Source organism: Ixodes scapularis, unplaced genomic scaffold, assembly GCF_016920785.2.
Source record: "Ixodes scapularis isolate PalLabHiFi unplaced genomic scaffold, ASM1692078v2 PGA_scaffold2__306_contigs__length_199485367, whole genome shotgun sequence".
Lineage (NCBI taxonomy): Eukaryota > Metazoa > Arthropoda > Arachnida > Ixodida > Ixodidae > Ixodes > Ixodes scapularis.
Window position 1 is genome coordinate 190,491,933 of NW_024609857.1, and position 72,089 is coordinate 190,564,021.

At 45.8% G+C, this 72,089-nt stretch overlaps 1 protein-coding gene across 1 annotated transcript; it reads right to left on the bottom strand.

The window, feature by feature from the left end:
* Positions 1-17,467: 17,467 nt before the first annotated feature.
* On the bottom strand, positions 17,468-45,143 carry LOC8050615. The gene is made up of 4 exons (XM_029976662.4): positions 44,728-45,143; positions 36,937-37,225; positions 34,004-34,512; positions 17,468-25,923 (listed from the first exon to the last, which is right to left on the bottom strand). Exons 1-4 carry the CDS (start codon positions 44,893-44,895, stop codon positions 25,006-25,008), a joined length of 1,884 nt encoding a protein of 627 aa, XP_029832522.2. The 5' UTR covers positions 44,896-45,143; the 3' UTR covers positions 17,468-25,005.
* Between the last annotated feature and the right edge of the window lie 26,946 nt (positions 45,144-72,089).

The following is a 72,089-nucleotide window of genomic DNA, read 5'->3' on the forward strand; positions in this document are numbered from 1 at the left end:
GAGAGAGAGAGAGAGAGCAACCCTTTCGCATTTCCACAGCAATTTGAAAAATATTACAATATTTTATGTTAAAACGTTTGGCAAAAAATTTTTCTTTCGATATTTTGCCACCAAAGGGAGAGCCACAACGGTGCATGCGCGTCGTTCTCCTACAAGAACGAAGGTCGCTTCCCGCAATGATGGGATAGAAAATGGCTTATCATTGCGATTCACACGATTACCATGCGACCTCCGCGCTTCCACCTGCCCCGTTGTTGGGCAGCACCATGAGTCGCGGAGTGAAATTTATGACAGTGTGAAACGCTTTGATGATTTTGGAATTTCTCGCGGGACGCGGGACACGAGCCCTCAATGCGGGACAGTCCCGCGAGTTGCGGGACGGGTGGTCACCCTAATTGGAAGTGATGTGCTAACAGCTAACAGATCTTGGCATCGGCTGCAAGAGCGTCAGTGGCTGCTCCAAGCCAATAACTTTTGATGACGGGTGTGACGGACACGGGGCACATTTGCCCGCGCACTGTAGGGTCTGCAAATGCGAGCCACGCTTCGGTGATACCAAGATTCTCGGTAGAAGCAGAATTCAAAGGGCACGCGAACTGCAAGAGGCATATTTTATCAAGAAGACGGGACCCCAGTGCGTCAGCGACACGTCAATAGCATTGTATAACGCTGAGATTCGTTTTTTCGATAAATACATGTAAACGGTTTTATGCTCTTGTATCTCGCGCATGAGTAGCCTGGGTGACGATAAGTGTATCAGATATATATATATATATATATATATATATATATATATATATATATATATATATATATATATATATATATATATATATATATATATATATATATATATATATATACTCAATACAATAATAGCCCTTAAAGGAGTTAGCCGAGGAGGTTGCCAAAAAAGGGATCAGTGAAACGTTTCGGGCCTGGTAGGCTCTTCGTCAGTCAGAAAGAAAAGGAGACTTCGTTCTCCTTTTCTTTCAATCAAAGAAAAAACGGCCGGAAAAAAGAAGAAGTTAATTGGAAAAATGCTTACCGTTTAGCGGGTGCCTACTCAACTAAATTCTCGCTTAAAAGTTTAATATATCTCGATACCGATGCAATAAATACTATGGAAATAATTAAATATAATATTATTACTGCCATTCTTATCATAAAACCAGTTTTTGGGACATGTGGTTGGGTATAACCCAACTATACCTGGTGTCATGTGAAGCCAATGAGAGGCCCAATGTTACGCGTTAGCTCGTGTCGCATTAAACGATGAAGCGAGAAAAAAAAAAAAAAAAAAAAAAAAGCAACAGTGCGGTACCGATTAGAAGATCTCAATTAAATGTCCATAAAAAAAGACGGCAATGATCCTTTCGAACTGTTAAGGCCCTTCGGTTCTAGAGTATTAAATCTATAGATAAATTCAGATTCTTTATTTTTTCGATCTCTGGTGGTTCGAAAGCCCCCCTGGAGTATAATAAAATTAAAATCAGAAAGTCCGTTATGTCCTGCGGAGTTTAAGTGACGGGAAACCGGTCCGGCAACGTGTTTACGTATATGACTTTTATGTAGATTCATGCGTTTTCTTATGCTTGTTTTAGTTTCTCCTATGTATTGAATTTGGCATTTTCTACATTGAATTAAATAAATAACATTTTCCGAATTACAGTCAAAGGTACCATTTATTTTCCAATTAGAGTTATTCGCTGTGCTACGAATAGAGTTAGCTATAATTATGTCCCCACATAAACTGCATTGGTTATGATTGCACTTGGTGCAACCAATCGGGACCAGGCTACGTCCGATGGAGTTTCGGGACTGTTTAAATAAATCTAATAAATTACGTGGTCTCTTGAACGCTATACCAGGGGGTCGAGGGATAACTGCCTTTAAAGCTGTGTCCACGTGTAAAATATTCATGTGTCGTCTCAGAATATTGTTTATGTTTGGAAGTTTTGATTGGTAAGGTAAGATTAGTCGTAATTCATGATTATTTCTTTTCGGCCGCTCTACTAAACACGCGTTCCGAGAGATCGTTCGACTTTTTGATATAGAATTATTTATTAGCGGTAAGGGGTATCCACGGTTAATGAAATCCTCTCCTAGTGCTCTAGCTTTTATATCAAAATCATTATCTTCTGAACATAAGCGTCTTAAGCGTAGCATTTGACTGTATGGTATACCTTTTTTGTTTTGTATTGGATGACAGCTTTTATAATGTAGAAATTGACGTCTATCTGTAGGTTTTCGATATAAGGTTGTTTTCAAACCATTTTCAGTAAGTCTTACCTTAATATCTAGAAACTCTATTTCTGTATCAGAGTATTTATACGTAAATTTAATATGTGGATTAAAATTGTTGGCAAAATTAATAAATTCAAAGAGCTTATCTTCCCCATTATTCCAAATTATAAATATGTCATCTAGGAAACGTTTATAAAAAAGGGGTTTATGCGGGAAGGAGTTAAGTAGCCGCTCCTCTAAAGACATCATATATATATTTGCATAGGAGGGAGAGAAGCGAGATCCCATTGCTGCACCATGTATTTGTAAATAATGCTCATTCATAAATGTGAAGTTATTAAGCTCTAAAGCTAAGTGCATAAAAATATTTAAGACGCTTTTACTAACAGTGAGGTCGTTCTCATTAACAATATTAAGAACTGCTTGAATACCTTCATCATGCGGTATATTAGTGTAAAGAGACACTACGTCCATTGTGACAAGCAACGTAGTATTAGTCCTAAAATCTATTTGGATATCATTAATCAAATTGAGAAAATGAGAGGAGTCTTTTACGTAGGACGGGGCACCGGCTGCAGTACTTTTAATTTGTTCGTCAATAAAGGCGGAAATATTCTCTGTATTAGTACCTATTCCCGAAATAATTGGTCTACCTGGGTGATTTTGCTTATGTACTTTCATTAGCATATAGAACTGTCCTGGTCTCGGATTTTCCTGAATGAGATACGTAGAAATGTTTTTCTCTATTTTCTTATTATCTACTAGGTATTTTAATTGTGTTTTTATTGTCTCTCGAAACTTAAGTGTTGGATCATAATCTAGTTTTTTATAGAACTTAGTGTCGTTCAGTTGTTTAATTGCTTCCGATACATAGTCGGCTGTGTTAACTATGCATATACCTCCCCCTTTGTCAGCCTGGGCTATTATGATATCTCTGTTATCCGTCAGGTTTTTTAAGCATTGCCTATCCTTATAAGTTAAATTATTATTAAGTGGTCTGTCTTTTTTATACGCTGATAAAATATCTTTCTGGACCGCCTCTATGTATTTTATGACATTAACATTTTGTTTATTTAACGGCGGAATCCAATAGGATTTGTGTTTATATAAAGGCTCTTGATAAGGAGCTCCTTTGAAAAAAACTTTACAGTGCAATTGCCGTGCAAATTCATTTAAACCTTTGTGCAAGTCCAAATCATCACTATTATTGCGAGGAGTGGGGCAAAACTTTAATCCTTTCTTGAGAACTATCTCTTCGTGTTTAGAAATTACATAGGAAGAATAATTGAATATTTCGGACTTTTCTCCACCCAAATCTGTAGAATGTTCTGAGTTACATGGATTAGTATGCTGTGTTCTATTAATTAGGCGTGAAAAGAAGTTTTTCCATTTTTCTATTAGGGGCGAGAAAAAATCCAAGAGTACATTATCTCTAAGTGCCTTACGTCGTTTAGTATTAATTACTTCTCGCTCCTTTTTATGTATGTAATGCTGCAATTCTTTTAATATTATTAAAGGTAAACCAGGGGAAGTTTTTAAAATAATATCGATCTGAGACTCTAAAGCACGAATATTTTCCATTGACTGCTGTATTGTAATGTCCAGTAAAGACATTCTAAAATTAAAAATAGCGCTATCCCATGTCTGTACATTTACATGGGATAACTGTATGGTTGGAGCTGTATATGTGTTATAAAAACCGAACGGAATCTTTTTTTGTGTGCGGCAGTTTTGCAAAAAAAGTTTATGGGATTCAAATCGAATTAGTTTATCGAAACCAACGCGAAGATTAAAAAAGGGTTGGAGAAAAGCCTGTGGGAGTCAATGTGAATCCGACGAACGTCGGCGTTTACATTGAGGAGCGCGTCGAAAACGACCCGCTAAGGGATTTCTATTACGTGCGGAGCCATCCCTCACACTTTGCCGTGAAAGCTGCGGGAATGACTCCGGCAACGATAATAGAACAGAATCTGAAGGCGTGCCGAATGAAGGAGGAACAACCCCTGAAACCTGCCCACTATGTACCCTCCTCCCTCGGGCAACATCTTCAAATTCAGGGGACCTAGGTGTAAAGGGACACTTGCACAGCAAGTGAGTAACTAAAAAATCTTTGAAATGGTTGGCCAATTCAGCTATACCCTCCCTACTTAGGTGTAACCCATCGAAAGACAAAAAACGATGAGGGGTCTCAAAAAAAGAACGGTGATTTAAGAATACTACATTTTCGTAAATAAAAGAGAACTCCCTCAGAAAAAAGTTTAATTCAAAGATTTTTTCGTTAATCCATCGTATGTAGCCTGGTCCACGGGGCCTAAAATTATCCTCCAACCGGGGAGGAACGCTAGAGATAATTATAGTCACGTCCGGTCGTTTTTGCCGAATGTGTAAAAGAAGATTATTAAATAAAATGGCGCACTGGAAAGGCGGTAAACGGCAAATATCATTTGACCCGATTTGTAAAAAAATGGAATTGACGTGACGGGGGAGACTGTCTACGATAGAAAAAAAATCCGAAATTACACCACCAGATTTCGAAACAACCGTCGGGCCACTACCGTTAAAAATAACAAGAGTGTGCAAATACTTAATGATGGAGGTCCCCACGATGGCAACGGTCTCCAGGCCTAGGAGGGCAGGGGCACGTCCCGAGGCCATGATCAACGGAACAGCACCCAGGTGCTGTTCTATATATATATATATATATATATATATATATATATATATATATATATATATATATATATATATATATATATATATATATATATATATATATATATATATGGGTGGTTTCATCTCAAATCGTGCAGGCAAAAAGGGTCGAATTTTTAATTTCGATGAAAAAAAATATATGTTATGGTGCCGTTTCTAAAACCGCAGTCGACACAAACCGCAAGTTCATCCGATTTTTTGTTCTCGACTTATGGATTTTTAAAGAGGCCGCGGCGAAAAGCAGTGTTTTTCACACCCGTCGTGGGTCGGATGTTTCGCTTGATCTCCCGCCATGGATTTTCAGTCCACATTATATTAACTTTTTTCAAGCACTCTGTGGACACATTTAAAAGGCTCCAATACCATGAAATAATTTTACGCCTTTTGCTTTTTTTCTGTAAAAATGTCAAAAACACCTCCTCGGTCAATTGTTGACGAACTTTGACAATTAATTACTGGCGATCTACTTGGGTTATACCGATATTTTTTATGTCTACGGAGAGCCCAAAACACGCTCTTTATATTTATTATAAAATGCCTTGGCTGTATAAAATATCCTTTGCGGTACGTTTACGTTAATATTATGCAAAAACGAAAAAGTACCATTTTTGAAATTGATTTTCTCAAAAAACCCATTTTTTATTTTTTTTTATTTTTTGTTAAAATGTAGATATGATAGTTGTCTACACGAAAATTAAGCCTAGAAAGTGTATATTTTGTTTGCATGTTTTATATTTAGACCTCAATATCGGAAAAAGACGTCTTTGTTTTGCGAGACCTAAGTCAGACATAGCGACCCATGCGTCTCTATGAATTGTGAAAAAGTTTTCTTGAATTTTCTTCTGCATTTTGTAATCAATTATAAACGGATTTTGTGGTATTGAATATTTATGTATGTTTTGATAAGAGCGGGAACCATGAGATACATATCAATCAAATCAGCAGGCCTAGTAGACTTTCAATAACCAAAAGGCACAGACGTTGTATTGTTTCGATTTATAAACCTTTCAAAGTAAACTAGCACGACTAGCTATTAGCTGTCATATTACTAAGACAAAGAAAGTCACTACATCGTCGATATATTATATACAATTCTTTACGAAACCAAACACTGGGGCTTGTTCACCGCACATCGCACAGGTCACCAGGGAATGTCCTTTCGCTTTCGTAATACACAAAAGTGGTGACACAGAAAAGGTCCGAAACACACAGAGAGTGTGTCATGGAGAGGGGTAGGAAATAAAAATAAATAAATAGGAATTAAATTGCCCAACTCCGATCTTAACGAAAATTGCGTTAAAAAAAAGTATTTAGGTTCGAGCGGTGGCAAGGCGATAGGTCCATGCCTGGTGGAGAGTCGGACAAAGAAGTCGACGGCACGTAAAGGTGAACAAAAACCAACTCCCCCGGGCATTCCCTAAACGGGACGCAACCAAATGCGTGCGAACACGCTCTCGACATTACCGCCAGGCCGCTATGCCATGACAAAATAAACCCAACAACTGAACAGTGCTAACACACAGTTAGTAAGAAAACATTGAAAAAAAAAAAAAAAAGTCTAGAAAAAACCGCACCCGAGAAACAAAGTTCAGCGGGGCGAAGAAACACACACGAGTCGGCCCCACGACATTGAAGTCTGGAGGGATGACGGCGTCCAGATGATGCTCGAATCTGTTCCTCCCTCTATTACGCACATCCACGACAGCTGTGCGGAACAGTAGCTGTACGAAAGAAAGTGAAGAATAGATTCGAGCAGGCGATGCGCGAGAAGGTAACCGAGACTATGCTTCAAGCTTCATATCGGGAGAGGAGCTTTCGAGGTAGTTTCTGCAGTTACTCAAACTTTCTCTTTCCCCTTCCCTTTTTCAAAAGAACACGTTAGCCGGCGCTAACTTTTCATCTCGGGAGAAGCCCACTCTTCACAAACGGTAATAGTTGACAAGGAGGCTGACTTCGACCCAACTAGTCTCCGGGCAGAATACAAACACAAGTATATTTACCAACACGCTCGTTTTAATGTCTGTCTCCGGGCTTTGCTGTTTCCAAAAGAGATAACCCTTTTTAAGGACAGAACGAGCGGGTTGGTGGGGATAATTAAACTTAAACAGGGGACGGGACAACACACAGATGTGTTGTCCCGTCCCCTGTTTTTACGTATATAACTCTTTCTAAACCTACATCATTACCAACGCGCTCACTAAGAAGTTTACTCCCTTCTCGTTTTCTTCCTCAAGTTTAATAGATAACCCTTCGGTGCTATCGGATCTCCCCGGAGAGCGAGAGAGAGCACGGCCGTTTCAAGGTAAGGATAGGGCGCTCGAAGCTAGGGCAAACAGGCGGTATCGTTTCACGCAGGCACGGATGGCTGGTTTCAAATTTCCCCACATCCCTAACGAAACCGGCTCATCTTCGTGTGTGCGTCTGCGGGATTTCTGTCCCGCGCCGCCGGTTTTAGCGCGCACGCGGCGTTGTTTTGGCTGGCAGAACAGTTGTTGACCGTCGACATTGTAAGGCCGCGGTGTCCTCATCCTTTCAGGCAACGATTCCTTTGCTTTCCCTTGTACAATACTCTGACAGACTCCTCCTGGGTGGCTGTCACTGTTCGCCGCGTCAACGACACAATCGTACCATTTCACTCCTCGTGACACAGGGTGCGCTGCTTGCTTTCCTCTCACGGGCCGTCCCATCTAACACAACGAGCGCGAAAGGTCGTGGTCATCTGCTGGCTCCGAAAGGGCGGGACGTTCATGCAGGCCAGTTAGGGCCCCGAATCAATAAGACGTCTGCCGACTGCTACACGTTAAAAATTTACGACACCTGCTGGTTTGTTAAGAAGTGTTGCTTTCTCTTTTTGGAACTCCTCCGATGTAGCTTGCCGCCTATAATAAAATTTAAATAATCAATAAATATATCAGGGTGGAAATACTGTATTTCATCTTTATGTGGGAACGTTGAAAAAAAGAAAACAACGATTTCCAAGCTTGTGAAGACGCGCAATTCGCAAGTCCATTTCGAGCCGTAAGAACACGTTTTTGCACGATATTGATGCTTAAATGTAGAACATACAAACAAAATATACACTTTCTAGGCTTGATTTTCATGTAGACAACTATCATATCTACATTTGAAAAAAAAATAAAAATAATAAAAAATGGGTTTTTTAAGAAAATCAATTTCAAAAATGGCACTTTTTGGTTTTTGCATAATATTAACCTAAACGTACTGCAAAGGATATTTTACACAGCCAAGGAATTTTATAATAAATATAAAGAACGTGTTTTGGGCTCTCCGAGGACATAAAAAATATCGATGTAACCCAAGTAGATCGCCAGTAATTAATTGTCAAAGTTCGTCAACAATTGACCGAGGAGGCGTTTTTGACATTTTTACAGAAAAAAAGCAAAAGGCGTCAAATTATTTGATGGTATTGGAGCTTTTTAAATGTGTCCACAGAGTGCTTGAAAAAAGTTAATATAATGTGGACTAAAAATCCATGGCGAGAGATCAAGCGAAACATCCAACCCACGACGGGTGTGAAAAACACTGCTTTTCGCCGCGGCCTCTTTAAAAATTCATAAGTCAAGAACAAAAAATCGGACGAACTTGCGGTTTGTGTCGACTGCGGTTTTAGAAACGGCGCCATAACATATATTTTTTTCATCGAAATTAAAAATTCGACCCTTTTTGCCTGCACGATTTGAGATGAAACCACCCATATATATATATATATATGTACTTCCATCTTCCTTTCCCAATACAGTTGTGAGTAGCGCCCGTGTTTGTCTTCTTTCTTGTGTACGTCTTTTCTTTTAACCATGGTTCAATTCAGTCAACACCAACTAGCCCAACAACAAGTTCTTTCCAAGCCAATATTTTTCCTGCTGTAGAACCTGCTACAAAAGATCAAATGCCACTTCCATCACTAAAAAAGCGATAAAAAAAATTAGGTGAAACGGATGCTACCAGTTTTTTTTAGTGTCAAGTTATGACAAAATGCTGTATGAGGGGGAGGAGGGAGAGGAGGCCCCAGCACATTAAAAGATTTCTGGGAGGGGGGGGGGGGGGGGTGCTGTTCTCACTTCGTTTGGCACGTACGTCACCGTTGCTGAAAAGCACCGACGTCTTGTTTGGGCCAACAGTGTCCGACGGCGCACATAAATACATGTAAGAAGCCGTTTTAGCACCATTTTTAATAGAACGAATTTGAAAGAAAAAAGTTGTAACTTACAAATTATTTCAACTGCCTGACTGCGAAATGTTGCAAGCTATCTAGTAGGCACGAATTATTCGGTATATTTGCTCTTTCAGTGCGGGGAGAAAATGCACTCACTGGTTGCTATCTGCTTCAATTTGCGACAGCACACGCACCAACCGAACCTCTAGCGCACATTATAACAACTATGTTCGCGCCAAGTCCATTGAATGTTCGTGCAGCGTGATGTCGTCCCCTAGTAAAGTATTGTTAAAGCATTTAGCAAAACTGCGCTACTTCCGCTCTTTCAGCAACGTCACGCGGTAGATGCTGCAGGGGAAAGAAGTGGTGCAGGCAGTTATGGGATTTTAAAGTTTTTTTTGCAAAAGGTCTATTTGCAAAAGCGCTATGCCAGCTTTCATTTCGGACTCGCGTCCAATCAATCACTCGGCTCAAAAGCCCCTTGGTGCGGCAAATTTTATCGCAAGTCTTACACGGGTCAGCACCTCGTACAGAGCTGTAGTTTCTTTGTCACCACCAAAACTGAAACAAACCGAGAAAGAACTGTATGATGGTGAACACATTGCTGTCGGCCTGATAAAATATATCTTCAGCACCATTACAGCATAACGAAATTTGGACTGATATTTGAGTCACCAGATGGCACTGAATTTTGGAAAGGGTCCTTTCACAGGTGTAGCCGGGTCACCATCAAAGGCCCCTAAATATACGCTGTTGACCAATACCGACCAATAGTTGTGTGTGTGGCCCATGCAAAAGGGCCTCGTTGTAAAAGGGGCCTTGCACTAGGTCCTAGCACTTGCTGAAGCTGCGTCAGTGCGACTGTCGAGCAATTAATGGCTGTAACTTGATCAGACTGGCTATTCAGCTTGTCGTGGCAACGAAACGTGGCTGCCACGACGTATAAAAAGCGTACAGAAAACAAGAGTGCAATAGCACACATGCACTCTCTTTCCCCGGTGTACAAAGTTGGAATAAAACTACCAGTTGCAAGTAAGCGCTTGTCTGTCATGCCTATTTTCTGTTTTGTCCTAATTTTATGCCGCTTTTTATGCATCATCAACAGTGATAGAAGCGCTGCACTACCATTTGTTCCGTGAATGAGGCTGCTACATCTCGTGCCAAAATGCCACTCGAAGAATGGCACCACATTTGTGCCAAAAACGGGCTTAAGAAAAAAAAAAAAAAAAAAAATACTGGAAGGAAATTGGTACCAATACATATTTCGCTGCACTTTGAATCAAGGTGAAACGAAGTATAGAGCATTTTCTCTGACGTTAATTTCGTCCATCATCTTGTTGCGAGCTGACTGGCATGTGCCGAAAGGGCAGCATTCCAAGGATTTACATGACCCCTCAGATGCATAGTGCTCGGAAGCTTTTAAGTCTTACCACGCTGAGAATCGCATCCTGAAGAGGTTGCAATGTAATCTTTCAAAACAATAAACTTGTTAAAAAAAAAAAAACGAACAAGAAAATGGCGGATTTTTCATGTGACGTCAATCAACTGTGCTAACCACGTCATCGTCTGACGTTCTAGATATCAGCGGTGTCAGGACCTTATAAGTCGCGAGAAAAATTAGCACATTATGCAGATACCGACAAAGAGAAAATAGAGAAAGTGCAAAACCTAGCCGCTCGGTATGTGTTAGGAAAACCAAAACGGGGTGGTGATTTTAGCGCGACGCGTGCAAGACAAACATTAAAATGGGAGACACTCGAGCACCGTCGAGCAAAGCTTCGTTTAAAGCTTTTCCATAGCATATATCATTCACAATCTGGTATTCCATGCGAAACCTATATTTCTTCACCACATTATGTATCTGCTCGTGTGGATCATGCCCACAAAGTGCGTGAGCTTAGATGCAAGACTGTAGCATGCAGTAGCTCTTTTTTCCCTAAAACGATTTCCCAATGGAATCGGTTGCCTTCAACCATAGCGTCTGTTATAGACAATGATGCTTTTTATGCTGCCCTAGAAACAGTCACGTCATTCGATTGAAAAGGTTCATAGCATGATTCTAATAATGTTTTTGTAAAACTTGTTGCAATCTGCTCCGTGTGTCGCGATAATTGTGACTTTGTTGTTCATGTTCGCGAAATCCTTTTTGTTCGATTGGTTGTCTTTTTATGAATGTTTCCAATGTAGTACCTGTGACTTCATACTTGATTTTTTGTGTAAAACCCCCCCACTGTAATGCCGAAAGGCGCTGTGGGTATCAAATAAATAAATAAATAAATAAATAAACACTGGTATGGCGGCTACTGCGATAAGACAGAACCAGGGGGCTGTACTCCTTACGAGATCACTAGATTGTGTCTGCCAGAATGTATTGTGGCACTTGCACCGCCACGTGTGCATCGAGCTTCACTGCTGTGCACCAGTCTGCTAGGGGAGGGGGCTAACACAGGGGAGGGCCTGGGTTGGAACGATGGGCTCGGAAATTATGCTCAGTTCTATTACTGGACAGCCTCCTTTAAAGGGGCCCTGCAATCATATTTAGGCGTCTACCTTTTTTGTGGTTTCCAGGTCTCTTGGGGTTCGGGCAAGCCAGCGGGCACGGAGAGAGTAACTAAATATCAGTGCGTCATATTTCAACCGGACGACGCGGAAACCTCCTCCACCGACGAGGGCGACCCGCGTTGGCGAAAGCTGAAAACTGGTCAGAACCGCTAAAATCTTTTTTTTTTAGTCAAGATACAAATATAAGTGTCGCGAACCATTTCAATTATGTATGAACGTAGTTTTTGTTTGGTAAATGAGATCAGAAAAGAAACAAATGCAGTTAATAAAGTACGGAAACAAGAAATGACCCGTCGACATACCCACCGCCAAGCGGCGGAAAAAACGGCGCATACTAGAAGGGGCTAGTGCGATGAGGCGCCGACGAACGGCGTGCGTAGAAAGGTCCCGGATGTACGCGGCGGCGCTGCGGTCGAGGATCCGACCGGTTCCGAGCGTTCCGAATGCTTTCGGCGCCGGCTTTGCTGGCGATTTTGCCATTTGGCGGTATAGCAGCGCGAAGTGGCTCCCGTTCTGAACTGATATTTACCCCGTGTTTGCTGTCGTTTATGGCCAATGAAGTGTTATGCCGAATTAGTCTTTAATCGTGCAGCAAATGCAATGCGAGCCGCCCTGACCGCCCGCTTCGTACAGCCTATCCAACACGTGCTTTAGTGGCGCCCTCTCGAGCCGTCGACACGGAGTGCGGAAGCCGTGAGCGCTCGATGAGCTCACTATCACTCCTCTAGTTCACGGCCGCTCAAGCCGGGACCTACTACGTCATGAAGGAGCTTATTTTTTGCTTGTTTTTGTAATTCTAATTTGCCTATAACTTTTAAACTAAAGCGAAATTTGAGAAAAGAAAACTTTAATTAAGTTTTCTTTCTACGTTCAGTGCGCTCAGGATCGTTGCAAATTAAAAATCAGTCAAAACGTTCAGTGCGCTCAGGATCGTTGCAAATTAAAAATCAGTCAAAACGTTGTTGCAGGGCCCCTTTAAGCCATCATTGTATACATTGATCTCTAATTACAGCAAAACGCAGATTTATATTTGAATAAATATAAATCTGCATTTTTTCTTTTAGATATAAATTGTTGTGTGTATGTTTATACAGCCGGAAGTTAGTCTGTCTTTCTCTTATAGCGAGTTCGTTTCATGGCACTCGTGCCCACGCGTGCCCACTCGCAGCGTGGAACGGGTTCATTTCGGCCGGCACTCCACGAGTGGTTGCACTTTCCGAGTTCGTTTCAGCGCTGACACCCCACGCGTGCTTGCACTCGCTGCACCGAGAAAATCGGGAGTGCGCCAAAATGCAATCCCGTCATGCCTTGCTCCGGTGGGGCCGGCGAGGAGCGGGAGCAGACGACGAGGGTTCGTCTGCTACAATGTGTCGCGGAACCGAACGGGGAAAAAAAAAAAAAAAAAAAAAAGTAGATTTTCTGACAGAAATCGCGTCCTGCGGGAAACAAAATCAAACGCAAGCTTGAATTGTGAGCGTCTGCTATTTCACGGAGGAAGCAATTGGCAACCCCTGATTTATTTGCAGGATCGCTCTGTTGCCGTACAACGCTGAAATATACCAGTGTGTAAAGAAATGCTCAGAACAAACGCAACAGTGGCCCCCGAGATGTCGATCACCATCCGTGTGCGGGTGAAAAATTAACATTTGTCGATAAAACTCCCCCAGCAGAAACCTCTGACTGCCCAATAAGCATCAGAGAAAGCTAAAGATGGTGACTTTACCCGAGGATTGGGCAACATCATGTTTAACATTTACCTACGCAGCTAACTTGCCCCGTCGTAGTTTGTTTGAAAAAGCTCTCGTTCTCGACGCCCTCACCAAGGCTAATATCTAATCCACCTATAATGACGATCCAAATCGAAAGTCCCAGTTTTGCTGGATATTCCAACAGGCTAGTTTTAAGCCGTACCCTTTCAGTGGTTCACGCATAATACCATGCTCAAATGGATCGAGCTTCTGCTCGGACACCATCATCACTTTTCTTCAGTGTAAACGGTTATAAGGATTGAAAGATCGCAACCAGCTGCTTTGTAGACAGCTGGTTGCGGAAATTTACGCCGTCTGTAACTATCTCTACGGCAGCCGAGCTGCTTGAAGACATCGCAACTATAAACTACAGGTTGCAGTTGCCAACGTTTGTAGATAAACGTTGGTAGCGACTGCATTCTCGCGTCCCCACGCATCACTCGGAACAGAAAGGCGCTAGTTTCGGTTTGAAGTCGGTACCTTTTCTACAACATAGATGGCGGCAGCATCAGTCTTCTGCACTCGGTGCATTTGGCGAGTTCGTTTCAATCCAGTTTTTCGTGCAACACTCTGTGAGTGCGATGCATTCTGGGAGAGAACTCGAACGGTGCCAGTGCGTGTGAAACGAACTCACTATTAGATACAATTGACTCCGTAAGTGTGACGTCATGGGTCCAAACAAACCGTTGCTAGGGTCGTTGTTATGGACTAGGTTTCGCTACGTGGCTAGGTTTCGCTACGAAAACCCGACCGTTCAAAAATCAGGAGTAGGGTTTTAACTTCTAAAAATCACAGATATAGAAAGCTTGAATGTCATATATGTTTCGACAAAAGTGTGCCGGTAATCGCTTGTTTCTGAAATATTTACGACTGCAACTTCCGGTCCTCAAGATGCCTGCAGCAGACGACGAATGCAAGAAAAATGCCGTCTGCCACACGCCCGCCCGCCAAGCCGGCACCGGCGTCTGAATTGGGTGAATAAAGACGATATTCTGATATTGCGTTTGTTTGAAATATGAGTTTCAGACACTTATAACAATTCTTAGTGGGGTGCGATGCAAAATATGGTTTATCGAAAGTCCGGGCGTCGATCGAGATGATCGTCTCCTAAAAGATCGCAATGCACCCGTGAGGAAAGCACTTCAGGTGATCGGTAGAGATTCAAAATTTTGTTTGCGGACTCGCGCTGTGGGAGGGTGCTTCGTTCCTGGTTGTAACCATCCGTAACCATCGCATGGAGAAAGATTCTTGCAGTTTCTTCAGATTTCCGCAAAACCCCGAAACGCGAAAGAACTGGATAAAAAATGAAAGCCGCTTACAACTCCCTGTAACGCCGAATTAGAGCGCAGCTCTTGAGGAGGAGGAGGGAAGGGCACGGGGGGGGGGGGGGGTAAACTAACCAGGGGGGGGGGGGTCACGTGACCCCCAATGCCGATGATGTCATCACTGACGTCACTGATGACGTCATCCGTGACGATGACGATGCGGGTACCGATGACGTCATTAGTGACGTCACTGATGGCTTCACCAGTGATGATGACGATGACGATGCGAATGTCGGTGACGTCATCAGTGACGTCGCTGATGACGTCATCAGTGATGATGACGATGACGATGCGGATGCCGGTGACGACATCAGTGACGTCACTGATGACGTCATCAGTGATGATGACGATGACGATGCGGATGCCGGTGACGTCGTCAGTGATGATGACGATGTGGATGCCGGTGACGTCATCAGTGATGATGACGATGACAATGTGGATGCCGGTGACGTCATCAGTGATGATGACGATGACGATGTGGATGCCGGTGACATCAGTGATGATGACGATGGGGATGCCGGTGACGTCATCAGTGATGATGACGATGCGGATGCCGGTGACGTCATCAGTGATGATGACGATGTGGATGCCGGTGACGTCATCAGTGATGATGACGATGACGATGTGGATGCCGGTGACGTCATCAGTGATGATGACGATGACGATGGGGATGCCGGTGACGTCATCAGTGATGATGACGATGACGATGTGGATGCCGGTGACGTCATCAGTAATGATGACGATGACGATGCGGATGCCGGTGACGTCATCAGTGATGATGACGATGTGGATGCCGGTGACGTCATCAGTGATGATGACGATGTGGATGCTGGTGACGTCATCAGTGATGACGATGACGATGTGGATGCCGGTGACGTCATCAGTGACGATGACGTCATCGGGGGGTCACGCGACATCGGCGGGGGTCACGTGACCTCGGGGGGTCACGCGACATCGGCGGGGGTCACGTGACCTTGAGGGGGTCACGTGACCTCAGGGGAGTCACGTGACCTCGGGGGGGGGTCACGTGACCCCCCCACGAGGTCACGTGACCCCGGTGGGGGGGCTCGCGCGGTGCATTATGGGACATTTCCCATGATGCACCGCGCGGTTACGCCGACGGCGACGGCGACGCCGCTCAAGCCGGAAACGGGCCCCTAAGAGCTGCGCTCTAAAAACAATGTGAGTTTATTACTGATTGTACTCTCATCGCGGGTTCGATGGAGATCTTCACCGAAAGAGCACATCCACTAAATTGAATGTATAAAAAAAAAAAAAAAAAAACGAAATTGCGATAGATTATGCAATATTTTAATAACCTGACAATCTCAATAATAATAATAACAAACGACTTACCTCGACGGCGTACGATTTGTTTCTCATGCTGGCCTGCACTACGTCGGTAATGCACTTCAGGTCGTCGTCGTAACTGATCTGCATGACGTGGTTTGATTTTACGGAATTTTCGCCCTTCTGAACTAAGCTGGGTTCTCACAGAAAAAAAAAAAAAAAAAAAAAAAAAAACGCACCATGCGGAGGTTTTTGCGGCCATGGCGATGCACCTGCTTGTGTTGCTCGTTTACCGACGCAATTCAATGAAGACGCCCGCTGCAACAGAGGCCAGCAAATCTATCGTGTCGTCTGCTACCAAAGCAAAGCGGAGTAGAATACTTCAGAAATGGCTTCGATCGTTGCAATACGACGCTGAGATGACAAGAACATCTTCATAATTAGATATCAAGAAGTAAGGTTGCTTACAAAAAGTTATTTACTTACTTATAAGCGAAAATCTAGCCTCGTGTTGAGTCTCCATGCATTAGTCCATAGCAACGTCCCTAGCAACGGTTTGTTTGGACCCAGACGCCATGTTGTGACGTCATCACTTACGGGGTCAATATATTATTTCTACAAGGACTACTATAATGCGGATGTATAACAAATGGAAAGTAGTGTTGTCGAACATTTTAGAAAACATAAAAATTGTTTCTATTGTTTTCTTGATAAGCGTATACGGGAAAAGTAACATGAAAGTAATTTGTAACATAACGAGTAAAGTAATCCATTACTTTTTAGCAAAAGTTAATTTGTAACGGTAATCTATTACATTTGATGCTCGGTAATTTGTAATTGTAATCCATTACACTTTTTCAACCAAGGGGCACAAGTCTGCTCCCATCACTATATCATTTCATACCAACTGGCATGGCTGCACTTGCTCTCGTGGTTGTGTGTATTTACGTGACGTTTTGCTGTGTGAGCAAAAAATATTGCAACATGTCATGATAAAGCAATTACACAGTTCTTGCAGATAACTGCAGATTGTAGTAGTACCTCACATAACACACCAATTTTTACGTCATGAATTAGTGTAAAAAAATGTCAGTGCATTCCGACCCTCCGATGAACGAGAATCTGGAGTCTACTCACCATACATTAATGCCAATGCCAATCGAACGGTGCCTGCAACATAGACGGTTTACTCGACATGAACAGACTTTAAAGAATGGTCCATTTCATTAATGTAATTTGGTCATTTGTTCCAAATATATTTCTATAAAAGCAGCCATTATTGCAAGTTCAATCGTTACTCTTGAAGCTGGCACAAGTGCCTTGTACTGCAACGAGTCAGTACAAAACCCCAGCGGACGTACACGAAAACTGTCAAAAAGATTCCCAGCAAAGGAGGCAACCAGTGGTGTGACATAACTTAAATTACTTTCTCTTTATTTCCCAGAGCCACGCTTGTCCGCAGACCGACACCTTAGTGTAAGGCGCTTATAAAACTGTAAAAAACACTCTGGTCTTCCAAGAACAAAAGAGAGCGTCCACACATCTGACACATAGCTAATGCGTGGCACATGCAACCGTTGCAGGCCAATAAATAAGGGGGTGCACACACCTAAAATAATCGGGGAAATATGCGCGTCCGCCAGCGGGACATCCACTCTTCAATCGTTTTATCACACAGCGATCAGATCGGCAAGCTACAAGCAGAGCTACAAAGACTGCTCAGCAGTTTCTTTCACAATCACATGAAATGAGAACTCCCCAAACATAACCTTCGGGACACGGGAAGTGTTTGGCAACTACCAAAACTGTATGTGCGCTTTTCAAACTCTAGCTCAGAGCAAACCCATTCGTTGCACCAAAAATGAAAATAAAAAAAAACAGCAGGGAACTGTCACTTCCACTCACAAAGTTTGTCAACAACACTCCGTCCAAAAGCAAGCGTCCAAGTGCACAAACCGCAAAAAACTAAAACTGACAAAGGCGAGTTTGATTATGAAAAGCGACCTCCATAGCTGCAGCGTTTTTCGCCGCGGCGATTCGTGTACAACAGACTATCGGGAAATATGTTGGACACACGTCATAAGGAATCACTTTGTAGTGCAATGGCACCTACAACACAGAGCACGGAAGAGGGAACGGAGCGGTGTCTTGGATACACGGTGCAGTACCTCACACACCAAAAGATTGTGTACTTTGGCAACTTGAGGAAAGCAAAGGCATATACCAGCATGCCCTCACGAGGATTTGGTGCGACAGCTGATGAAAAGCAGCGGGCCAATGGAGGAAGCAAAGAGGACAGTTTGTTGCCAGCATCCATGCGATCGATGACCGGCTGATCAACGCGAGGAGCGAAGTCGCATCACATCGGCATCTTGAAGATTGCGACTCTCCACACACTAAGAGGCAGTACTCTGGCTTTGCCAAACACAGTCACATTTGGTTTTATGTGCTTCAAAGTCACCCAGCTAGATCATACTTTCTATCTTTACGCGCTAGACCACACGACACAGTTAGCGTGTATGCGACATCGGCACTTTTCACATCTTGCTAAAACAGGGTATTGACGAGCGCCAAGTCTTACAACTTAAGGTGGAGCCCTTCACAATCACTCACCACCGCATTAGTAGTTTTGATGAGAATCTTTCAATTCCGAAGGGAAATAGAAAAAAAACAAAAAAAAACAGCAATCACATTTCTGCTAACCGAATGCACCACCCCCAAAGTGTCTTTTTTGTGTCTTAGTTTGTCAGTAGCATTGCATACAAGGCCACAGATATTAGGCTTATGCAGTGCACCGTGTACTGCTCGCTCTCACAGGAACATTGCTTTTTTTTCTGAGGCAGCTAAAGTTTGATACAGGTCTTGAAAAGAGAACAGGTTGCTTTTAAACCAGAGTCACTGGCTATATTTAGTGCGCATGGGCTTTGTTTCTGGGACCGCTTTGAGACCCTCGAATGTCCCGAAGCTGTTAGTTCCCAAGTCTTGCGGAGCAATTTGGGACGGGTGCAACGCAACGAACACGCGGGGGCAACACCAAAGGCAGACCAAACCTCCATCTTTAAAAGAAAAGCGGCTCTCACATCCTCCGAGACTGTTGACATTTAACAGCTTTGGACAATGAGCAGAGCCAATGACATATGTCCCGAAGAAAACAAAGAAATGAGTTTTCAAAAATGACACGCATGATTTGCAAATGAAGTATATACTTAAAAAGTTGTAATTCCCCCAACACAGCTCCAAAGGCCCACCAAAGAATGACTACAGCAGTTCCTCGCAGCATAGCGATACTATCATCCCCACCATGAAAATGGCATTTCTCTGAAATGGGAACAATAAGAAAACGCGGCGCGCCGAGGGCGTGCACGCTGGCCGCAACACGCAGATCGAGCTGCTCCCAAAATCGCTCTCAAGATGGAGGCTGTGTCGTATGCTGCATGTCAGTGTGTTTCAAACTACAGCAGTAACTCTCGACGTTTCTCCGGCAACTACCAGAAGGTGCTGCAATGGTGCTCTGTAGAGACAAAGAAGCAGTAATTTCCCAGAATGCGTGAGCTGTAGCAAAAAATAAGCGAGCAAGAGCTAATCACATTCAAGAAGTCAAGCTGCCTCCTGTAGTCCTTTTTGCAAACCCACGTGGTGCCTGGAACTCCTCTCCAACTTGTGAGTTTACACCGTTCTCAGTTCCGGTCCCTCGATTCTTAGCCCGGCAACGTTACACCCCTGTCGTGCCTTTTTAAGACCCTGGCCAGATCGCAGCAGCGAAGGCAAATGTAGCAGGCGCCCTGCTCTGCTGCAAGTTTCGCTCCAGCTCGACGTTCAAAAGAAGATTCGACAGTCAATGGTCGGAGCGCCGTGACGACAGTGACACCAACATACTTTTTTGCCGAAACTTCTATGATTGACCGCCGGGAGCGTGACATCAGACGGCGTGTCGCACCGACTCCCGCGACGTCATTTGTCGACACTTTCGATACACAAGCAGCGTGGGACGCCAAAGGCAAGAGTTGAAGTGTTCCAGCCACCATAATACGAGCGAAGGGTGCACCCGATAAAGTGTTCCGCATGCCATGCAATTCCGAAAGGCTGCCACCCCTTTCTTCCGAATGAATAGTGCCGGATGAAGAGAACCGACGCTTGGCCCACCTTCCCAGATTCGTGGAATGTCCAATGAGACTTTTTTCGGAATGTGCGACAGTCCAAAACTAGGCCAATTACGGGAAAATGCCGAGTCACGTGAATGTGCACTAACTGAATATTTGACTGCGATCGTAGTGCAAGAACGTATAAAGAAAAACACCTGCTGCAAGCGAGTTCTCAAGATTCCTTACTATCCTGTCACACTTTGTGTTCATCGACAAGCAGTTAACTTGTTGGTCATTTGCTCGGTCGCCTGAGTGTAAAAGTGCAGAAATAGCAGCACGACACGGACGATGGCGACAATTTTCCCGCGGTACAACAGCTTTCGACAACACAGACAAGAAACAAACTGCGATGGTCAATGTATGTTACTGAGTTCGGTGGCAAAGTAAATTTTGCCTCGCAGTACACTGACGACACGTATAGCTTCAATGGTAGAGTGCCCAAACTGTTGTAACATGTTTTTCTAGTTGTTTTTTTTAAAGGATCTAGTGAAATTGAGGTTTGACAAATGCCATTCAAGTTTCAACAATAATCAAGCCCGACGTACAATTGAGATCCGATGCATGGTTTCGCTCAAGGGATATTCCACTTTGGGTTCATTATTAAAGTCAAAGATGAGAATCTAGATGTTTATTAAATGGGCCAGTAAAGTCCGACCTGTGCCAAGCTGCCGCAATCTGCAAATTCTAGTGAGCGACATGCGGTGCAATCATAAGCGCAGTCAGCAGTGTAGTCGTAGCACACCCAACACTGAGCTTTTACTATGACAAAGACTTTACCCCTTCTTGTGCTATCACTTTTCAGGCAAAACCTGAAGGTGGCGCCAGCTTGTATCACGTGGTTAGAAACATATCTGACAACGCGAGACCAATGTTGTCCGTCAGAACCAAAGTTCAATTTCTGATCATGTCGAAAGCGAGGCCGCACAAAACATATTTTCTCATTGTGAACAAAGCAACGTAGGGCCACTCATTAGTACTTATTAGTGTGAAATCATCTGCCATCCTGGAACTTTTTGGAACTGAGTGGATCTACCCTTTTATAATTACAGAAAGCATTTGTTTGAAAGGCCACACCTACATATACACTCGCACTGAAAGTAGAATTGCCGGTAATGATCACCCACATTACTGCTAGCAAGAAAGAAAAAAAAGTGGAAGCCGTTTACAACTCCCTGTAACGCCGAATTAGAGCGCAGCTCTTGAGGAGGAGTAGGGAAGGGTATTGAGGGGGGGGGGGGGGGTCACGTGACCTGGAGGGTGTCACGTGACCTCGGCGGGTTACGTGACCCCCCAGGGAAATTTTTCCGCTAGATTTAGCGGGGAAATTTACCCTAAATGCACCGCGCAGTTATGCGGACGGCGACGCCGACGCCGCTCGAGCCGGAAACGGGCGCCTAAGAGCTGCGCTCTAAATGTGTCCACTCGCTCGTAGAGAGAAACATTAATATCAAGACCACATGTGGACATCTAAAATTGTTTCAAAACCTCTGGAGCTTCTACTAGCGAATGAAGAGATCACAAAGAAGACAGGATCACAAAGCACGCAAAATCTAGTGAAAATGAAACAGATAGCGATTAGTCTGATGACCCCATGCAAATGATTACTGAATCAAGCGGAAGGTTGTGCCACCTAACTGTCAGCGGTGGCAGAGAAAGACACATGACCCACTGATGGGGGGGGGGTCACCAGGGCTGTCCCCATAGGAGTCAAAATTGTTCCAGACATACTGTAAATTATTTTCTGTGTCGATTCGTTAAATGCATCATGTTAAATTTTAAAATCATTGAAAGTAGGGACCAACCTTGTTGTCTGCCTCCACTCTGCTACGATCACATTCAGGTTTGAAGTGTCTGCAATTTGTGGCATATTCTTTCGTGCTGCAAGAGTTCAAGGTGGCCATCCACATGCTGATTGCTAATCTTTTCTTCTTTATACCCTTTTCCTGTTGCACCCCTCAAAAGGTTGCCCAACTCATTTCAAAGTTTATACCCCACCTGGGAAGGACAAAATAAATAAGAAAAGCAAACCGAATGCCACAATTATTTACACGGAGGAAGATTGATCTGCCTTTGAGATACGTCAATGCTTGTCGAATGCCAGTGCAGTATGACCACTACCTTGGGTTTTTGTTAACACGCATCATGCAGTAATTACACGAGAGCATGCTGGTACTATGCTTTTCCACACAAAAAGCAGCAACAGTATGCAACTTTAAGATCCTAGCTTTTATACATACCAAGCAGAACTTTGGAACCAGAGATTCAGAGATATATCGAGGGCTATGGCCTGCAAGTGTCCGTTAAAGGTGGTTGCCCACACACCATACACATCCATGGTTCTCACCCATGAAGCTTCATTCGTGAGCAGATTAAAATATATATGTATATGAAACGAGAATATGTGCACAGGATGGCTTAAAGAAGGATAGTCGAGATGCTGAAAATTTTTGCCAAACTCACTTCGCTCAAAAAGCTGAGGCCGTCTACACCAGGGGTCTCAAACTCGTCCGAGTGTGGGGGCCAGACAGCCCACTCCCGAAAGGTTGAGGGCCGACAAGGGGGCGGTTATATTTTTAAACTTTTGGGAAAAAAAATACAGCAATGGTGTTTCATGTTGCAAAGCAGCCGACTCTCCCAGCGACACATCAGCGGTTTTCTAGGGGAGGAACCTCGTGCTTTCTGTAAACTCGCCATCTTGCCAGTGACATCTTTACTTTTGATTTGCTTATACGACTACTATGGGCACACAATTGATGTGATAAAAAGATTTCAAATGCTAATGAACTGGCATTTCTTGATAGAACGGGAGCAAGCTCACTGTTCTCACCCTGTCACGCAATTCACTAGGTTCAAAAGGAATGGGAATATGATCCCTTCATACAACAGTTTTTGCTTCTCCGGCACTTTTTATAGCAACATTAAAAGAGAATTCTTAAGATTTTATTGGTACCGTTTGACGGCTAGAAGCTCGAGATCTTAGCTTTATTTTTGGCAATCCCTCCTGCCGAGAAACAGTACTTGCAGTCAAGCTGCGTCCTTGAGTAAAGGACGCAGCTTGTAGCCTAGTAAAGGTCGTGCTTGAAGCCCAGTAAAGGTCGTGCTTGTAGCCTAGTAAAGGTATTTTCGTTCCAGTTGATTTGTGAGAAAGGGCTGCGTAAGAAGCACCTTTTTAGACAAAGCAATACCAAGTCCAAAATAACAAAATAGTGGAAAATATGCAAACACATTGTATGAGCAGAGCGGAGCGCCTTTCCGAGCGGGAATGAATCTACGATACGACACTATTATTTACGGCGAATGTAGTGCTTGAGGCATGGGAACGGGGCTCACAGCCACGGGATGCTCAAGGGCTGCGTGTTTGAGACCCCTGGTTTACAGCAATGACACGCTACCAGAGCGAGTCTCCCTATTTAGCTTTGGATCAGGGACCAACCTCATCGTCTGCCTCCTCTTTGCTACGATCGCAGCTTGGCCGCAATAGGCTGCATCCAAAAAAGGTGGCTCGTCGTTGCTCCTCGCTTCGGGCAATGCGTACGACCGACTCAAATGCTTGGCATCTTCGACGGTTTTTGCATCCATCGTGCACCCAGAGGGATGCGATCCAACTCACTCGCTTGACAGGCACAGGGTGCATCGTGTCGCCGCGGACGCCACACGAGCAACGCAGAGGCACTCTGCAGTCTCTAAAGCTGCGACCACGTGCGGGCCTTGTCGAAAGTCCAGGATCCCTCTTCGGCAAAACTATATGGCACCCGGAACGCGTCTCCGAGTGGCGCGCTTGGCACATCTTAAAGGGTGGCCCTTTGACTTTTGCCCAACGACGTCGTGAAAGTTTCACGCCGTGGCCGACCATGATCCTGGCTGAAGGCGCGTTCCACGCGCCGTAGCGAAACTCGTATCAGATGGAAAAGTGACTCTGGGACGAGAGGAGTGACACGGGGATTCGACACATACGCGCGAGTGCGGGAAAGCCGAAATCTCAAAAACGAATGGGTGCTAACAAATTGTTTTTTGATCTCAGGAGAGATTGGCGTGTGCAATGCTTTGTACAGGTACATGTGAGATGAAGTATGGCTCTGGCTATGTACAAGACCCATCTGACCAGGTGCACTCGTGGAAGAGAAGTGCAGCGTGCATAAACAACAGTTCAGGTGCAAGAGGTCCTTATCATTTGCCTTGCGTGGCTTGCATCCGACGCAGCCACCGGAAGATGCCCGCGTCACCGCCGGCGTCTTCACGTTTGCGCGTAGCACTTGCTTCTCCGTGGGGACCCCTTGCATGGAGCACCCACACCAGCATAGCGGGAGGCCAGGGACCTTGACTTTTCGATGTCTCTACCAACGTAACTGTCATCTGGAAGCTCAATCATGGAGCTTTTACGTTACATTATAAAATAAAATAAGAGGCAGGTTCGCTTTACGCGAGCTAGATGCCCTACTTGTACCCACGGGGAATCTCACACGGTCCGCCGAACGACTCCCACATCTCCAAACCAATGGTTGCATTAAGGACATTTCTAAAGGTTTCCGAGAGCCAAAAGACGCTCTACGTTGTGGAAATACCACGTTCCTTCCCACAATCTCTTCACCGCATCTTTGTAAAAAAAAAAAAAGAAAAGATGTCTTTGGCAGCCGCCATCTCTCCGGCAACGTAATCGCTCCAGCAGACTGCAATTGAGCAGACTAGACCAGCACACCGAAGTGAGTCTCGGACGAGCGCCACTCCAGTCCTTCGAGCGGCACCAGAACCAGGCCCTCCCGGGTTGACGCAAGAGTTCCACAAGGACGCCGCTTTCTTTCCTGGCCCTACCTGAGCCCCTGGTTGCACTTGATGAACATGAGGTTCTCGAAGGTGACCCCGTTGAGCCGGAAGTCGGCCGGGTTGGCCACCCTGCCCCCGACGCGGCACATGCGCAGGACGTGGGCGGCCGTGGCCGGCACGCCGAGCATCCTGCCGGCCATCGCGGCCAGCTTGGGGTACTGTCCCTGGTGCTGCCTCCAGAACTCGAGCGGGCAGCCCCCCTCCGGCAGGCACGGGGTGGCCAGGTAGCTGCTCACCTCCCAGCACTGGGGGTGGGCCGCGGCCGTCCCCGGTCCCTCCCCCTGGCTCGTCTCGGGGCCGCTCATGTAGCGGAACAGCTTGCTCTTTCGCTGCTCCTCTCGCGGCGGGTCCTCCCCGCCCCCCGCCCCGTTGTTGGCGCCGCCGCTCTCCGCCTGCCGGATCTTGGCGCCCAGGAGCGCCGTGAGCCGCCGCGTCTCGGCCTCCTCCGAACACCAGCGCAGCTTGAACCGGGGGTCCAGCATGGAACAGAGCGCGAAGGTCTCGCTGGCCTCGAACTTGGCCAACCGGTTGCCGAGGGCCGCCGCCAGACGCCCCGCGGCCGAGGCCAGCCGGAAGGGGCGGGCCGCCTCCAGGTGCGCCCGGAGGCCTCGGATGCAGGGCACCACGTAGCTGGCGGTGATGCGACCCTCTCCGCGGCTCAGGTTGAAGGCCTCCTCAAATGGCTCCATGAGCTCGGCCAGCTCTCGTAGCGTCTCCACGTCCTCGGGCACGAAGCCCAGGGCGGGGGCCGCCAGCTGGAGGGTGTCGAGGGATGCGTTGGCGGTGGCGCGCACTACCCGCAGCTGGCCGTGCCACGTGGAGCAGCCGTACTCCACGGCCTGGCGGACCCCGTCCAGCGTGCCTTGGGGCAGGGCGCGGGCCAGGTCCACCAGTCCGCTCACCTGGAAGGAAAGGGCGGAGTTTGTCCTTGCTGCGCGCGTCAAGCAATACCTAACTGGCTACCTCGCGACCGATGCATGTGATCGGCTCACGAAAGTGGAGTCTTCGATGCCACCGTATCAGTCAAATTTCAGATGCAGTCGCGATTCCCATCGGCACATCAGCGTGAAGTGGAATGGCACTGTATAGCTTGGCTTGAAAAATATGACACTCCGATACTGAGACAGTGTGTTTTGAGACAGTCACCCTCGTCTTAAGGCCTGTCCAAACAGGATACCACAAAACTCACGACTCCGGCAAATCGTGCCGCGCTCCGCTTCCGGCTGTCGGGGGGAAATTTCCCCCCATCAAAGCTCCCGGGGGGAAACTTCTTTCCGACAAATGTCCCCCTCGCTTCCTCCACGGCGGCCTTGCTCTCCTCATCACCTGGGTCCGGAGTGCCACTCACACGCTTTGTTGGCTGTCGGTCAATCGCTCAAGGCCTCCGCTCACAATACGGAACCGCGTCGGACGCCATCACGACGAAAGTGAATCTCAACAAAGAAAGCTGATCCGAGGCGGGCGAAACGCACCCTTCGACGCAGGAATGTACCAAATCCACCTGAAGCCGGACCTCCTTGGCCTTCGAGCCGAGGCGACGGCGGTACGCGAGGGCTTTGGCGAGGTGAGCCAGATGCAGGTGGCGTGTGACGTCAGAGAAAAGTGGAGGAGGTGAGGAAAGAAGCCGTGATCGTGAAAATTTTCACGACTCCTGCAAAAATGTTCACGTATCTCCAACAAATCGTAAAAATAGAAGCGTCCGCTTCAATTTTCACGATTTGCGAAGTCGTGCGTTTTGTAGTGTCCTGTTTGGACACCCCTTTAAAGGGCCCCTGAAAAGAAAAAGAATGTTTTTTAAAACAGTCTCGTTGGGACAGTGTCAAAAAATTATTTTACGCGAAAAAAATATTTTTTAGAGCAATATTGACGGCGCGAGATTTATTTCAAATTCTGCGTGCAAAGTCCATGAAGTCACGGAATGGTCATACACTCTTCCCACCCCAATGAGATGGCCATACACTCTCTTCACCTTAACATGATTTAATTTTCATTTAATTTAATATACTTTTATAGCGCCCGGTAGGGGCTTTACATAAGAGGGGGAAAAAACAACAATACACATTCAAATCAACGAGAGTTAGGAATCCTTTCCTCTTTTTTTTACGTATTGTAAAGAGTGGCAATTGCGGAACGAAATCTAGCAGACTCTTTTACTGTTACAATGTCGTCGGGGAGGGAATTCCAGTCTCATATAGATAACTGTAACGGAGAAAATTTGAAGGTGCTAGTTCTAGGAGTGGCGAGCTGAAGTTTCTGCGAGTTGTCTGTGTGTGCCGAGACGTGGTTGGCAGCTGGGCGATATTTTTCTTTCTTTGAGGGTGAATGATAGTACAGGTGATGAAGGGCAGTTAGTCGAGTTATTTTACGTCAGTCTGCAAGAAGGGGTGTACTAGTTTGTTGTTTTAGTGTTGTTATACTTGTACGGGTATAATTTCGGAGAACGAAGCGGGTGGCTCGGTTTTGAATGGCTTCTAACTTGTCAATGAGATATGAGTGATGCGGGTTCCAGATGAGAGATCCGTATTGCATCTGGGGACGAAGAAGACATGTGTATGCAATCAGTTTTGTTTCCCGTGTTGCCAAGTGTAAGTGACGTCTTAGAAAGCCTAAAGTTTGATTAGCCTTTGCCATGACATGGTTAACTTTTTGGAGTCATGTGTCGGGTGACCCCCGGCAAAAAAATATTTAGGTTCTGGTCAAATATCGGGGTTCCCCGACAGGCCCATTTCTCCTTTGCAGTCAGGTGTCGGGCACGCCCCTTTCAACTTGCGCCATCTGTCATCGGGAATGTAGACTAGACTTTCTTAGTTTCTTCGCCCTCCGAAAGGTGCCGCAAGTGACGCTGCACATTTTTGTTTTTTTGCGAAATGCGCGGGCGGGAATGTTGCGTGCCCTTTTACGAGTTCAACATGGCAGCCTTTACTCCTTCCGCATTTTACGGAAAGGCTTGCGACTCAAGTGACAGTGAATGTGATTTTAGCGGAGAAGACACCTATGATCCAAAGGAGGCCTCTGAGATAGTCTCTGATGAGTCCTCAGAGAATGACGGTGACAGCACCGAGAGTGAGGAGGAGACGTACGCCTACGCCATCGCTTCTTCAAGCTGGGCACCCAACTTGGATTCAGATGAAGATTTCGAAACTCACCGTTTTACAGTATAAAATCCAGGTCCCTGAGCGGTACAACCGAAGCCCACAAGTGAGCTCGAATACTTCCAGTCATTTTTCACAGACGCCTTGATGATTGATATCGTCAATGAGACAAAGCGCTATGCCAAACAAAAAATTGCGAAGCTTCGAGTACTTCCTTCCCAGTCACTCTGGCACTCTTGGCAGGACGTCACGCTGGACGAGTTCAAGGCATTTTTAGGAGTGCTGATGAATATGGCATTGAACGAAAAACCCTGCGTGAAGGACTATTTCTCCAAAGAATGGCTGACCATGGTACCGTTCTTCACGGATATGTTCAGTCGGACGCGCTTTCTCCAGATTTTCTGGATGTTACACGTTTCGCCACCTGAAACCCCTGCTGCTCCTGCCACCAGAGCAGGGAAAGTGAAAAGGATTGTCGACTACATTGACACAAAATGCAGGGAAAATTTTGTTCCTGGACCCAAGATTATCATCGACAAAAGCACGGTTGGCTTCAAAGGTCGCGTGCTCTTCAAGTGCTACAATCCTCAAAAGCCAACAAAATGGGGGCTCAGGATTTACGTTCTTGAAGACAGTGCTACCGGCTATGTCAGCGCTCTACTACCGTACTACGGCAGTGTGACCACGCAAAGTTTGATCCGGAGCGACCTTCCTTTCACAAGCCGCGTCGTCACTCGCCTAGTTGACAAGGTGCTGAGCTCGGTGCAGGGAACGGGTTTTCACCTGTACATTGACAGGTACTACACATCGCCTCAACTGGCGGAAGAACTTCTGAAACTAGAAATAACGACAACTGGCACAGTCATGACAACTCGCAAAGACATGCCACCTCAGCTCAAAAAGAAAAAAAATGAAGAAAGGCTCCATACTTGCCTATCAAAAGGACGACAAGGTGATGGCTCTCGCCTGGCAAGACAAGCGACAAGCACAAGGACATACAGACAATTGACAGAAGGCTTGCTGGAGGAGACGTAACCACTGTGGAGAAACCAATTGTGGTACTTGACTACACACAGAACATGGGAGCAGTCGATCGTGCAGATCAGTATCCTGTGCTAGCTATGCTTTCACCAGAAAGTCTGTGAAGTGGTGGCGTAAGCTATTTTTTTGGTTGCTGGAAGTGGGAGTCGTCAACAGCTACATCCTCTTCTGCCTCGAAAAAATCAGCCAAGGCGAGCAAGCGCCGCAGCACCTCACGTTTCGGAAAGCATTGATAAAAGACCTTGTTGGAAATGTCCACAATCAGCCAAGGAAATGGGGGGCGCTCTTCCGATGGAGACTGCGAAGAGAGACTGAGTGGAAAGAACCACTTTATTTATAAACTCGATGGAAGCAAAAGCAAGGACTGCGCCGTCTGCAGCGACAAAAAAACCAAGGGGCAACGGCGCGAAACAGTGTTCTACTGCAAAACCTGCACTCGTTAACCTGGCCTGCACCCTGCCGCTTGCTTTGAAAAGTACCGCACGCTGCGCAAGTGCCGCTAGCATTTCAAGAACTGAAAGCACCCAGGAGAATGCAGAGTTATTTTCAATTGAACATATTATTATATTAAAATAAAAACGTTAAATTTGAAGTCACTTGTTGCTTGCATCATTTTTGCATAAACTAATTCTGACCTGAGGGGCCACCAAGGGGAAAACTCACATGACCCCAAAAGGTTAATATGTGGTTCCCACGAAAGGTTGGGCGTGAAATGAAGTTCGAGATATTTACATGTGTGAACATTTTCAATGGGGACACTGAAAAGGGTGTAGATAAATTGTGTTGATGAGCATTTATTATTGGAGTTCAGATATTTTGTTTTGGAAACATTAATTTGCAACTGCCACTCTTCACACCTTGGTGATGGCCAAGTCGATCCACCTCTCCTCCACGTGCCCAAAATGACAAGCAGGAAAACAAGTGAAAAGGAGGTGACTACCGACTAAAGCACGTCTTATTTATTTATTTATTTATTTATTTACCCTCAGGGCCAGAGGCGTTACAGAGGGGAGTGGGTATTAACAAGGTACAACACAACATACAGCATAAAACAGAAAATATTATACAGTAGTTATGGCTCTTTACAAAAAAATATTGGAAACGGCAGTTTTAAAACACTCGATATCGGGGATTTCGGCAATGGCTCCGGGAAGGTGATTCCACATTGTTGAGGCACTAGGAATAAAAGACTCGTAAAAATGTTTAGTACGACAAGAAGGAATGGCAACTTTATGACGGTGATCGATGCGTGCTGAAATGTAATGAGTAGGGGTGTGCGAATACTCGAATATACGAATTCGAATCGAATAGAAAGTTCCCGAATAATTCGATTCGCGAATCGAATTCCTAGTATTCGGTCACTCGAATATTCGATATATTCGGCCAAAGACGCGCGGTCGCCGCGGAGCTGACAAAAAAAGCCGTTTTTCCCCCCGATGTAAGCGCCGTGATGTTAGACAAACCATGCGAAAAACAGCTCTTGGTCCTACCATTCCACAAAAATCTAACGCACAGGTTAGTAAAAAGAAAAGTAACGAACGCCACGAACTTTATAGTACGCAGATTTACTCACGATCGTGATACAACTTGCCCTTGAATCACAACCGAAACATCCCGTTTGCGCCGCTTCCAGAGAGGAATTGGGAGGCCGAAATCCCGCGCCATGCCTAATTCTTTTCACGAGTAAAGCCCCTCGTTTCAAATTGAAGCACCGATGTAAAACACACTTGCCGCACTCACAGAAATCGGCGACTGCACGAACACAGAATAAAACCAGCCGAGTTATCGTCGTCGTTCTTTTGGAACCTCAAGCCGCAAATTCTGATTCGGAACGAAACGAAACACGGAAAGGGAAAATAGTGTGCCTAGATTTTAGAGGGTTTCCAACCGTTCGATAGCCGCGTTTGAATTACGAATTGCGAGAAGGTGACGAAAAAACGAAAGCGTCGATCGGGATCGGGCAGACAGGCAGGGCAGGGAGAGTAGGCGTCGTCGCCCTTCTGTTTGCTCGCCTTTATCCTCGCGACAACACAACACATGCGCACTCCAATCTGCACTGGAGCCGTCTCCGTGGTTTCAGTTTCGCTTGCTCCCTCTTTTAAATCAAGGCTCTCTAAAACAGAATAGATAGACGGAAAAATGGATGCATAGCGGCAGTTAGACGGTGTCTTGCGCCACCAAACCACGCTTTTTTTTCTTATTTCAGATTATATTGTTTAAGCCTGTTTACTAAGATTTAACACCTATCTGTTTGTTTACGTGAAATAAAATCCCGGGTGCCCCTTTTCTTCCTTAAAATGAAAACCAAATATCGCAAAATGCCCCTTTTCTGAGATATGCAAACATTTATGAAAAAAAGTCGCGGTGTTAGGTTGGGCTTAAAAAAGGCATGCGTGGCTGTAACTTTGGGTTTTTTGTGACGTTTAGGGAAGATAGATTATATTTGTGCCATAAAATTGGATCTTTAGTGCCCAACATCAAACAGCAACTGCTTTTATTTATTTTTTTTTTCACCAGAATTTTTTTACATTTTAGCTTTTGTTCTGCACAAGATGCCTATTCTGCAACAGGCGCATACTCTGCACGTATAATAATCTCATTCGCAGCACACTTTGAAGAATTCCTACAAATAAAATCACTATTCGATATTCGATTCGATATTCGGCTTTTTTTTCTTGATTCGATTCGGTATTCGATTCGAAAACTACTATTCGGTATTCGCACACCCCTAGTAATGAGGTGTTGTTAGTAGTCTTTCTTTTAGAATCGGATTATTATGATATATCTTATGAAACAAGCACAGACGGAACATTTTTCTACGTTGTGAAAGAAGAGGTATTGATAGGCTAGACTTCATTGCGGTCACACTGGATGTACGATGATAATTTGAAAGAATGAAACGAGATGTGCGGTTCTGAATCGCTTCTAATTCGGAGATAAGTGATTCTTGACCAGGATCCCCAACCGAAGCTGCATAATGTCATGAATGTTAGAGTAAAACGTTTTTGGCATAAAATTAATTTTTGTGACACACATGTCCAAACCAGGTTGTTTAAAAAAAACATTTTCTTTTCCTTTTCAGTGCTCCTTAAAACACTGCAATTCCAATACGTGCAACCGAAAGACGTGCCCTCGTGCCTTGGACTCGGCATCGTGGGACATAACATGGTTAAAGAAACAATGAAGACAATTTTAATTAATTTGTTTAAATGGTGTTTTAGGCTTCTTAAGAACGTAGCACACTGCCCAATTTATTACAGACACTTGTGACAAATAATTCTGTGCCTAGGAAAGAACTGAAGAAACCGAAACTGAACTATCTCCGTTCCTATTTCAGGGCCTCCGAAAACGGAAGTGACGTAGGGAGTGACGTCAAGTGTGAACAGTCAGTATCGGTAACACATAGGAGATCGAGACTCTGGTTACCACGGTGGGTTATAACAGCGCGGTGGCGCGGTAGTTTTGTCGGACCTGTCAACGTGGACGACAATGCCACTTTCGCGAGCGAGTTCGGGCTCCCGTTCAGTGACCTAACACCAACAGAACGGGAGATGCTCTTAAGAATGCGGGACTCTGGAATGCCTCTTTACAAGGACGCCCCAGAATTGCCGCCGACCTCTCAGTCGCCGACCCAGTGTGATTCGTCGCCTCCCAGCTCGCCTACGCCACCGCAACGTCGTTACGGTACCACCAAAGGTGCTGTTCAAAGTCTTCTGACCGAAAAGGTAGCGAACAAATTCTGCAAGACAACGCCGTTCAACCAGCAATTCCGCAATGCTTCATCGCTTGGGAATACGTGAAAACTAGCGTCGCCCGAACAATCACGGATCTTCAGTCGACCGTATGAACAGCCTTCTACGACGCACAAATTTGGCATGACTACCGTTTTGCAGAACCCTTCGAGTGCCATGTTCCCAATGTACACGACACCGACATCTGAAAACAAAACCAAGCGCCTCCCGCGAGCTCCGCACTGTGTTCTTTTTTCATTTATTTTGTTTGCCCACAGTTGCTCGCTGCCCGTTTTGAGTCCAGCATAGCAAAGACAAAAATAATTATGCCGTTTTATTTATGGTTTAGTAATCATTTCTGGTCCGATTTATACTTTTCCTGGTTATTCCAGTGGAAATCAGAACAGCGTTCATAAAAATCACGAATCAAAACGTGACCGAGGGCACGTCTCTTGTTTTGACCAATCGCTGTTGCGCCTCTTATGACGTTGTGCTTCTAGGCCCTGCAACGTCACGCAAACTCCCCTTCTTGTGTCTTCTCCTGCAACTCTCGGGGTGTCGCCGCAATCGATCCCAGAACGATTATTACCGTGACTGTCTAACTAACAAGCGCCGGTTTCAGCTGAAATTTGGACAACATTGCCTGGGATGTGCCTGGAACCCAATGCAATTGGCAAAAAAATCATCCGAAATTGCTCTCATTCTTTCTTTAAACCGAACAGAACCACTCGGAGAAGTTGGATTGTATAAAGTGAACATAAAATTTATTGAACGGTAGTCAATTTGGAGACGCATGAGCCTCCTGCCTCCTGCAGTAGAATGGCGATTTGCCCAGAACGCCAGCACAGCTATTGGGAAGCATCGTGCCGTAGACGACAGAAATGCACACCTGCGTGCAATCTCCGTCCATGATCATTCCGGTACGAACGGCAACCAAACTCATGATATCCAAGCCCGCAGCATCAACATTCACTCTGAGGGCTGCCGAACAACGGCGTGTTGACGCGCTCGGCCACCGAACCTCCCCCTTTTCTTTTAGAACCTTGCACCCGTGCCTTTTTTCGCAAACTCCTAAGAACCGTCGGGACGCGAAAAATTCCGAGACGAAGGGTGAATACCTTGTTGACGGCACCCTCCAGGCAGAGGTCGTCTTGCAGCCCCTCGGCCACGCAGAGCTGGAGGGCCTCGGCGAAGCAGCCCAGCCCCTCGAGGCAAAAGGGCCCCTTGGAGTCGAGGGGGGGCGGCCTCCAGTCCCCCTCGGCCCCCGGCAGGGCCCCGGCCACCCCGGGCAGGGCGGCCCCGTCCTCGCAGGCCGAAAAGCCCGGCAGGCAGGTCTGGAAGCTGCGCACCACCCCAGCCGCCCCGTACACCGCCGCGTGGGCCACCTTGTCCGCCAGGCCATACTGGGACAGGGCCTCCGTGAGTAGCTGGTGCAGGCTCTCCGAAGGGTCTGCGTCCACGAAGTAGCGACCGGCCAGGAACACCGTGCGCAGCCGCCAGTTGAGGATGAAGTGGGCGCACACGCTCACGCAGCTCGTGTGGCCCAGCCACACGTCCTGGGTCAGCGACACGCTCTGGGCCGTCTCCAGCAGCAGCATGGCCCGCTGCTGCAGCCCCCAGCGACGCCCTGCACGGTCACGGCACACTCGGACGCGTGCCGACTCTTCGTCCAGATCGACGGGGGCTAAAGGCCGATTCGCACATTGGACAGTGCTTACGATCAAGCCCCATTAAAATCTCAAATCTCTTACGACGAGAGCAGAGCCATATCTAGGGAAGAGCTTGGCCAGCTGGTGTGGCTCATTGACAGCTTGTCTACAATGGCACTGACACGTCACGTGAACACCACGGCCACACCCATTTTGCCATCTTTGAGCCCAAATGACGCTGGTGACATATGCCCGTATGCTTAGTTCTCGGTTTTCTCCATTGTATGACTGTTTTATTCTGTTTTAAGTCATCCGCTAGCAGCATTTGGGCTATGTAGTGTCTGTTCAGGAACCATACTAAGTTAGTTTCCAATTACCTCGTCTATTCTCCCTCTGTACGCACTGCGACACCAGCCCGTTCATATGCTTCACAGTCGTTCGGTGCGTCGCACAAATTATGCTCGCGTAAATTGCATAATTTTTTTGTTCTAGTTGATGCTTCTTGTTATTTTAGTGGTACACAACGATAACAACTTCTAATTCACTGCCACGGGGCTTTCCGTAGAGTATACTGATAAGCGAGCGTAGAGAATGCCATCGTTGCCCATGTTTATTCGAAGAAACTTGTCTGTTAGACTGTAAAGTGAGCTAAAGCTTTTCGTCCAAGAGTTTCCAGGAGCTTCGTTTTTTCCTTATTGAATTTCCTCTTGACTCTGAGTCAGTGTGTCAAACGAGATAGCTTGATCGAAGAGATCGCTATGGCCACACCGTGCATGCTTACTGCGTGCCTCCACCAAACTCTTTCAGCAATGAAGCAGCAATTTTGCTATCCGACAATCTAGGAAGCCGGAAGGTTAAGAACAGAGAGAAAGAAAATAAATGAAGGTTGAGCGAGTTTGATGGCAATAAAAACGGTGCCGGCACTAGTGTTTGCCGTAACGTTAGAGCCATCTATTTCGTAATGGAAGGTTACGAAGTAAACACTGAGCGACTCAGCATCAGGTGGCTCTTTGCAAATGATAAGGTTGCTCGTTTTAATGGATTTTAAACTCAATTGATTGGCCGTTCCTAATGGCGCTGAGATCCCAGCGTCGATCATCATGCCATTCCATAAAAATTAATGGAAGATGGAAAGATAACAAAACTGCCTTTTTCATACAAACAATTATATTGATCGGAAGGCATCGATTCAATAATAAATTCATTCACTTCACAGTTTTGAGGTGAAGGCAGGGGAAAAAGCTTCACGGCCATTGGACGTCCCTGTCTCGTGCTGCAATTATTCACGTTACACATTACATGCGAGATTCTTGCAGCAGTTTGCTAATTGTTAAATTTGGTGTGGAGTTGATATCGATTTACTGGACAAAGACTTTTTGGACTACTTCTTGGCACAGAACCGACCAATTTCTCACCAGAAAACCTAAAAAATGAAGGCATGTATGCAGAAAACCGCACGGCCCTACATGCGCGTGCGTTAGCCTGGGATCAGTGGTCGTGGACAGGCCAGCGCTGTTTGCAAGGCATTTTCTGTTGCTAGGTGGTTGCTAGGCCTAACATCATGCACTTCTATGGGAGGAGCCTGGGAGGAGCTAAGGTACGGTGAGAGGTCATAGAGAACGAAAGATGTTCACTCTTCTCCTATCTATGGCCCTGGATGAGAGAATACATTGGCCTCTCCTATGGGTAGCTGTGGACTGTCAATTTTCATATCTTTCCTTTTCTTTGCACATTTTTTTTTTTTTTGCTAACTTGCAGTAACACGGAGGCACTCGAGGAAGAGGTTCGGCTGGCAGTCAACCTGTCAACTTCCGTTGCTGGCACTTAACCGGATATGGTTAAGTTCCAGCCATATAACGCATTCTCCGTTAAAAATGCAAGCGGATGCAAGGGCCATTGTGGTTGCAGCGTCCCATCTTCCACGTGCTTAAGTTGCTGTCGAAAGTCTGGCTTCAGAACAAGCTGCAACAGAAAACGCAGTCTGCCGCATCCGCCTCTGCCGCCCAAGGTTAACGAAGTCAGCGCACTAGCATTTTGACGCTGTCGCAGCGAGATAGAGCGACGGAACAAATCGGACACAATTGCTGCGCGAGTGTTCAGCTGAGCCTCGTGTTTGGAAAACGCACCGAAGGACGCTCGGCGTCAAGCCCGATTGCTGCATTGGCACCATCCTGGTATGCCGACGTCACGTAGAGGAGGCTGTTCACACACTGTGATTATTCCAGCTGGTGTTGGCCACGCCACCACTTAGATCATATATGGCAGCGGCATACCGAAGTGTGACGTCCTCGGTGGGAAATCGAGGGACCCCGAATGAGGACGTTGCAAGCGCAACAGCCAGTGATGCCTTCCAGGTACCATGGCACAGCCTAGGAAGACGCCGAAAAAGCCGCGGAGCCCACCTGGTAGGAGCCCGTAGACCAGCTGCGAGGCGGAAGGCGGCTCGTAGCCGGAGTCTAGCAGGCTGAGCAGGCGCCGAAACTCGCGCGTGTCCACCAGCCCGGGGTCCAGCAGGCTCCCCGCAAGGAGGTCCACCAGGGCCTCCGTCACCTGCTGCTGCCGCTGGTCCACGTATTGCTGCACGGGGTTGGGGGGACCTCCCAGGGGCGCCAGGGCCGCGGAGTCCGAGGGGCGCGGCAGGGCCCCCACTCCGCCCCCGCCATTGTCGTGGTACACCCCGGGGTGCTTGCGCTGCGTGGGGACGCTCGGATTGGTGGGAGGTATCGTTGTGGGTCGGATGCGCCGGCACAGCCGTGCGCTAACACTCGCTAGCCCGAATACAGACGGAAACTTTGTTTTACTATTCTTTCTGATTCGTTGCTCAATGACCGATCAAGTTGCCTAACCTTTTGATCAGTCACGTACCAATTGCGACAAATGCTCGCATTACTTGCGGGAATTTTCGTTTGAACATATTGTTACCCAAAATTTCAACCAGAAACAAACGGACAAGGAAAGGACAGACAAGCAAGTTGTGTGTGTTTGTCCCTTTTGTCTACAACGCTGTTCCACCAGAAGTAATTTCTTTATTTTCAATGTCTTTCTTGATTCAGATATTTTTCGTTTTAGAAAAAGCTTCGTTTTTGGGTTTGATATTAAAAACAAAAATCGGGGAACTAAAATCCGGCGCTTCGTTCCAAGCGTGTAATCAGAAAATAATCGTATTTTTCAAGAAATTATTTTGAATTTCAGATTTTTTCAGGTTATATTTAGAAAGATACCAATAATTAACAATACAGAGCTGGACGGAAGCGCCGAATAAACAGGGACAGAGAACTAGACTGAGACGAATCGCTTCATCTCTGTATACTTCTTCGTCCCTATTTGGCACTTCCATCCAGCGATGTACCAACTGGCCCATCTTTCTACCTTAATACAATAGAGAGCATTGATCAGTTTGCATATACGAAATTTCATTCTTTTTTCTTTTTTCACAATCAAGCCATAAGAGGACACAAGATATCATTGGAACAAGGTATAAGATATCACTTGGGCTTTTCGATTCTTCATAATCCTCGTGGCTTACATAGTCTTCTACATGTGCAGTGGGGAATAGGTGGCCATGGAATAGAGGTAACAAATTTTTATATAAGCTTCACCCTGCTGACAAAAACCGGTAAGCACGGGATGTGTGACAGGCCTTGCACTTATCAACGTTCGTCTGCAGGGCCCCCGGTGAAGGTTCTTCCTGCTGCTTCTGCCGTTTCTTATGTTCCCGATAAGCTTGCATACATTCTGCGGCCGTCTACCTAGTTGGTGCCATGGCAACGGTGGAAGAAAAAGGCGTCCGAATGGCTCCGCCTCGCCACGAGGCAAGTGTGTCGAAGATTCATCTCCATTTCTGACAAATGCCGCGAGACGGCGCAGTGTGAGAGCAGCTCGAGGAACTGTCTTTATTTGCCCATACATTTTCGAGGTCGAGAAGCGTGTGACTACGCCATGGAGGTAGGAAGTTCCTGGATGTGACTTGAGGCCACCAGAGGTGAAGCCAGAAGTGGGGGGGACACGCCCCCAACGATGACCAAAACCAAGAGACGATATTGGACGAAAAGGACAGCTGACTCAACAGCTGTGTTGGTCACCCTTGGGGTTCACGCGAGGGTGACCAAAAACGCTCTTCAGTCAGCTCTATTTTTCATCCAATAGAGTCCCCTGGTTTTGGTCATCGTTGTGTAGTGTTACTGAACCATTATTGGTTTTAAGAGGTACGGCGTACTTCTGTGAGTGGGAGCGGCGGCGCCCTTGTTCCGAGCGCGGCTGTTGTATCGTTGGCGCTGGAGAGTAAAGCGTCCAGAGATTGCTGTCTGAGACGCCGCGGAGTATGGTCATACCCTTTATTCTGCACGGTGTCAGATGTGACGACTCCTGCCGCCATTGCCGAAAGGCATGTATGAAGAGGACCAGTCGGACTCCAGAGGAGACTCCAGCGGCCAAGAGCCTTCCACTTCCACGCGATCGAAAATCATGAGCAGCATCCAACAGCCGCCCCCCTTCAACTTCAACAATCTGGCCGAGTGGCTGGTGTAGCTGGACGAGTTCGAAGACTACATGTTCACGTCCGGACTCAGCAAAAGAACCCAGGAGGCGCAGGTCAGATCCCTGCTATACTGTATGGGATGAAAGGTGAGAGAAATTCTGAAGACCTTTAACTTCACCGATGTCGAGTTCAAGAACTAGGAGCTCGTGAAGGGGAAGTACAACGCGCATTTTGTGCATTCAAAGAACATCGTGTACGAAAGCGCCACTTTCAACCAACGTGTATGGGGAGCGGAGGAGACAGTGGACCAGTTTGTTACCAAACTACACACCCTAGCGGCACGGTGCAAGTTAGCCAATTTGAAAGAAAGACTGATCCGCAACCGATTTATTCTAGGCCTCAGACGCAAAGCTGTCCGAAACACTTCAAATGAATGCTGAGTAAACGCTGGACACAGCTTTGGCAAAAGCCCGACTCAGAGGGACCGTGAAAAAGCAGCAAAAGGACCTGGCGAAAAATGAGCCTTAGCGACGCAGCGAGGGCGCTGCCTGGAATGCAGATGCCGTTTCCAAGCCGCTGTGCAGGAAAGATACGATGGTCAAAGCCGGGCCGCCGGTGCAAGCATGCAAGAATTGTGGATACGGTTCCCATTAGAAACATGACTGCCCAGCAAGAAACAAAGGATGTAATAAGTGCAAGAAAGTTAAACATTTCGCCAGGAAATACCAAAGCGCGCTATTGAGCTTGAGTAAGACGCACGTTGCAGAAGTGCAAGCGTCTGAAAGCTGTTTCTTCCTTGGAAGCGCATGCAAAAGTGGACCGAACATGCGTTCTGTGGTGACTGTGAACAAACATCCGTTCCCAGCAAAGATTGACTCAGGCGCTGATGTCACCGTCATTGGAGAAGACTTTGCTGGCAAGCCGCCAAGACTTCTACAAGCCGAGGATTTGAAGGGGCCAAACAAGAAAAGCCTGGACGTACTGGGGAAAGTTCACAGCTGTGGTCGAATGGAAAGGCTAAGTTTCACAAGAGATTATCTACGTCGTTTAAGATCTTAAACGCCACTGCTAAGAATGCCAGCAATCAAGTCCCTCAAGTTGGTTCGCTTTCTCAACGACGTCTCCCACAGCAAATCTGGAAACTAAAATATGTGCCCGGAAGTGTTCCAAGGTCTCGGAACGATCCCAGGGGAACACAAAATGCAGCTCAGGCCGGACACGGAACCGTTTGCAGTCGACACGCCAACACGGATTCCGTTTCTGATGAGACCAGCAGTCGAGAAGGAGCTGCAGAGACTCGAGGCCACTGGGTTCATCAGAAAAGTTCACGGCCCGACTGGCTGGTGTGCACCTATCATACACGTTCAGAAGCCATCAGACACCATCAGAATCTGCGTTGACCTAAATTTTCTGTGCGTCGAGAGCGATGCATCATGCCCACCGTGGAGGAAGTTCTTGCGAACATTGGTGAAGCAAAGTTTTTCTCCAAACTAGATGCAAACTCTTGATTTCACCAGATTGCCTTGTCCCCCGAGTCACAAAAGCTGACCACGTTTATAACACCATTTGGGAGATACTGCTACAGGAGGTTCAGCATACTTCCATGAGGGGGGGTGGGGCGGCAGCGCCCTTGTTTTGAGTGCTGCTGTTGTATCGCTGGCGCTGGACAATAAAGCGTCTAGAGAGCACTGTCTGAGACGCGGCGGAGTACGGTTGTACCCTTTATTCTACAGTTAGGGGCGTGGCCCTCCTCACTTCTGACTTCACCTCTGGTGGCCTCATGTCGCCTCCAGAAGCTTCCTATTTACATGTACTGCGCCCACACAAACGCCCCGTGGCGCCGCGTGAACGTACTTGCGCGTTGAGCCCCGATCCGACAGTGCTTAGTTGGGAGATGCGCAAAGCCCGAGTAGAATTTCGACCCTCTCAAATTTTTGGCCTTGTTTTGACGCCTCTTTCCTTTCTCCTTATATGGGGGTGGTGTGAACACACCTGTTTGCTCTCGCATGTGAGAGCGAACACCTTCTTTCAATAGTTCAATTGGCTCTTGGCTCACAATCTCAAAGTCGTCAATTTAAATCCTGCCGGATACATTTTTTTTTTTTAAATCTTCAACGTCTTTTTTATGGCCATACATACTTTGTATTATTCTGGCAGACGTGACGCTTTTTGGTGCTGGTAATTTGTTACGGTAAAATGTGGCACACTTTCATGATATACGGCTGGTAACACATTCTGCATTAAAAAAGAATCGATGGCTGATCTAAGCACTGCAGCTCAGAGAGCATGAAGCGAAAGCTCGCGCAGCAGAATCTGGGGATCCTGGGTTCAATACCCACCCCTGCCCATTTCAATCCGGATGAGCATCGTACCGGCGTGGAGTCGTGTACCACTACCGCGTGATGCACGTTAAAGACCCCAGGCTAGCAGTGGTACAACACTAGCTAAAAGTTTCTCATGTTTTAGTCAGCTCACTGAGGCTGACTGACCTCCAGCCATCTAAAAATACACGCGACAGAAATATTAATTATTTAGAATTTTAAATGCACAGCATCTCCGTCTCCAGTCAAGTTTTTGCACATAGCTGAATTGAAAGAACATTCTCTCAAAATCGCAGCTTACGCCTTCATTTTCAGAGCAATATCACTTCCGCTTGAAAGCAACAAAATATCGGCTGTTCCTTTTGAAACAAAAGTTTTGGGAGTAGTTATTTGTCCTTCTCTCTCTTTTCCTTTTTTTCTTGCACTGGTTGACAAGGGAAGAGAAGGGCACTTCTCTTCTCGTGTAAACCTACACATTTGACATAAAAGCAACATTTTGGGGCTCGATTTATGTCACTGCAGTTTATGGAGCCGTTAGAATCTACCGTAAAATACCGCGCATTTGCCCATTCCACATTAAGCGCCCATTCCCAAATTATTAAGATCTGAGAAAATATGCACAGTAGGTTGATATGTAACACTGATGACCGGACAAGCGCCCATCGCGATTATCTCTATATTTTGAGTGGGCGCTTGTCCGGTATTGTACGGTAGGTTCCTTTTCGAGGTCTGGAGCTAGCGTGCATCTTCCTGCCAAGCCTTGGTTTCCTAAGAGATATTTTCAGAGCATAGTAATTTGGAAAATGGCAAAATTCCATTTGAGAGTTAGAAACAAAATTGGGTTTAACCCGGTTTTTTAAGGAACATCATCAATGTGTAAATATTGAGTTTTACTTCAAAATGGAGGGCCCTACGTAAATAGAGGATGTATTTTTCTAAGACGGAAACTATACAAAAAAAGGACACTAAAAATAAATAATTTCTGCGGAATAACATTATCGATCGAGGTGCACGTTACAGCATAAGTATAAAGAAACAATTAGTGCCTTAATTAACTAAAATTTTCTAACTTTTAAATATTTTCTTAGCTGGCATATTTGAATTGTAGATTTGTATTTGTATCCCGTCATAAATAAAGGCTAGATGAGTTGTCAAATATTAGAATATATTTTATTCTTGAAGTAGTTTTGCGGAAAAACTTAATAATTTGGCACAAAAAAATGGAATTTTTTTTTCTAAATTCAACAACTTAGCTGGCCTACATAATAGGCGGCAAATCTGCAATTAAAATGTGCCAACAAAAATAGAAGTTGGTGAATTTTAGTTAATTAAGCCACTCATTTTTTCTTTACACTTGTGCCCTGATGTCTGCTGTGATAGATAACATCATTTTGCAGAAATAATTTTTTTTTTTTTTTTTTAATTTTCAGTGTTTTTTTTGTTTTGAATAATTTCAGCCTTAGAAAAACAAAACACCCTGTATACTGCAGCATTTACAATCTGAGCTATACACAAAAGGGATAAACATAAAAAAAAAAATTTAGAGATTTGTGCTTGCTCTATTGAGACAACGCATACTTTACACACCTTTGCCAATTTGAAGTTTACCGGAAAGAGAGCGTGAGAATGGGCTCTATTTCTGTTGCGGAAGTTTTTGGAGGGTCTGAGTTTTGTCGTCACTAAATTAGGAAGAAGTTCAAATACTGTTTGAAGCACCTCTCATTATGAAGCATGCCTTGCAATGAGTTTGAGGCATATTCAATCTAGTCTTAACTTACTAAGCTGGTTGCACTCCAAGTGCAGCACTCTGGGATGTTCTAGGGCATAATTGCAACGATTGAATGTGAGGACAGGCAACAAAATTGCTTGTCCCTATTTTGAACTGATGCTTATTTATTTAGAACATACTGCAGGCCTTTTGAAAAGGTCCCTGCAGGTTTTTTATGCCTGAATTTTTTTCATCCTGTCATTGTAAGTTTACTTTATCTGGGCAATGTAGTGGGGAGCATAGGCTAAAGGGACAGTGAAAATGAGGGAGAAAGGCAGGCCATATACATAGAGCAGGACAAGGTTGCAGACTTATAAGATCTGTTGTGCACAGCATGTCCTTCAGGCTCTTTGTCTTTTATGCAAGATGTCTTTTTCTAACCTCTAATTGTTTGTGTAATTCAAAGAAAAGTTGCTGTCCTGCAAGACCAAAAAGTAATGAAGCAATTCTTTTTAGGCTGCTGTGCTATGTAATTGATTGGCATAAAAAAGGCCCGTCCATAAAGGAATTTCAATTTGTTTCTTGTTAATACTATAACTTAATTATAGTATTTTTTCCATGGTAATGCAATTACCGCCATCCCCGACCCAACACTTTGTTACCTTCGATTGCAACATCTTGTTTCCTAGATTCAATTCATAGTTTCCTTTAGTTCACTCAAATATACCCTCTGTTTTCGCTTCAACTGTACTGTGCAGAAGGGTGTTGTGGGCATTAGGAAAGAAGAGAACGTCACTTTGAGGACTACATTGTCTGGGATTTCCATTTGGGTGTGTGGCATTATGGCAACACTATTATTAGAAGTGCACTCGCGACTTCGTTGCCGACACTGTCAAATTACCTCCTCAGTCGTTTGTGTTAATTAAGATCAGATCCCTGCACCGGTTTTCTAACGAGAATGCAGCACAGAAAACTCTAGATTACGAGAACGAGATGGTTATGCGTTAACGCGATCTTCACATTTGAGGTACATTAATAAATTTAAATTTATGTCTGTGCACAAGATAATTTAATTATGTCTTTCTTTGGTTAGCGCAATAAAATAAAGCTAAATTTTAGATACTCATGTGAAGGTAAGAAATACACAAAGGCCCCACAACAGAGAGGCCCAAACCAAGTTATGCACCTCCAAAGCCCCGATTGAACTGCAGGAATATTTTTCGACACTGACAATCCGTACAGCGTACCGTTTTCGTAAGGCATTTGCAGCGGTAGACTGCGCGTTTTCTCTGCAACGTTTCACTAATCTCTTGAACTCGTCAGGGTAGCGGCGACAACTGAATTCAATTAGGCGAGGCAAAACGAGTATGGCAAGCTCTTAATTCCATCGCGAGACTGCAAAGGACCGAGCCAACCGTCTAGTCAAACTTTTGCAAAGCGTTCGCGCAGGCCAGCTCCTTGCTTCATTGACAACAAACAACCACAAAACATGTCCCGATCACGAACATGTTTAGAACCGCCGCAATGACATCCCGAGAAAACTGCGACGCAAAACGGATGCGGCGTTTAAACAAAGGCAAACTCCGCACAGCGTCCTTTGTAAGCGCCGATCGCGTCGGCGGCGTCGGAGGTTGGCGTCTGTTTTAATCAAGAGGTGCTGTCAACAGCACGCCCAACCAAGACTTGCCTTCATGTGCGATATGAGGTTCGACGTGGCCCGTCGTGAAGCGCTGATCGACGTGTTGCACACCTTACATATTGCTCTGAAGTTCCCTTCTTCGGGCAGCGGGAATTCGGTGACATAAAACTCGAAAATGGGTGGTCGACCACCGCACCGATTACTCCAACTGTTCATGGTTGCAGACGCTCGCGGACGCTGCTCGTGCTGCTTGTCGTCTGCTTCAATTTTACGGGGGATTCAGCCGATCTTGCGCATTGTGTTTGCGACGCCCGACCTATAGGTTAGCGTGTTTGGTAACGAACGGCTTAACCATAGTAGCTTGCGCCTGTCGAATGTCATTATTGTGTTAGGTTTAGTCGACGCAATGAAGAAGCCATCATTAAATTTCCCCTACGCGAGCTCATTGGCTGTTGAACGAGCGAGTCTCGCCAACGCGCGTTGGAGATCGAGGACGCGCGAGACTGAACTGAGCCAGAAATAACGGCCATTTGGTGGTCGATTTTATGTCTTTTAGGACGGATGGATAAATAGATGCGGGCGGTAGCTTGCGCCATCTAGTCAAGACACCAACAATATGATTTATTCAGTCGCCCTTCTAAACCAATTCCATAGTACATATACGGCTCTGACCAATTCGCTTTCTTACTGCATTTTTCTACCTATCACCAAGCAGTTTGTGATCAGTGGCGTAGCCAGGAATTTTTTTGGGGAGAGGAAAAGGGGGGGGGGGGGGGGGGGCTGTGGGGGCTGGGATGTCCATGGCTTTGGGGGCTTTGGGTGCGGAGAGGGGTGGGGGGTTCGAAGAAAGGGGAGGGGGGGGGGAGGACTGAAGCCCCCCCCCCCCCCCCCCCCTTTTCCCCAGCCCTTTTTTTTTTTCGAGCTTTAAAGAAATATGAAAAATCTCGCGCGAGATTAGAAAAGAAAAAAGAAGAAAAAAAGCATGATTACCCGTTAGCGAAATTCAATATTAATAAACTTTATCACATACATTTTGTTGTTTATTTTTTCCCTTCTTTTTTCTCGGTCCAGCGCGTTTTCTATTGCAGATGCGCTTTTCCTTTTAGCAAGCGGCTGTGCTGCAGTGAAGCGAGGTACACAATTGTGAAGAAAGCACTGCCGATGTCGCTTCTTCGCAGTGCACCAGTGCAGGGTGAGAAACACACTCAACAAAGCTACGTAACCCACGCGACCAAACCACGAGCAGTGAGGAACACTGCAAAACTTTCGAGTACTGTCACTGTTCGATAGGAATATTAAATCGAAAAGTACTTTATTTGAGGTGACAATAGAAAGTTTTGAAAGTTCGTGCAAGTGGACTGTAACAATCAGCCGGTGTAGCGAAGCCTAAGCAATTCGTTTCTGCAAAGCGAAATTAACCTTCGGGGCAACGTTGGCGCAAGTCCCTCGCGTTTTGGTGTAATGTACGTAGGATGTATGCGGGTAGGCATTTTGGCTCAGTTTGGCACAAAATGACGCAACTGCAACATCACTGCGTACCGTCGTCGCCGTCATTTCGCTTATTTTGTTTTGATTTTGTTTTCCGTACAAGCGGTCTGCCCCGCCCCGAGGAAGCACACCGCCACTATGTCGTACTCACTAACCAGCTCGAATAATTCAAACAACTTTCAAATGTAAAAAAAAAAGAAAAAAAAAGAAATGGAGTTTTACATTACAGATTGCGCGACGTGCGTCAGGGCTATCCTAGCCTTTTTGATTATTATTATTATTATTATTATTATTATTATTATTATTATTATTATTATTATTATTATTATTATAGTGCTCTTCATGAGCTACTCCCGAAGGTCGATACTCTGCTGCTTTTGACGCAGACTGTAGATACTTTGAGAGTTAGCCTAAGTGAGATGCACAAGTCACTGAATTTCTTTTCATCGGAATACGACTCTCTCGTGGAGTCATCCAAATCTCTCGACAACGTCATCAAGGAACTTCAAAGCGAAATGAGTACATTGCGTTCTGTCGTGGCCGAGCAAGCAAAGGAAATTCAACAGCTCAAGTCCAACCAGAATGACAGAGATCAAACCAATCGCCTCCCGAACTTGGAAATACGTGGAATTCCATTCAAGTCGAATGAGAAAGTTGCAGATATTATGACTGACCTGGCAGGAAAGTTGAAGATCGATTTTCAACCTGCACATATGATGTCTGCTCAACGTCTGCCGGCCAGAACAGGATCAATACCTCCAATCCGGATTCGTTTCTCCTCAGTCCCATTAAAAGAAACTTGGAGGTCCACTCGGGGAAGCCTAAGATCCATCCCCCTTGAGGATTCCCATCCTCGAATATACTTCAACGACAATCTTACTGACGCGAATAGGAAGCTCTTCTGGATGGCACGCACAAGAGGAAAGGAGAAAGGCTTCAGATACATAAGGGCTCGGCATGGCAAAACTTATGCAAAACAAAATCAAAGCTCAACAGTCCTTCGGATCGCTGACAGTGATGCACTGGAACTAATCAACTAGGTTTTGATGACTAGTTTCTTTCAGTTAAAATACCTTCAATCTTGCTTAAAAATCTTCAACCCTAACTCAAGTTGTTCCTTCAATTTATTTCATGTAAATATCCGAAGCATTAATAAGCACTGGGATGAATTTCTTATCGCTGTTAAGTCCATACTTCCCATAGCTGCAGCGTCTTCATCCTTACGGAAATTAATATTCACAGCAAAAGTGTAAACCAATTCTCCTTGCCTGGTTTTAAAAGCATATTCTACACACGAGACAAGAAACGCGGTGGTGGAATTGCGGTGTTCTTAAAAAACGCGTTGTTTTTTTCGGATGTACAGTTATCGCTCAACTCAGCGGAGACAATAGCACTGCGTATCTTTACTTCTGTCTTTGAAATCTACTTACTTGCCTTCTATAGACCGCATAAAATTTCCGAATTTACCTCTGACCTGCATAAAGGCCTACAAACTTTGCCGAATCATGCATCGCTCTGCCTTGTAGGCGATTTTAACATCGACCTTTTGAAACCTTCCAAATCTTTGGTTTGTCTCTTTTGGCCGATCACGGTATTGAACCTCTGATACTTGCACCCACAAGGGAAGAAATCTTGGGAGACAAGTTAGTGATTTCGGCAATTGACCATACCAATGTAAGATTTTCATCCACTACAACAAATGCGGCAGTTAGATCACACAAACTAGCGGACCATTACTTTGTAGCCTGCCACTTGGAATTTCCAGTTTGCGCTTCAAAACCAATCCCCAAAAAACTTCGTCGTCTTGAACTTGTAGATAAAAAAAAAATTCGATCACTTAATATCTACTTATGATTGGTATACTTTTCAACGATCTGTAGCTCAATCTGACATCTACTCATCCTTTGTGCTACTAATCAAGGAGTTCTCGCAAGCTTCAAAAAGGGTTGTTATGCTAAAGCGAAGGAAAACAAATATCCGCTGGCTAAATACCGAAATACTATCTGCTATAAAACTTAAGGAATTGGCCTGGAAAAGATGTCGCCGCTCGCCTCATAACACCAGCCTACGTGATGACTTCAGAACATTACGGAACAGAGTGAGTGCTCTTATTAGATCTGCGAAGCGGCTCTATTTTCTGAAGCAGTTCACTGACTCTCGATCCAACTCAATTAAAACCTGGTCTTTAATTAACGAATTGCGCGGAGCTACATCGCCTCGTTTAAAAGCAAACAATTTCAATGGTGTTTTTGGACATAGTGCGCAAGCTACGGCCAATATCTTTAACAACTTCTTCGCCTCCTTCTCGGCCAGAGCACGCTCAAATGCCACACCGTCATCTTTTCCAAATTCGAATTCAACTTCCGCATTTCTCCCTAAAATGGCCATTAATGACTTGGAGTCGATCATATTAGGGCTCAAACCTAATAAAGCTCCAGGTCACGATAATATATGTCTTATTGATCTTCGCAGAAATTTAAGGTACATACAGGACACACTTCTTCTTATGTTTAACGAAATAATCGAGACTAGGTCTATTCCAAATGAAATGAAAACTGCCATTGTAAAACCGATTTACAGGGAAGGGCAACGAGATAAAGTAGAAAACTATCGACGAATATCTATTCTATCATGCCTAGTTCAAATATTGGAAAAATTTATTTATAGAACCATGGCTTTTTTCGTTGATAAATATAACATAATAGCTTCTTCTCAATATGGTTTTATTTCAGGACGGGGTACACAAGCACTGCTCGAAACACTCTCTGACAACCTAAATTTAGGTTTTGAACACAACCTGTTTAGCTGTGCATGCTTCCTCGACGTTGCGAAGGCGTTCGACACTGTGAGCCATTAGATTTTGATACAAAAACTTTCTTCTGTTGGTTTCCGGGGACCTTTTCTGTGTCTGTTACAAAATTTTCTGCAAGATCGATCCCAAGTGGTTTTGATCGACGGTGTATACAGTGCCAAAGTTTTCTTAAAAGCGGGTGTTCCTCAAGGTTCAGTTCTTTCTCCTCTTTTATTTAATATATATGTGAATGATATGTCTACCATGGTATCAAACTGTACCCTTTTTCAATATGCGGATGATACACTCCTACTAACGAGTCATCGGTCTTATCATACAGCAATACAAATGCTTCAGGAATGTACACATAAACTCATGGAATGGTTTGAAATTAATCTTATAAACATAAATATCTCCAAAACAAAGCTTGTCTGCTTTCGCAATCCTTTAAAAGTTGTGGTTCTAAATATTCCTTTCTTTCTCCACACATCACACTGTGTAGGATGTCATTGCAGTCCAATTCCTTACTCACAGACGGTGAAATACTTAGGCATCCACTTTGATTCGGACCTTTCATGGAATTCCCATCTGACAATAGTATGTTCAAAACTAAGAAGCGTCCTATATATGCTTACTCTACAAGATTAAGACGTTTTTACCATTCGGAATTTGCAAGCTCTTAGCCTACTCTTTAGGATATAGTATACTTCGGTATGGCATTACAGTTTTCGGCTAATGTTCTGGATTATGGCATAAGAAAGTAAATAATATCTTAAAACGTATTGTACGAGAGGTTAATAACAAACTTGCAACCTCAAACGTGAATGTTTTTCAGGCGTTATCTATGCCCACTTTCGAATCACTGTTTTTGGAATCAGTTATACTAAGTCACTATTGGACAAAAGATTTTAAAGCACCTCGACCTAATTCACGAGAACTTAGAACGGTTTCACGGTTTCTTGTTCCAGTATATTACACCCGCTATGGCAAGAACCTGCGATCTTTTTATGTCTCTCAGATATTGAATTCTTTACCTTCCGAATTCTTCGACTTCACATCCAAAAAGAAACTAAAAAAAAAACCGCTTCGCCATCTTTTATCTACCAACGAGGCATTGTAAACCGTCACAATTTTATTTCACAATTTCTTTTCAGTTCTATAAAGAATGTTGAACACCCGATTTTATTATTTTTATTTTATTTGGTTTATGTTTGAGCAAATCAACACGACTTAAACCCCCAGTTTTTCTGCTTCAAGAACCACAACACCAAGAACATAACATCTATCAAGACCTTCTTCAGTGGTGACAATGACCGGCTTGCGTGTTTGTGCATATGTGTAGGTGTGTGTATACGTGCTTTCCCTTGAGTCTAATAAGTGTCACAAATGTTATTGGAACTGACTCAAACTTTTTTTAGTACGTGGCATAGTTTTTTTTGAGGCCACTGCAGATAGGTTCAGTCATACAAGCCCTGGATGGCTTTGACGAACCTGACTTGTGACGTGGACGAACTAGTTTTATTAAATAAATTTATTATTATTATTATTAATATTATATGTGGAGGCTGCTGCTGGAAAATGTTTTGCATTCGCCAGAGTACATGACGTGCTGTCTCGTGCACGTGTGCACAGTTGTGTTGCAAAGCGCCGCTCACTTGTTTTCAGCTACATTGAGCTTGCCGACACGACGGTTCTATCCAAGTGTGACTCGACAGTTGCTGAGGAGCAAGCTCGTCAGCAACTGACGCTTAGCTCCTCCCACATCGAACACGTGGCAAAGTTTGTCGGCGTCGCGATTGCTGCTCAAAAGAAAACCAGACATTTTCAAAAGTTCTTAAATTGTCAGAAATGACGTGGCAAATTCAGGCGATTGATTTATTTGTTCTATCCAATTTTTACTAAGAATCGTTTACAAGTTTAATATTCCTCGCTGAGAAGCGCATCACGCATATGCGCATTCGGGCACACACAAACGGTCGGAATTCATAGCAGGTGTATACCCTAATTTTGGGGACGCTGAAGTGTCACACAATTACTAGATTTAGTACTTCGATCGCGAGGGGGTCTCGCACGTTTCCCGTCGACCCGGTGAATAAGCGGAGATTTAATTGAAACGACTCCGTAAGCCAGCCACCGCTTCTTTCTGCAAGTACTTCGGAAAAATGTTTGTTTACTGGTTTACAAAATTAAAAAAAAGAAATCCTTTTAGAATTTATAAGAGACCAGCACTCACAGAAGACATTAGAACCAATAGGACACACGGAGTCACTTTCACTTATTACTACACACGCGAGATGTTTCGCGTTTCTATTTTCACCTTGATGAGATATTCCTTCGACAGTTTCATTCTGTCCAAATGAGTCATAATAAAAATAAAAGACATTTACAGTCCCTTAAACGCCGAATTCGAGCGCAGCTCTTGAGGAGGAGGAGGGGAGGGTACAAAGAGGACGATATGCCCCTTTTCCTCACCCGTACCCTCTGTTCCTCTTCTACTGGTCCCCTCCCATTCAGCGGAAAATTTTCGCAAAATTTTCCGCTAAATTCAACGGGGAATTTCTCCACTAAGTTTAGAGGGAAATGTTGTCCGCTAAATTTAGCGGGACCATTTTTTCCGCTAAATTTAGCGGGGCAAATGTTTCCACTAAATGTAGCGGGAAAATTTCCCGGGAAAAATTCCCCGCTAAATTTTGCTTGCTAAATATAGCGAAAAATTTCCCCGCTAGAGGCAGCAGAAAAGTTTTTCCCAATTTAGCGGGAAATTTCTTCGGGAAATTTTTAGCGAGGAATTTTTCCGCTAAATTTAGCGGAAAATTTTTTTCGCTATATTTAGCGGGGAAATTTTCCACTAAGTTTAGCGGGCAAATTTTTCCGTTATATGTAGCGGGGTAATTTTCCCTCTAAATATAGCGGGGATTTTTTTCGCTAAATTTAGCGGGGAAATTTACCCATTATGCAACGCGCAGTGACGTCACCTGTGACCTTCGTGGCGTCATGTGTGACGTCATTATGGGAAACGGCCCATAATGCAATGCGCGGTTACGCCGACGGCCACGGCAACGCCGTTCAAGCCGGAAACGGGCGCCTAATAGCTTCGCTCTAAAAATACACCCTATTCGCCATGGCAGATGCTGTACTGGGGTAAAGTGCTCTATATTAGTGTTGAGCGAATAGTGGCTTTTGAGTTCGAAGCGAATTCGAAGCAAATAGTGGTTTTCGCCGAATATTTTCGAATCGAATATCGAATAGCTTTCCACGCCTTTCATTACCATAACATAATGCTTAGACAAAACCCCAGCTAAACTTGTGAAGGTTGTTCCACCTGTTCATTTAAAAGCCTAGTTTAATCTATCTATATTTATGAACTGCGACCTGAGAAGCTCTGATGTCTTGGGATGGTAAGTAAACAACAAGTTTGACATGAAATGAATCCAATGAAAATGGATAAACTATACCCAATTGAGTGAATTTACAAACCTTAAATATTTTTTCTTTAATTTCGAGTTAAAAAAAATTACTCGCGCATGATGAACGCAGGTTGTAAGGACATCTCTGCCCAACATATACTCTTGCAAAACAGTCAGTTTAATTTTAAAACTTTTACTACAATGTAGATACTGTAAAACACTAATGTTCACGAGCCCTTAATTTTCGCGAATATCGCGAATTGAAAAATTCGCGAAACTTAAAGGCACGCGAAAATTTCGGTCTTCAAGAATTTCAATGTAGGTATCTGGAATTCGCGAACTTTAGTGGCCGCGATATGTCCTCTGACCGATTCGCGAAAAATAGGGGCCCCGAAAATAAGGAGTTTTACAGTATACATATTCACAAAGTTTCCATTTATTTTCATATACAGCCGGCACGCGTGCACCATCCCGCTTTGAATGTATGGTTTTCGTCCAAGCACGCAACTGCGATATTCATACTTTTCCAAATGTTTATCGTGGCGGGTTACTCCGTTGAGTGCGCTTCTTACCAAGCACCCCTGCAATGCGGAGAAGCAACAGCCGCGGAGCTTGCTTTTGCGGGTATTGCTTCTGCGCAGCGCACCGGTGCTCGGTAAGAAGCGCACTCAACGGGGCTAACCCACCGCAATCAACACTTCGAAAAAACGCGAATAGTGAAGTTCTTTTCGAAGCGAATATCGAATAGTGCATTATTCGGAAATACTATTCGAAATTTCGAATATTCGCACAACCCTACTCTATATCCCATTTTGACCATCCAGCTTTTTGCACTGGGGTAGAGAAGAGCACACCACCATCCCAGCGCTTCGACGCCTTAGCGCCAAAAGTGTTTATTAGCACGACTACGCGTGCTATGGTTTCAAGCTTTAGTAAAATGTCGTACTACAAACGTCACTTCACCAAATAAACACAACGAGTGAAACAGGCTTTGCCGCGCGTTACCCAAACAGCGCATGAAGCGAGCTGACGAGTCGAGGGATCCAAGATCTGCGCGGTCCGTCCCAGTCTGTCGTACCCGTGACGTCACAAACGATGATGATGATAGCTAGAGAAGCGCCACCTGTAGTTCGCGCACGCCGCTAACAGTGGTTTCTTCTTGGATGATCCATAGACCGATTCTAGGCTGTGCAAAAGCACCCTAAAACTCACGCTAAAAAAAAAAAAAAATCTTGAAATGAAAACAAAAGCAAAGCATCACGATCAATTTAAGCTTTCACGTTCCTTAGCGACGAGTCAGGAAGTAACGGGTTTCTGAGCATTTAGTCAAGGAGCCAGGGAAACGGACTTGAGAGGAGAGTTTTTTTCATTTTTATTTTTTGAAAGGTTTCAAAAATCGTTTATGGTTTTTGAATCAGGTAAAGGTCGTGCAGTTCTGAAACTTTGGGATCTTGTCTCAGCTACTATACAGTCAGTGGAAGTTCCTCCCACCTTTTTTTTTCACTTTAGCAGAGCAAACGCTGGAGAGGAGGTCGCCGCTCTCCAGCGTTCGCTCTGCCGAAGAGGGGAGAGGTGAGAGGGGCTTTCCCTTTGCTCCTGTCACCGACCACAGCGCTACATTTGGGCAGAAAATGAGCCTTCGACGATGCGCAGGCAGCTAATTCCTTGGGGTGAGAAAAAACACGGTTTTCTTTTCTCCCGAACACCCGTGCCATAAATAGTAACCGCGCAATGTCGACAGCATAACGAAATCGAACGCTACAATGATATACGCAGTAGCCGCAGTGAAACAACACTGCGGCGACGAAAAGAACCGGGGTGTCGAATCGAACCCGAATCCAAACCGAAAACCGGATCAACAACGTTAGTTCTGACCATCTTGCGTCACCATCGCCGCAAGCGCGTCTTGAAGCGTCTCACAAGTTCGAGCGCGACGCTAGCACATGGCGACGCCAAGAGTCCCGGTTCGTCTAGCTTCAGCGTTGTTCGCCATTTGGGGCGGGAAGGGAATGCACTAACTGCGACGTAATGAGCGTGTCTTGTCTTCTAGGCGGTGCCATAGCCTCCTCTATGCTCACAAAGCCCGGCAGTTCGACGACGGAGGCATAGAGCGCCCGGTCTCTGATCTGGAGCGCGATGATCTGCTAGCACAGAGCATTTCTCGGGGAAGCTGGTAGTGAGCGCACAGCTTTTGCAGCGGCGAGGACGCGCGAGGAACGCGAGGAGCACATGCGGACATTCCATCGCTCGGGAGAGAGAGAGAGAAAGAGAGAAGTGGGTGTTTCGCCGCCTCGCCGCAGCGGGGCGCACGTTACACGACTCTCCTCTCATCCGTTGTCTGCCGTTCTACCTTTTCACTTTTGGCGGCCTCGTCTCATGGCGATCCGATCTGCCAGGATTTGTGAGTATACAGGAGGCTATGGTGGTACTATACCACACGTTTGCAAGTCCGGCTTTAGGGCGCCGCCATCTTGCTCATTGGGGTGCGCTTGGACGCGTCATAATCCGATTATGAAGCCTTGCTAAGGCGTCGTAATCGGATTATGGCCGCGCCCAAGCGCACACCACTGAGCAAGATGGCGGCGGTGTGTGTTGAGCGTGCTATGCCGACCGTACGTCGAAAGTGGTCCCGAACTGGCAACAAATGACGTCACAGAAGCCGGAGTGTCCTGCTGTCAGATGTCGCGATCCTGGCGGTTAGTCGCAGAAATGCTGGCGAAAAGCGCGAGCGAACGCGAGTGTCGCTGTCGTCGCAGCGTCCCCACTTCCGGCTGCTGAAACTTCCGTGCGCTGCCACGCTGGGGAGCGATCTGCGGCGGAACGGGCGTCCACCGCGTCCACCATCGCTGACTGGGACGCCGCCAGGATCACGGCCGGCGACAGCATGACGCTTTTTAATGAGAAAGCATTAACTAGGGGGGGGGGGGGGCATGGAGCGGGCCTACGTCATCAGCTTTGAAGCCGTGCCAAACGGAACCTTAAATCCTTTCTCCAAGTGAAGTCAGCTCCCAGCTATGAAACCACGCGAAAAGCCGAGCCAAACGGCATCTAGTTTACTCCGATCCCATAGGAGCGGAGTAAAGCTGATGGATTTCGGCTTCGGTCCCATTGGCTGGCGCGCGTCGACGAGGCTCCCATTGGCCGCTGCGTGTCAGTTTCAACGACCGCCGCCCCATGGCGCTGCGTGTCCGTCAGCGCGCCGCTAACACGGAGCGTCCAAGGTCAGCGCGCCGAGGTGAGCGCGCGCGCTGACCGGCGACGAAAAGTACGCACAGACGAAATAAGGGAGCGGACGAGCGGCTTACATGCTTTCGCATTCACAACTCATAAGAAGTGCTTAGGTGTACCTCGAGCCTTTTTATGACGTCGTCGGGGGAAAATAGAGGGACCACTTTTTTCGACGCGTTAAACACAGCAGTCGGAGACCCGTTCCGGGCACCGTAGTGGAACTGAGCGTACTGACTGCAGAGGTGTGCGCCGCGCAATGCGGAGCGCAAGTTCGTCTGCTTCTTGCACAGGGATTGCGATGATGTCAGGACGCCAACTTCTTATTGGCTGACTGAAAAAAAAAATAGTGGGTATAACTTTGAGGCATTTTGCATTGAGGTCTACCCACTGTCCTTTCAATCAAAGCCAATCAGAGCTCGACGTCGTTCTGACGTCACCGCAACACCCGCGCAAGAAGCAGACGACTTGCTCTCCGCATAGGCGTATAATCTCAAGTTTTGAGCAGTGCCCCTCGCGGCGCGTTCTGTGGACGCGCCTGCGTGGCCGGGTGCGCAGGAAGCTCACGCTGCAAATACCATCCTTTCAGGTTTTGCGATGCAAACACGATTTCACCATTGAGGTGTTGGCGCTAATTATTGAAGGTTTCTCTAGTTAGCGGCAACACCCGGTAGAGAATAACTATAAAAAAGAGTAATTTTGCAGCCCGTCTCTAACATTGGTAGGTACATTACGACCTGTCTTTGTACACGTTACTCGAAAGAAGAAACCGATTACAACTACAATTACTCTAGGTTAAAAAACTATTAAGTTAGATTACTCGATTACTCGAAAAGTAATTGGACGTTACTCGAAAAACTAGCAGTTACTTTTCTGATTACTCCAGATTTTCAAAACGACAAATTTTTCCTGCCTCGGTTTGAAAACGTGTCTTTCCTACTGTCCATAATTCTTAATCTGCCGATTTTGGTAAACCATTCTCCTGTCAGAGACTTGGTTCGAGGATTCCTTTTGAAAAACCTTTTAGCCTGTCCACTCTGGTGAAGAAGGAAGACCAGCGAAGCTGTACTGTGGTGGAAATGAAGTAATGGCCGGTCGCAAGTCGGCAAGCAAGCGTTGAAAGGCTCGAAAGGTTGCTGCCATCTATGAGCGACGGCGGTAGCTGTCCAGAGTGCTGTGTCACCAGGTCATTCGAGGGCGGGTACGATCCTGGGAAAACTAACCCTTAACTGCTCCGCTGTAGGAAAAAAAAAAAAAGAACTTGTAGGAAGAGAGGGTGCCTATTAAAAGGTGGGGGATAAATAGTAGCGGTTACTTAGTAATCTTGGCACTTCCAGAAGTTCTCAGATTACTCTCGTTATTGCTTTCTCATTAATGTATTCGAATGATTACAAAATTACTTCAAAGAGTAGTCGATTATAAGTAATTTGATTACTTGTAATCAGAGTATCGTACGAGTTTGAACGACAAAACCCGGTGGTCGCAACACAATACCGTAACAGAACGGTGTAAGCAGTTGTTCCTAGCTATACTCGATGTTAGTGCGGTGTCACTGTGTAACGTAAACAAAACTACCGGTAGCCGAGTAAAATTATGCCTACTCGTATACAAGATAAATCAACGAACGAATGGTACAGTGCGCTGCAATATGAAAGACCCACTGGGAGCGCGTGGCCCAGGCGGTGGCTGCCGGGGGCGCTGCGCACGCTCCGAGCAATTCCATTCTGCTTCGAGGGGAGGACGCTCACTCGGGGCTCAGCTCAAGCGCAATGTGCTCATCAGTTTGTGCTGAGCCGCGACTGGGCGTCCTCCCCTGGAAGCAGAATGGAACTGCCCGGAGCGCTTGCAGCGCCCCCGCCAGCCACCGCCTGGGTCACGCGCTCCCAGTGGGTCTTTCATATTGCAGGGCACTGTACTTTGGGCTATAGACGAAAGAATCGCCTGGCGGAGTTACCACCAAGGAACAATAAGAAAGACAAAAAAAAATTACTGGGCCTAAGAACAGTGGCAGAAGCCAATCAAGCAGAAACAAAAGTGCATGATCGTCACGGCGAGTGTGGGGCAGTATTTTAAGTTCATTCTACTACTTAATGTATACTACTTCGAGTTGGTTTATAGAAAACTCGCGCTTTACTTGAAGTGCGTCCTCCAAGTGTGCGGTTGTACTTTACTTAATTTTTTTTTCTGGTACTTTCCGAGGGTAGCACAACTATCGACTTCAAGGTACGTTCCCCAAATTGGATCTTATTAAATTTGTATTATAAAAAAAAAGATACTTTGTCAGCCTCGAAGAAATACTCGGAGGAATATTCTACTCTCACCAGAAACGGGAGCAGACGACGCATCGCTCACCTAGGTCATTTCTCCGAGTTAAGTATTGGCAGCTATAAGACCGTTGCAAATGGGTGCCTTATGAAGTTATAATTTGATTTTGTGAAATAGTTCTTCAGCGAAGAGTAAAACAATCACTCTGTGGCCATTTGAGATTATCTAATATTCACCGCCATTTCGGAAAAGAACTTATACTCCTTCCCCATTACTTCTGGAGAAATGCATGCCACGTTTAGAAACACACTGTATGTGGTAACGAAAGGGCATCATGAAAGATCGTATTACAAAAATTAAAGACGTTTACAGATCTCTGTAACGCGAAATTAGAGCGCAGCTCTTGAGGAGGTGGAGGGGAGGGTACGGAGGGGAGGGTATGCCCCTCCTCCTCCACCGTACCCACTCCTCCTCCTCCTCCCCTGCTCCTCCTTTGCTCCTCCTCCTGCCCATCCTCCTCCGCGCGTGACGTCAATTTCCTGCTAAATCTAGCGGAGAAACTTAATTTGTTCATAGCTGACGTGATACCAAGTCATGCGACGTCGTTCTCCCCACTAAATTTTAGCGGGAAAACTGATTTTGTGTTGAGGTCACGTGACATCAATTTTCCCGCTAAATCTACCGGAGAAACTGAATTTGTTCATAGGTGACGCAAAACCTAGTCATGTGACGTCATTTTTTCCGCTAAATTTAGCGGGGAAACTGAATTGGTGTTGAGGTCACGTGACGTCAATTTTTATCGCTAAATTTAGCGCGGTTACGTACGCCGACGCCGCGAAACCCGGAAACAAGCGCCAAAAAACTAAGCTCTAAAAAACAAAAAAAACAAATACTTTGAAAGTACATTGTATTTATAGTACTTCACTCCAAGTACATTGCGCCTGGTGTACAGTCGTTGGCGATATGAAGGTGACGTCATGGCGCTGATAGCACGGAGCGGTCGACGGTCCGGCGTTCACCTTCATATTTCCGGCGGGTGTACTACTTACTACTTTACTTGAAGTATACACGACCTCTCATTTCCTTTGTACTCTACTTCGCAAGTACTTTTTAGATGTTCTTCACACAACACTGGTCACTGCGCTCGTCGTGTTTGTGGATTCGCTCTCAATAGCTGAACCGGTCACGCACAAAAAAAGAGAAAAAAAACGCAGGATCGCGGCTCATTTAATGTGCTTGATTTGTTTAGACAAGACGACGAGCGCGGTAATACGATGCAATTTTGACGCTGTTTAATCGACTCCAGTGTGATCTATTCGATCATATAAGTTGCCAGCGAAATGAAGGAGACAACCACTGCACCAAAGGTGCGACATTTTGTGGCGCCGCACTTCCATTGAAATAGGATAACCTTCCCCGCACCCTGGTTTCAGATTATTGCGCCATCACTCGATGGAACCACCAGCTAACGCTAGCGTCAACTGCTTTATACAGAGAGCCCAGATTGCAGAGAGGGTCCCTCTCAAACCGCGGGGATAAGCTTGCAATTTAATGGAGGGTACGCCTCCCGCGGAAATCGGTCGCAAGCGCGCAAGCGCCGCGTTTTCGCGCGTGGCGAGGAAAAACGCAGGCGGAAAGGCGGAGGCGCTAGCAGTCGATCGAACGCGGGCGATACAAACCACGTGACCTCAATCGAGCGGTTGGGAACACCCCGTAACACAGGCTTTCTAGCTTTGCAAAGAGTGTTTAGATTTATGAGAGGGAGCAAAGATTACCACGGAGAGCGGTCGCAATTTAATGGTAGGGACGCCTTCTTCTCAGACTGAGTGCACGTGCGCAAGCGCGTGCTTTAGGATGGCGAGGAGGACAGCGGGGGTGGAGAGACTACGCAAGGTGGTGATGCCTTCGGATGACGAAGGCTTTGGACTGCTCCCCGCAGTTTGCATTGCAACCGCATGATCTGAACGGAGCAGTTGGAAACACTCTGAAGTATAGGCACCCTTGTTTTGTAACGACCACTTTCAGTTCGGGAACGGCAAGCAATTACCGGAGTGCCAGGCAGCGCTAATTACGTTTTTTTCTTTCCTTATAGATGCCCTGCACCGAACAAAGCACACCATGTCGATATTTACTTGGCAACCAAGTGCCGTTATTTTTGTCAACTTGCGTAAAGGACACTGAGACCGAAGTTTCTTTGGGTATACTTCCGTTGCTCGAAGTCGCCGAGGACTAGTGTCGCATCCCTTTAGCCCGTTTACGACGACGCTTCTAAGTCAGCATCGTGTAAAGAAAATTAAGGTGGGCTTTCACGAATCTCCCGCTTCAGAAGATCAGACAAAAGCAGTTCCTCACGTTGACCGCGAGAATCGACCGTCGCGCCCACTGCGGCCGGAAGGGAAGAAAAAAAGGGTGGGGAGAGAAATTATGATATGTTTTACTTCAACAAGACGCAACCCATGCGTGCTCACACAATGATTGCCTGCCCACCCCAGCGTGAATTGCATCGAGGGCTTTTGAGCGAGCAATAGGAGCCGAAATATCCTACTCTATTACGACTAAGAGGTATAAATGATCTCCGGATAGATTTTATATCGACTTACTGCCCAGCACTTTCGAGAGTTCTTAATAACGTTGGTTCACTGAGGGCGGTGTCAACTTCTGGAATAAAAAGGCAGTACTTCTTATAAAGATAATCCTCATGTACGAGCAATGTACAAACACAATGGGGCTTGCAACCAACAAGCCGTCAGGCGCTTCACTATTTGCAAAAATGATTTTATAGACGCTTAAAATATTTCTGGAGTGTAAAGCGTTTAATACGATGTCGACAAGAGTACAAACGTGCAGCAAGGCGCCTTACAACGAGACCGTATGCGAGAAAAGCAAAACAAAAAACAAAAAACTTTGACGGCATCTTTTGATTTTATATGAAGCCATTGGCTGACATCCCAGACAGCTCGGGCAGAATGCTATTTCTGTCGGCGCTCAAGTGCTATGCGTCAGCACCTGTGGGATAAAGCCGTGTTTCTCTGTCGCACAGACAGCTGACTTGGGGTACGCTACGAAGCCAACTTACACGAACGTTATACTCCGTATTGCCATTATTCTTCTAAAACTAAACAGCCCTGCACACTGTAAAAAAAAAAAAAAGAAATCTGATGAGCTTGGTGTTATCGATATACATGTTTTTAAAAGAACGCCGACGAAGTATTTATGCATACCTTTATTTCTACGGAAGCACGACGCATAAAGACCTCAACAGTTTGCTCCATTACGTACGACGGCGACACAGAGCTCGAGGTATTTAAGAAATGATAAGGCGCCTGTCTCGCAACTTGATTAAAAATGATGCACCTAGGCATTGCGGTAATGAAAAAAAAAAAATTGAAACTGCAGTCACAAGGGATGCTGAAGTTCGTGAAGTTCGAAGTTTTCGTTCATCTGACAGAGGCACCCGTTTCATAGTTTCGAATTTTGTAGCGTTAGCTACACTGGCCGAGGTTGAGCAGTTTCGCGTGGCCCTCATAAGGAGCCGTACTCATTATGCGGAGCGCGCGGCGGCGGCGGTGGAGCTCCGCATAAGGAGCACGGCTCGCATAATGAGCACGACTCATTATGAGAGCCACGCGAAGCCGCCGCCGCGCGCTCCGCCGCCGCCGCGACCGCCTCGCCGGTCTGCGCATTCCAGAGGAGTGACGTCACAGCCGCGGCAGACGCACTGGCGCCGCCGCGTGCCCAGCTGTGTGCCTCCGTTGCGCAGTAGCCAAGCCTGACGCTGCACCGCAGCCGCTTGATAGCGCCTCTCATATTGTGCGCATAAGCTCACACTACGTCTATCCTGGCATAGCCGAGCTAAGCCACCGCAATTTTTGTTTAATTTACGTTTTATATCTTACTTTTTTGAGAGTGCCTTTGCCTATAACAGTATTTCAGTATTTTCCTTGATTTTAAATCTGACCCAACAGCTATGCCATAGCTCGAGAGAAGGCTGGCAAAATTACAGGTGCCACCAGATCGCTACCTTGATTCGCTTGCCTCTTGGAAGCTACAGTGCTTAGAGTAGGTCTTCCACGACCATACTGACGAAACCCCGAGACGCAAGAAAAAGAGAAAAAGCGGCAAACAACAACGTCTGTAACGACAGTTATGGTATAATTATTTTGTCACTTTTTGCTGTTCGCGTATTCTTGTTAGCACAGCATGAGCGTGCTCATTAATAACGTATTGCTAAATTGCTAAGTTTTCAGAACATAAAAAAAACACGCACATATACCATGTTTGACTAAAGTATGTCTCAGGAAAAATCGATTGACGTTCGAACCATCTTCGGTGGTTTGATGTTCATTAATCTTCTGAACTAAGCATGTTCAGAAATTGTCGAATTTCAACCTTACAAGTTGGAAATTTCGAAAATCGTTGCATTTATCAACGTAATCAATTCAAACGTCGTCGGGTTCGAAAGAAGAAGAAAAGTTCGCGTCATTTCTAAAAATTACGTGAAGAGAAAAAACAAAAACAAAAAAAAAACACGAGTGACTCCGGCAATTTTTGGAATCTCTGTGTCACAGCCCTTCAAGGAGACCTTCTAGTATCTGTGAGAATTTTTCGATTTTGTCATCAAGTTCGCGAATCTGTAGCGAAGATTTTTCAATTGTGTTTCGACATCGTATTTTATACGCATTTTTTCTTTTTGTGGCAAGCAATTATTCAAGCATGTAATAGGCTCGATTGCCCATTTTTAGAAAACGGCGACATTTTTGGTTGCCGTTTTCTGGTCGACGTTTTTAAATCAACTGATATTTTTATATGTCATTATCAAGTATCTGATATAAACAAATCCACACTTTGTTTTGACCAAAAAAACGATTTGGGGAGAGGAAGAGTCGTAAGGCAGGAAGAGGTGGACAGTTGCGTTAACGCGCATGTTTGAAAGTGAAGAACTAATACGGTAAAATTTCGAGAATTCTAATACTTTTTAGAAACAAACTATGGGTACAGCTTGCCTTATTACGTTATTATATAATAATAATATTTATTTAAAGTCTATTTCTTTTTCTAAAATTTGCCAGACATGCCTGCTCGAACGACAAAAGGCAAACTCTGGAGGCCTGTATCTCATAGTATTCTACTTATATATGGATATTATTTAAAATACATATCAGGTATCTGAGCGATACGATAGTCGTGATATATTTAGGCAAACATGGGAAAAAAGTCAGGCAACAAAAAATTTTGATGCAAAAACAAACAAACAAAAACTAACACCACCCTCGATTTTTTTTAAATTTGGGTACCCTGTCATTCTCTATTTCGGCATTATTTCTATTAAAACACGTTGCATTATTTTATTAAGAAAGAAGACGTAACTCCCCAAGGTAGGGTCCTTTCTCAAAGCCTACACTCAGCAGTGCCCTATACGAGAACTGACTCTGAGTTCCAGTTTCATGAAACTCACACACATCTTTCATATATTTCTATTCAGGTGAGGTCATTGACAACTAGATCAATCGGTCACACAGTAAAAGTAAGACTATGTCTTTTTTGTCAATAAGATAATGCAACATGTTTAAAAAAAATTAATTCCGAGATAAAGTATGACAGGGTACTCAAATAATAAAAAAAATCAAAGGTGTTTTTTTTTTCTATTTGCATCGGATTTTTTCGTTGTTTGATTTTCCCCCCATGTTTGCCTAAACATATCACGACCATCGTATACCTCAGATACCTAATATATATTTTGAATAATAGCCATATATAAGTAGAATATTATCTGAAAAGTGTATGATGGGGATTAAATCATTTCATGAGATAGAGGCCTTCAAATTTGGCCTTTTGTCGTTCGAGCAAGCATGCTTGGAAATTTTTAGCAAAATAATGATCATTTAAATAAATATTATTAGTATATTTTACAAGCAAGCTCTACCCATAGTTTGAGTCTAAAAAGTATTAGAATTCCTCTAATGATATCGTTTTATTTATTTACTCTCAAACGTGCCCCCTCCATCAGTGCGCGTTAATGCAACTGTCGACCTCTTCCTGCCTTACGACATTTCCTGTCCCCAATCTTTTTTTTTTAGACAAAACTAAGTGTGGATTCGTTTATACCAGACACTAGACAATGGCGTATAAAAACATCAGTTGATTTAAAATTGTCGACCAGCCACCTTTTGGTCGAATCCTATCTGAAATCACCGAGATGATGCTACCCGGCGAAGGGAAAATACAATATTGAATGGGCATACTGTTTTGTTGTTTCGCATTCTAACTATAAAGCATTAGAAGTACATATATTTGCTTTTATGCCGCACAAATGTTGGGAATAATTTTACTTAAGATAAACCGTTTTAGACATTATTATTATTTTTTTTTTTTTAAATTCGAAACGTTTGCGTAGAGGTCGGGCAACTGCCCATAAGCCTAACTATAGTCAAACTTTGCTAAAAAAAAGTTCGAAGGTTCTCCGCACCAGTCGAACCTCTAGGTTCGACGTCGAATCTCTAGGTTTCGACGAGAGTTCGACTGCAAAAACTGTCTGCAGACACGTTCGAAGCACACGTGCTTCGAACACGAGCAAGACGCGGATAACTTTGTTACCTTGTCTGCGGCGAACGCCGCGTCTCTTGGATGACGTTCAGGGTGTCCCCGAAAACAATGTACAGGGCTGTTTTCACCGCAAGAATAAACTACGTATCGCCGCACGCTCATATTCCGTCCCAGAAGTAGCGCTAGAGGTCCAAACCAGATGCCAAAATTTCAGCACGAACCAATATTTTATCCAAAAGTTGTAGGTGATTTTCTGAAAACTTCAATGGGAAAATGATGGCCGACGGAATTTTCGAATACATGGAGCTTTATGGGCGCCAGAAACCGAAAACGGGAGAAAATGAGCCCCATTTTCTCTTAGAAATTTTCAGAAAATCACGTTGAACTTTTGAATAAAATATCGGTTCGTGCTTAAACTTTGGGGTCTGGTTTGGACCTCTAGGTCTACCTTTGGGCTAAAAGTGAGCGTTCGGCGATGCGAAGTTTATTTTTGCATTGTAAAACAACCCTCTACTACGAGACCCGTCATAACGAAGTCAGTTATAACGAAATAGCGGCTACAGCGAAAAGATCACCATTTCGCCTTTACTTTTGCACCTCGTTATAACCGAAGACGGGTATAACGAAATATCAAAAATAGCGAAGTGATTTCCGATTCCCGTTGACTTCGCTATATCCATTCTCGACAGTATATACTTTTTTTTTTCGGGGAAACCCTCTATAAGCAGTGTGGCTGTGGCTTGGCAATAGCTCGGCATCCCAGTGAAGTGGAAGGTGAGTAATGACGGAGCTATACTCTTTTCGTGGCTACACTGATCGTTGCGCGGTGGAAGCTACATGCTCGTTGGACCAATCGCCCGTAAATATTTTGCCACGTGATCACGCTTCCGTCTGCATCCGCGCGCAGAGAGCGGAATCAGGTGACAAAATGCAGGCTGTTCATTGGTCCGGCGAGCATGCAGCTTCCACCGCCATGTCAGCATAGGGATAAACGAAATACATTTTGACACGATTCTTTCTGTTCTTTTTCGACAAAGAAAGCGAGGTAGGCAGTAGACGAATACTCTGGGTGGACTGCGATATAAAAGTTGACCGGGCGACCTTGCTGCCTAAAATCGAGTTTCAACCCGAGTACTTTCCGACGAAATGCCAAGATGCAATGAAAAAAAAAAGTGGAGGTGATTTGACGGTAATTTTAAATGTTATGACCTGAATTGTTGGCGCTACATTATAGTTCCTGTTTGAAAAGAAAGGAATACGGGATAATTTCCGTGCGTGTCTGGAGTCAACAACCTCTTGGCCATCTGGCCAGTTCCTTTTTTGCATGATTGAGTACCCGCTTCATAATGCCAGCCGTTGCTGTAAAAAAAAAAACAACAACAACAAAAAAAATCTGACGATAATAAAACATAACTTTGTTTATGGGTGCATCGTTTTCGCCGTGAATAAAAATAAAAAAGAAAGAGTGTGCTAAAGGAGGCATTTTGTGCATTCCTGCCCCCTTCCGAAATATAACTTGTTACTATTTGTATGCCTTCACGGTATGCGCGGCAATTGAAACTTCATTCTTGAATTTTTACATCAATTATCCCCTCAGCTTGAAGATATGTTCTATTACTTCTTGAATGCTGCATCGCGTCCGTACGAGAGCCCGCCAGCATTAATACTTACAGTTGTGACGCAATTCTGAAAATGTGTCTGTCTTTTATTTTGGATAGCTTTACCCTCCTTTAAAAATAAATCTTTGACTCAATGTTTTTTTAACAAAATGCATTACACTTTCTTTATAACTAAAAAAGAAATGTTCTACAATACGCAGCGACTGCGTCTTATTTGTAAGAGGCATTTCATTGTAGTGATTGTGAGTGAGTGTCCAGATACAAGCCAGGTGGGCCTTGCAGTGAATATGGGGGCTTTTTTTTAAAGTTTTGAATATAATCTTTTGGTTCTCCTCGTAATGTTTTACAGTCTGGGTTCTTGGTGCAAATTTTGTTGTGTTTTGACGACGACATTTAACGCGCGTCGATGTTGTGCGTGTCTAAGGCGAACCTTCTCCAAATTGATTTCACGTGAGCAAGTAAATGGGATGAAATGAACGGCGTGGTTTCAACCTCCTCAATTTCTGTCTTGTGTCGACACTAAGTTCGGCCGTGATGGGTTCACGTGGGTCGGTCAAATTCCAATTCAAATTCATCTCGGAGGCAAAATATGACATTTCTTACTTCGTCAGCAAATTCCGTCGGTGTGTTTCAGGCACGTTTTTATGCAAATGTAGCTTTGCACCGGCTCCTGCTCCCGCGCTCTGGGGAATTACGTAATTAGACGTTCCCCGTTTTGCCCTTTCCTTTCTAATTTGTGACAGGGAGCGTGTATACGGTATGGCAGATGGTCATATATGTATATACCACGCAGAATGTGCCATTACGGTCGCTGGCTGCGCTGCGCCGTTACGCCATTCTGGGCGTGTTTACGAACAGGATCTTTCTGCATGATTAGAAGCACAGTCATCACTGCCCCGGTCATTAGGCTGCTCGAGCACGCGCTTTAGCCCACTCGGGCTACGTAACCGCGATCCGCCTCGAAGCTGCGCAGTTCATAATTAGCAGTGCATCTCGCTTCAATTACCCGCAAATTTTAGGAGAAGGATGAAAGGTTTCTCCATGATCAACGTCGCATTGTACACTTCTCCCGTTGAAGTGAAATTGAAGGCTTAGGAGACTCGTAATAAACTTTAAAAAATAGCGCAAGTTTGATTATGCTGTGACAAAGACCGGGGAACACTGAGTGTATTGATTACGAACTACACGTGATTACAAACTACACGTGTCTTGCTTGCGCTAGGCCCGTCCAGCTCAGATCTGCCTCGGTCGCAAACAACCGCTCTCGCGACTACTTCTTTGCGTGGTCGCGGAAAGGGCACAATACGACTGAATGACATCTTCCATAGGCTGCTGTCGCAGCCCTGGCCCGGAAACTCGACAAACCGCGTGGCCAGCCAGGCGCACACGCAAGGCGGCAGTCTCCGCTGGAGGACCGAGGTGTGAGGGCACTCCAGAGTTCTCGTGGCCGGGCCTAGTGGTGAATTCCGCTTTGCAGATCTCGAGCGCTCCAAAAGCGCTCCATTTAGAGCGCGCATATTCCGCTCGCACGTCTGGCTCGAGCTGGTCCATCCTCCGCTCGCAGATCTCTCGCAGCGCCCGCTCCACGGAGCGCCTCAAACCCCGCCGAACTTGCTCTGCGGGATTTCACAGATCTTTCCGGAAGTACAGAGCGCTCTACGTCATTTTCTCGGCGGTGCGCATGCGCGGCGAGGTTGGCGTGGTCGGCGGGCCGGTGGGGCCACGGTCGGGCCGTCGAGTTGGATCTCTGCGGGTGCGTCGGTTGTTTACGCGGGACTGTGACGGCTCGAACGCTTCTACCTCGCGTAGAAAAAGGATCGAAAGCCGGGACAGGAGCGTGACAAATCGGAAGTGCTGACATCTATGGTCGTCAGACGAAGAACGACAAAAAGAACGACAGAAAAGCCGGAGGCAGACGCAAGGTTAGGCCTGTTCATTCTGCAGCCAATGATTGTGTACCTTTCTACACTGCATTCCGCCGGCGTTTTCCCGTGCAATGAAGCCAGAAGGGATTAGGCAACGACCGCGCAAGTGATTGTTCGTTACCTCTGTGTTTATTAAAGTCGTACCAGAAATCTGAACTCTATCGCTGGCAATCGCTGTCCGTGCCGCGCCGCTTCGAGGCGGCCGAAAGGTATGTGACGGTGCCGAACGCGGACGTCTTCGTTATTTGCGACATGGGCGCCGTGGTGCGTATAATTTCGCCCGGCCTGTGTCGAGTGTTATATCTGCGTCGGAAAGATCAGTTGGCTGAGGCGTTGGTGGGCTTGTCAAGTTCGAGCAGCGACCATTTTGAACGGCGGAGGGGGAAGCGGTGGGGAGTGGTGTGGCGGAGGTTGCTCCAAAAATGCAAGTTTATCGGCCCCTCGTCGACTTCGAGCGGGTCCCACGGAGCGGAATTTCGCCTCCCTCGCGGATTTTGGAAAGTGCTCCGGATCTACAAGTGGAATTTACCACAACACACCGAGTTCGTCGTTGAGCTCTCATTCCATCGCTCTCCTCATCGGCCCTCAGCCTCCCCTTTTTGTAGCCAACCTCTGTGGGGTCCCGAGAAGGGACGCTCACTTCCTCCAAAGTAAGTGGACGAACCCCGTCTCTCGAGGCACAGGAAACCCGTCCGTGGCCCCATCGCCTTCTGGTGAACTGCCGCAAACTAATCATTTATTTTCTCGTAACACCGCACACGAAATGTGTGGTTCGCGTGTGCGCTCAACCATAGCCTCCTATATACTGAAAAAGCCTGCCAGATCGCCACGAGATGCGGACGCCGAAATGGAAAAGGTGGAGCGGCAGACAACGGATGAAAGGGAAGCCACGTGACTGGCGCCCCGCAGCGGCGAGACGCCGAAACACTTCTCCCGAGCAAACAAGTGTTTTTTGGGTCCTTGCCGCTACAAAAGCTGTGCGCTGACGTCCAGGTGCCCCCAGAGCCATAGATAGGGAAGAGTATGGCCAAGAGGCGCGGCCCGCTTGACAGCTCGTCAGTCACGTCACTGACACGTCACGCTAGCGTCGCGGGCACGCCCCACTCCGCCATTTTTGTTCTTACCAGCGCCGGACGACTACGTCCGTATACGCTGCTCTCGGCTACTGCCAATCTTTGGTCCTTTTTATTTCTGCTTTTGTCCGTGTTTAATGGCATTTAATCTCTGCGGTGTTTATGCGAGAGCCACGTTTAATCAGTTCCACGGTAACCTTGTTGTTTCTCCACCTGTACGTGCAGTGACGCCTTCCCGGTTCATAAAAATTGCTTACGCTCGGTCAGACCCTGCGCTCGGTGTGTCGCGAAATTTCCACAGCAATAAAACGACCGTTGTTTACAGTCCTATAGTCGGTGAGAGGTCAAGAACGAAGTGGAAGCTTCTCCCACCTTTTTCCACTTCAGCAGAGTGAACGGTGGAGAGGAGGTCGCCACCTCTCCAGCGTTCGCTCTACTAAAGGGGAAAGGGGTGGGAGGAGCTTCCACCCGTGGCAACTAAAATATATAAAAAATACTACGGATAGACTTAGACTCTGCTGTTACATGGAGCACACTGACGTAATGTTTGACTACGTGAGCCAAACGCTGCGTCAGATCAAAAACAAATCCTCCAAGTTGTCGTTGTCCTCATCGGTGTAATTGAATTTTTTTTCTTAATATTTTGAAATTTTCGTACCGAAAAGCAGATTTTATGCTTTTCGGTACGGATTTGAAGGATGACAAAAGAAAGACTGTAGAAATACAGTCTTTTTTTTGGCCCACTAAACGATATGCGATTGGTAAAATATCAACCTAAAATCATTATACCAGCCCAACATTGATTTCATGGCCCCTTTAATAACCAGTGCTCCGCTGGTTCGTGCCGGACGACCTTTGTCGGGTCGGTACTCAAAGCCTCCCGAATTCGATTTGTCTTCCGTGTTCTGCTCCTCCTCCTTGACCCAGATGGCTCGAGTCACAAGGACTCGGCGTAACTTTGCTTCAACAGACATCGAATGATTCCCTCCTTCTGCTCTTTCCTCGCAGCGGCGGCCGAGCTCCGTCGTCAGCTGTTCCTGCTGGCGGACTCTGTGCAGCGCCTCAACAGCACCCTGCTGACGCTTCTGCGCCAGCGGGACCGCCTGCTCACGCGCCGGGGACACCATTACGACCTCATCACGGCCGTGCTCCAGGCCGTGTCACCCAAGAGACGTGAGCACCCGGACTCTCTTTGTTTAGCGCTGAAATACGCCGATGAACCGACACACTCTATAGGGAGTATTCACTAGCGACCATAGCTGTGTGCGCGAATGCTGAGCGCGTGCTGATGGCGAGCTTCCAGTTCTTTTGCAACGTGCATTCCGTACCATCAAGAGTGCCAGTCTTAGCAGCCTATTGATGTGAGCTCGTTCTGAGCGTGCGCTCTAAACAGCACCCACATATATGGCGTCCAGTGAATACTCCCTATACTTCGTTTCATCGTACGTCAGAGCACAGCCAAAGGCTATGAGCCATACTGCGAACAGAGATGAGTAAACTAAGGGCAATAAGTAACAGCGCGTGCACTCTGCTTTATGGTTTAGGTGGTGATGCCGTCGGAGGTGCCACCTGCATGGCACAGCCGACGGCACTTATGCGTTGTACATGTCAATGACGTGACAATAGGTGCAATACATGTATAATGGAGATGAATCCACATTGTTTCATAAACATACCATTTGGTGGTAATGGAGGTGCCACCTATGCTGGGTCCTCGCTAGCGTCTTTGGCCGCAGCATATGAGCCCCGTATAATCCAATTAAGCACTAGTTAATACATACAACAAGGCAGCCCTTCTGGTTGTGAGTGGATGTAATGTACGTACAATGAACTGCACCTCCCTTGTGAAAGTTCTTCTGGTTTTTGTCTACAATCACGTATCGGAGTTCTTCAGACGCCTCGGCGGCTTCGAGGCAAAGCGCCGGCCTACGGATCCCCACGTGGTGGGTTCGAAACCCGGCCGCGTTGCTCGCAATCTGACGGAGGCTTAATGTGGAGAAGACGCAGTGTAACCAAGCTTTCGGTTGCACGTCAAAAGATCCCCAGGTGGTCCAAATGAGTCCTGAGTCCTCCGCTGGGGCGTGCCAGATGCTTTCGTTGGTTTGGCACGTAAACCCCCCACATTTGTTTTTGGAGCGCTTCATCCATGTGATTTTACGCAAATTGAAGGATGACGAGCGCCGTGACGTTGCGCTTTTGACACCGCTCTGACTAATGGTGAAGCGAAGTATAGAAAGGAAGGCCGCGGTGCTGGGTTGGCTACGTCACATACCGGCAGCCAGCGCGGGGCACAAACACCGGATGGCACAAGCGGGTCATCCATTGTAAAACGAGCCGAAAAAAATGGCGCCTGCTCGTAGAAAGCTAAACATTTTACTGAATGTGCATTGAGCAGGTCAGTTTTACACTGTGACATTTCAAGTCGTAGCTCCATTCCTGTAAAAATATGAGAACAACAAACTTGCCAAAGTCCACATTGGGCGCGCTCGAAGACGACCAAGTTAGCGGCGCTAATAGGGAGTTTTAGCTTTGCGTACGCAAAGAATAGCGTCGTCGCCACTGCGCATGCTCCGAACGCAAACCAGGTTTTGCGCTTTGCGTGCGCAATTTTAGCGCGCGCTATTTCTCGGAAATAGCGTGCGTACGCAAAGAGTCTTTGCCATGGTCTTTGCGCTTCTCCAAGAAGGAGTCGTGATGAGAAGTTTGGCTAAAGCCAAGACGAGCACAGTTAAAAAAAAATGGCGGCTTCCAGGATTATGTCGGCGGCTGCTTTGGCGGCGTCGTGAGTGCGACGTCGGCGGCATCCTCGCGACTGCAATTTTCAATACGGGACGAAATTGTACTCGGTTTGGCAGCGATCACCGGCAACTTGATGCTTGCGACGCGCGAACATTTCACGGCGAAGGTCAGTACACGAGAGCTCTCTTGCCGAGGCGACGCAAGCGGACACGACCGGTGAACCGCTCGCGTCGCGTTCTTATGTTTAAACAAATTAAAATGCTGCTCGTTTTTTTTTTAAAGTTACATCATTTCGTGTGTGAAATAAAAGTTTTTACTGTATCTGGGTGGCGTCG

Bases quoted from the DNA above. Each gene is read 5' to 3' on its own strand.
- LOC8050615 (XM_029976662.4), bottom strand. From the start codon at position 44,895: ATGAACAGTTGGAGTAATCGGTGCGGTGGTCGACCACCCATTTTCGAG. The intron at 34,513-36,936 runs GTGGGCTCCGCG...GTGACCGTGCAG, and splicing joins GGTCTACGGGCTCCTACCAG to GGCGTCGCTGGGGGCTGCAG. The intron at 25,924-34,003 runs GTATTCACCCTT...CTTTCCTTCCAG, and splicing joins TGGAGGGTGCCGTCAACAAG to GTGAGCGGACTGGTGGACCT.